Consider the following 52,713-nt stretch of genomic DNA (forward strand, 5'->3'; position numbering starts at 1 on the left):
CCAGCAAAGTAGGCAGGCTCCCTCGGTCCTCAGCTAAAAGTCCTGCAGATATTGATGGGGGAGCCTTTATCAAATTCGCAAAAATAAAGGTTGTATATTTAAACAAAAATTCTATCCCAACACTAAGTACCATAATTATTTTAATTGATATACACAAAATTCATAGGGAATAAGTGATTGTTCACGCGCACCCGCGCGCGTGTGTATATTTAGAAAAAATTAGTCTCGGTTCCTGAAAACACCGAGTTTTGTGGAAGCGCCCTAGCGCTCGGAACTAACCGCTTTGTACATCTTTGCTGATTGCGTCCAACTCAGTAAGCGCTGAGCTAGGATCTCTGCAGGAACCCAAGAGGGCTAAGACGCGGGTGTTTCTGCTGCTCGACCCACCCCGCAAGGGGCTGCAGGCAGGCAGGGGCCGGGATAGTTCGAGTCCCAAGTCTGCATTCGTTTATTGCGCGAGTCCCACACTTGTGCCATGAACTCGCGCGGGGAGAAGGAGAACGGAAGCAGGTGGGTTTTCGGTGCAAAAACAGACTGCCACACCGTGGTTCCCGCCCCAAGCCTCAGTTTCCCCGGCGGAGAGCGCTCGCCCCGCCCCCGGGGCCGCCTCGGGAGGCGGCTCGGGATGCAGGAACCGGCCCCGGGCCCGCCCTCCCCGGCTTCCGCCGCCGGGGCCAAGTGCTCCCGCCACCGGAAGCTCCGGCCGGGCCGCCGCGAGGAGGCGGCGGCAGCGAGGTGGGTGCGGCGCACCCCGCCCCCGCCTGCCCCGGGACCCCGGGGGCCCCGCTCCCCGCCGGGCTCCCCGGGCGCGGGGCTCCCCGGGCGCGAGCCTCCCCGCGCGCCTTCGGGACCTGGAGTCCGGGCTGCCGAGCCCTGCCCCGGACTCGCTGCCCGCGGCCCTCCCTGCGGGCCCGGCGGCCGCCCTGCGGTCGCTCATCCTTGAGTAGCGCGGGCCGGCTCTGCTCGCGGCGCTGCGCACGCACCTGGAGATGCGGCGCGGGGAGGCGCACGGACCGGGCTGGGGAGCTCGAACAGGCCCTCTGGCCTCGCGGAGCCAGGCGGCGGGGGCCTGGGCTCCGGTGGCGGGGTGCAGTGGGATCGCAGAGCCAGGAGTCCACCCACCCCTGGGGCAGCCCACGGGGACTCCCGGGGGGGAGTGGTCTGGTCCAAATGCGCCCCGAGAGACGAAGGGAAAGCTGGGGAGACGCGAGTGCGCGGCGCCGAGAATCCTCGGAAGAGAAAGGAGTCAAGCAGAAGTGCGAGGGTGGGGCTGGGGAGCACGGAAGGGGGGCGGGAAGCCCCAGCAAGGAAGGGAATTAGGCGCCCGGAGGCGTGGCATGGGCTGGCCACAGGGCCAGGTGGATAGAAACTGCGGCAAGCCGCGGGCCTGGGGCCGCCTCGACTGGAGTGAGGAAGCGGAGCGCCCGTGTAGACAGTGTTTTCTAAAAGTTCTGTTCAATTGAGGAGCGCGTGTAGATGCTGGAGAGGAATGGGGAATGCGTTTTCAAGCACCGCATGTGGTTAGAATGCAGGGATCCGGAGTCCCCATTCACTATCTATGAGCCCTGAGGCAAGTCACTGAACTCCTTGGAGCCTCCGTAAAATGGGGATGAAGGTGACAATACGTGCCTCCTGGGGTTCCGGTGAAGATGAGATGAGATGTGCTTGTAAAAGCGCTTAACACGGCACCTGCTACGTTTCGCATTTAATCATTAGAGCAGCGTGGGTGCATGCTGAGGCCGGTAGCAAGGAGCTGGGAGGAGTGAAGGCAGAGGGGAAAGGGGCCCAAGAACTTGGACAGAGAGATAAATCCAGGATGCCGAACCAAGGGAAGGAGGGAACAGTTGGGGATGCAGAGAAGTTGGCAGGTTTGGGGTGTATGGTTAAGTGAGTGGCTTTTGGACAGTCTTTCCATGAGGCAACCTTCAAAGTCATTTGCTGAAAGGGCCAGGCCAGGGCTGGCCCAGGTGAAGCTGGAGAACCTGATTTCCACTGTAGCAGTAGCGTAGGATGCCTTGCCCTTTTGCCAGCAACCCCTGGCAGACTCAGCATCGTTCCAGGGAAGGTGGGCAGTTGAATTTGCTAGACTCAAGAGGATAAACTCTGACCTACCTTGCCCATTTGTGAGGCTCCACTAAATTTGATGAATGTGAAAACACTATGAGCATAATTTACCATTTTAATCTTTTTTTCCTGATCTTGAGCTGGAAGGGCTGTGCCATCAATGTCAAAGCCTTCTGAGGACTTCACTTGGGCTGTGCACCATGCCGCACTTTCACCCACAATCTCATCTGATTCTTGTGACAGTCAGGTGGGGCAGGTATTAATATTATCCCCATTTTGCAGATGCAAAAACTGAGGTGCAGAGAAGTTACTGACCTTGCCCCAGGACCCAGAGCTAGGGAGTGATGGACTCAGGACCCCAACTGAGATCTGTCAGACCTCAGAGCCCATGATTTGAAACTGCTGTGTAAGTTCGCATAACCCCTAACAGCAGCCCAGCAGGACAGACAGATGCGGAGGGGTTGATTGTCTTCTCCATTTGTGCTGTGCTCAGTCATGTCCAACTCTGCGATCCCATGGACTGCAGGCCACCAGGCTCCTCTGTCCATGGGGATTCTCCCAGGCAAGAATTCTGGAGCAGGTTGCCATGCCCTCCTCCAGGGGATCCTCCCAACCCAGGGATCCAACCCAGGTTTCCCATATTGCAGGTGGATTCTTGACCGCCTGAGCCTCCAGGGAAGCCCGTCTTTTCCATTTGATAGAGAGAAAACAGAGGCTAGCAGCTTGCACCTCCGTCCTGGGCTCCACAGGCTCCAAGCTGCCTTGCTCTCGCTTCTCTGGAGCGAGAGGAGGGGCACAGAGCTTGGAGTCGCACAGGCCGGGCACTAGGCGCGCTCTGCCGCCGGGCGCTGTGTGACTCCAGACCAGGCTTCTGGATTCTCTGTGCCTCTACACGCCTGCGGAATTCCCAGCAGCTTGCTAAAGAAATAGGAAGGAAAATGTTGCCCGGGGCACAGGAGGTGTGCCAGGAGCCATGCTCCCCACACGGCTGTGGGCCTGCCTCCCGCTGGGCTGCTGAGACCAGTCTCCATGACCTTCTGTTTGTTTAGACCTTTGTTCGCCTCGGTGCCAGGAAGTGGTGGTCCCTGACCCGAGTCTGTGGCCACCTATGATTTCCTGACTGGGGCCGTGGGGGCAGGTCCCTGAGCAGTCCACGGTGTCGTCACCGTGCTGATGAAGAATGCCCCGGGCAGGGCTGGGCCATCAGGGGCCTTCCTGCTGCCCCTGGTTACCTTGGCCATGGGGTCCTGGAATCTTAGCGCCCACAGAAGGCTTGGAGACGCCCTGTTGCAATTCCTGTTTTAGTTTTTTACAGACGGGGTATCTGAGACCCACTGTGAGGAAGTGACTTTCACCTCTGGATGGGGCAGAGCTCCTACGCAGGGAACTTTCATTTTTGGACTTGCCTCCAGAACCCTGGGGATTTCCACTGGAGTGGTGATCACCCCCACCGAGAAGCCCAGACTGCTCGGAGGGCCCAGGGGACACAGTTAAGTCAGGGACTGGAGCTCTCTCTGCCCCCGTCCCTGGGGAGGAGGTGGAGGAAGCCAGTGGCAGCCTGAGGTCCCCCGACGGGAAACTCTGAACTGCCGTCCCTGAAAGTCCGAGATGCGGTTCTTCTCTCTGTCTGACTTGCTCTTCACCTCCCTCTCACTCGAAAGAATGACTGGACACTCCTGGAGCCTGCAGTCACCATCCAGGGGGTTTTTGCACCACCAAGGGTAATTCCTGTCTCTTCCCTGCTGTGACTCAGCTGTGACGTCGAACCATACAAGCCAGCCTGAAGATAAAGGCATCAGCCGCCCGAGTATCAGTGGGTGGCCCAGCAGAGTGCACTTCTCCAACACAGACTTCGAGGGGCTGGGCCTCTGCCCTGAGGAGCTTGGACCAGGCCCCGCACCCGCAGCCCGCCTGGGACCCCAGGATGGCCTCTGGCTCGGGCAGCAGCCCCCGCCCGGCCCCTGATGAGAACGAGTTCCCTTTTGGGTGCCCCCCCACCGCCTGCCAGGACCCCCCAGAGCCCAGGCCTCTCTGCTGCGCCGTCTGTCTCTCTGAGAACGCGAGGTGAGGGGTCGGAGGAAAAGGGGTGGTTGGGGAGGAGGCGGCGGGGAGGGACTCCTGATGGGAGGCGAGGACGAGAGGACCCCTGGCTCTCAAGGAGGTGGTTGCATCTCTCTGGCCTCGGCTTCCCCCCATACCGCCCTGTCTGACTTCTGGCAGAAGGAGAAGGGGCCACAGAAAGCCCTCAGCTCCCTCTGCAGAAGGCCGTCAGAGGTGGCAGAGCCTCTGAGCCCAGCTGGGCTACTCACCCACTATGTGGCCTGTGCGCGTGGCTTAACGTCCCCAACCTCAGCCCCCTTGTCAATAAAATGCCTGTAAAGTGATTTTCTACCTCCCAGGATTGTTACAAGGCCCAATCAATAACATTTCAAAAGACTCTTATAATAGGGAATTTATCTATAAACTGGGTAAATGACAAACTGCTGTACAGATGTATCTCCTTCCACATTATCACCCATCAGCTCAGACTGTTTGCTGAGAACTCTTCTAAAGGGGACAGAAGTATCTAGTAACTGCTGTATGTTCATGGATTATAGATTTACATATGTGTATATTGTCCTAGTTCAGTTGCTAAGTCGTGTCCAACTCTTTGCGACCCCATGGACTGCACCACGCCAGGCTTCCCTGTCCTTCACCATCTCCTATATATTTGGATATAAATATCTTTATATTTTATATTGTATACAAATACTGTTATATTTCCCTGGTGGCTCAAATGGTAAAGAATCTGCCTGCAGTGCAGGAGACCTGGGTTCAATCCCTGGGTCAGGAAGATCCCTTGGAGAAGGGAATGGTGACTCACTCCAATACTCTTGCCCGGAGAATCCCATGGACAGAGGAGCCTGGCGGGCTACAGTCATGGGGTTGCACAGAGTCAGATGCAATTGAGCAACGAACGCTTCTTTATATATAATGCATGCATCTGGCATATGTATAAAAATAGACATATGATATACACCATATATATTAAAATGTGTATATTATAAATAATTCAGAGAGGTGTGACATCAATATGACCATCAGTATCCCACCTTATTATGCAACTGTTATGTGCCGGACGTGTGCCAAACACTCCTCAGAAGAGCCTTGGAAAGGTGGACGCTTATCATAAGAGGACAGTGAGGCCTAATGGAGAGATGAGGTCAGTTTCCTGGCAGAGGTGTTCTCAGACTGCCATGCACCCCCAGCGTGACCTTTGCTGGGGACTTTACAGGTTAGGGAGGTGGGAAACTCCTGATGCAAACTTGAGAAGTTCCAATGCTTTGACGAAGGAGAAGGCTAAGAGAAAGAGGAGAGAGGTGGTGATACTGGCAAGGCAGACGGGGCGGGGGAGCAGGGCTTGACTGGTCTCACCATCCTGGGCTTGTCTCAGGCTTTTGCGGTGGGTCTCTTGATTTCCTTCCCTCTTCTTCCAAAACGTGGTAGGGGCGGGGAAGTGTTCCAGGTCTGCCCTGCATCGCTCTACCTCGGCCCACCCCTACGTCCTCTGAGGCCTCGTTCTCCTCCCTGTGAAATGGGCCTGACTAGGGGCACTTGCTGGGCATCAGGTCACTTTGCAAAAGCATGTAGGCCCATGTGTCATCGCCTTCAGAATCTGACACCCACTCCTGGTTAGGAATCTCAGGCTGGGCGTTCTTGGAGGCCCGTTCTTATTCTGAGAGGCTGGAGTCATCTGTAAGCACTAAAAATAAGAGACCAGAATAACGTAGAGGAACCTTCGAAGAGCTAGTACAGTACACCCACCATTCCTTAACTGCAGCCCTGGGCTCGGAGGTATGTGGAACGAAGAAGTTTTCAGATTTCTGAAAAGCCAGTCAGTACACTACTCTGGCATTCTTCCAGCAGGGACTGGGGACATAACTTATGTTCAAGCATCAAGCAGTGATATTTCTGCAAATGTAAATATTCACCCTAAGTGGGATAAGAAGGGCTTTAATAGCCTAGTCAGTTCAAATCAGGTTTGGCTGCCAGAGAAACTCACTGCAAGCTGTGGGAAAACATTGGGTGACCAGTGTTTTTGAGGTTTGGGAATGGTGGGCCTGGGATGGAGGTATATGCTCCTGGGTATCAGCTGCCGTGCTGGGCAAGGCCCAGGCCTCTGGGGCTCTGGGGGTGGAGGTTGGTGTCGTGGAGTCTTGAAGGCTTTGCTCAGGGGCATTTGTTCTCGTGTTCCCAGGAATGATGAGGATCGGATCTGTCCCAAATGCAAAGGGGATGACACCCCGTCTGAAAGTCCAGGAAGCCTTCTGTCTCAGGAGAAGGTAAGCCGGTACTGCCAGGACAGATGGTCCATGGTCTCCGCTGGCAGGCTCCTCCCTGCTTGTCCTGAGTCCAGACTGAATTCTGTCTGTTGGTGGCGAGGAGACTGATGTCCACAGTGGAGAAGCCGCTTGTCCTGCACCGCCTGGCTGACCAGTTCAGGGAGAGCGGCAGTCTGTTCGGGGACCCACACACCACGGCCTTCGGGCCCATGCCAGCCTGGCACCTGTTTGTACACAGCTCACGAGCTGAGAATGGTTTTTACACTTAAAGTGTTTTCAGAGGTCAGCAGGGGAGTGAGATTTTGTGACACGTGAAAATGGTGCGGCCTTCCAGCTTCCCGATCCCTAAATAGAGCGGGGTGGGCTCCCGGCCGCAGCTCCTTCGTGCGTGTCTTGTGTGCAGCCGCTTTGGCCCTGAGATGGCAGAGGTGAATAGCTATAACAGAGGCTTTCCAGCCCCCAGATAACCACTCTCTGGCTCTTTCTGGAAAGAGTCTGCCAGCTCAGTGCAGACAGCTCTTTCTGACCCTGTTTGCTCTCAGACAGGGCTAGGTCAGCCTCAGCTCACTTCCCCGGCTTCCCCGGCTGTGCTTCCAGGAGTAAGAGGGGCCAAAGAGACATCCTCAGGCACCGTTTTAGAACCCTGGCCCTTCTGAGCTGGAAAGACCCTTGCAGGGTCGTCTGTCCAGCCCAGAGGTGCCCACATGGCAACCACCCTGGTTCATTCCCAAACCAGTTCATGACAAAAATGGTAAAAAAAAAAAAAAGAAAGAAAGAAAGAAAGAAAAGAAAGAAAGAAAATTGCCATGACTTTTTCTTACAAAATTAAATTCTTTGCATTTGTCAAATCCCCCTTTACTCTGAGACGATGCCCTTCCTGTGCGTGTCTTTGTATAAAGGAAGTGATCGTGACAGATGATAGAATTGGGGGTAAAGCCTTTTTTGGGGTAAAATTAAAAAACAGCGATCTTTATGTTGATGTCCTAATTTAAAAAGCAAACAAAACTGGTAGTGGTCTGTGAATCCAGAGCTGTAAGAGCCCCGGCTCTAAATCTAACCGCCTCTTCTTACACGTGGGGCCCGACACCCACTGGGGATTCTCACTGCAAAGCTCCCTGGTGACCACCCGAGCTGTCCACACTGCGAGGCACCCGGCTCCATTGGACCAAAGCTCTCCCCTTGGCCAGACTGTGGCCCTGGGTGGGGGTAGGGGGGATCAGGAGCCTGGTGTCAAGGATGGCTATATATTCAGCGCACGGCTGAGATGGCTGCTGTTTGTCTCCCTGTGAAATGAAGACGCTGCCTTGGACAGGGCCTTGTCACTGCCGGCGATGTCCCATTGCCAGTCACTGGCTGGCGGGGCGCTCTCCCTCCGCTGTGGCAGGTCTCCATGCCTCCTTCCTCCTTCTCCACTCCAGCCCCCTCTCCTCCAGAGAGTTGGGAGAACGCCTGTCCCGCCAGAGCTGGTTTTGAGGGCTTTCCTCTCTTCTCTTCAGCAGCCCTGTCCCCCACAGACCCTCAAGGGAATCACAGTAAGGATCTAATGCATTTTCCCAGAACTTTCTACTCTACCACGTGGTGAGAGCTGGTAGGATTAACACCCCTGGAATAACTTCCCAAACCTCCCTCGTGGGGCATCTTTGTGCTCAGTGGGCCTCCGTGCTCCACCCTCCAAAGGGAGGGATAGGCTATCTGCTTTCTAAGGCAACTACCTGCCTGAGGCACCAGGAGGATTGTTTCTGGTTTGCTTTAGTCTTGCCTCTTAACAGAATGAATCCAGATTCATTGTATAAATCTTAGATAACATAAAGCAGAGATATTTTAATATCTCCCAATTCAGTAGTTCCAATTTTTTCATCTTTGTTAGTGTGAAATCAGATGAAAGCAGAAGGGGAGCCTGGACCTCTGGCCCTGCGGTCACCCCTCTTCTTTCTCCTGCCCCAGCCCCCAGAGACTCTGTGGATTCCTAGGGCCCTGCACGGTGCAGTTTGAAACTTGATGCCTTTGACCAAGTGGAGAGACTCTAATGATGGAATGACAGGCTCTCAGCTGACTGCAGCATGGGGGTGAGGGGGTGCACACCCCGTGGAAAGCTGGGGGGCGGCGTGAGCCAGTGGTCTGACACCTGCAGAAAGCCACAAGTGGAAAGACCAGGGACTCCGCCAGCTCCTGACCCGATGGGAACTTTGGGGGGACTTTTGACCAAAAGAAAGCAGCTGATGATACATCAACACTTTGCACACATGGTGGTTCCGAAGTCTGTGCGTCTGAGGAAACGTGGGGAGTGGAGGTGGGTGGGGTGGAGGGGCCGCCCCGGCGGCTGAGCTGAGCCCCGAGGCGCCCGCCCTTGCAGCCCTCTCCACGCCTTGCGCTCACCTGTCTGCCCTCCTCCTCTGGCTTCCTTAGGGTCACGTCCCTGGTCCCTCCAAGAAGCGCTCAGAGCCCTGCCCTGATTAGCTCATGTAAGAAGCAAACGGTAAAGGATGATGAGCCAGTTAGAGACTTGGTTCTGGCCTGGAATGACCTTCCTACAGGAGTGACAGTGAAGTCGGGACTGCCTGGCGGCTGGGAAATAGCAATCAGTCCTGCCTCCAGGAGACGCTGGGACGGGATTGTTGCTCTCGTCTCTTCCCTTTGAGGCCCCTCAAGAAGGTCAAAAGCAGGCTGGCCTCTGCTGCCAGTGGCTTACAAGAATGCCTCAAATTATTCTAGAATCTGAGAACGATTGGAGATGGAGCTGTCTAGTCCCCTTTCCGTTCTGTACTGGACTCCTGCCAGGTGGCTTGGTGTCCCTGCAGTGACGGGCAGCTCATCGCTGCACAAAAGCACCATGTCCACCGTGAGGAACTAACTGCCCTGCGTTCTCCTCTCCCTCTGTCCTGAGCTGACGTCCGGCTCCCTCAGGGCCTCAAAAGGCAGGGCAGTCAGCCTCCTGCACCCTGAGGCCATCCTGCGTCTGGGCAGGATGTCGCTCGGCCTCCGTGCTGATTCATGTCTGTTGAAATCCAGCCCCTGGAAGTGAGCCCCCTCACACTTCTGAGCTTGGCAGTTGCATCTGCGGCCTCATCTGCCCTGTGACATCCTGTGTCGTGGGCTGTGGCAATACCAGTGGGTGACACATGGAGGCTCGGGGAAGAGGCCTGCCTGCACCAGTCTTAGCGCAAAGGGAAGCTGGAGCCAGCCTCCCTCTTCCTGCCCCCGGGCCTCCTGGCACCTCTCTACTGCCTCCAGAGGGGGGATCACCCCAAGTGTTTTGTTTACACAGGTTTAAATACCCAGTCAATCTTAAGTGCTGGAATCCAGCAAGTGCTGGGAAAACAGGAATGGGCAAGACTCCTTTCAACTAGGAGAATCAGGCAGGACTTCCTGGAGGAGGTGGCAGTTGAGCCAAGCAGAGGTTGCCAGAAAGGAAACTGGCTCAGATGCAGAGGAGGGCAGGAACTGGCGGGTGGACTGGGTCCACCCTGTCCTTGTAGAGAGCCTCTCCATCAGCACTAGCTGAGACGCAAGCGGAAACACCCCACCCAGCCCCCAAAGACCTTGGCCAGCCTCTGTGCCCAGCACAGCAGTGTGGGCGGTGCCTGGCACATTGCAGGCCCTCTGTTCTGTGCGGTGGCTTCACGGAGGCTTCTCTCGTGCCCCCAGTACCCTCTTAACACCCACATTATCAGAGGCCCCCGGGTCCTCAAGTGAAGGCCCCCCGACAGCCCTCTGCTGACCCCATCACAGAGGGCCTGGGTCAGTAGGCAGCCGGGAACACCACACCCCCTCGACTTCTCGGACTTGGACAGAAGGACAAGTGTTCGCTCAGGGCTGGGATTGTGTTTTCTCTGTTTCCTCCTCAGAGGAAATTCCACCGCAAGTTTCATTTTCAGCGGTTTGCCAGCCATGAGGCCGCTCACACAGGGGCCGCTTGTGGCATAGGCTTGGCCCAGGACGGATGCCCTGTTCTTCCTCCGTGGCCCCAGCCCGCTTGCCTCTCTAGTGCCCTGGGTGCCCTGCCTTCAGATGGGCTACCCCTCTTTCCCCGGGGGAGAGGAAGGGCCCTGGACGTGGATCCTAGGCGCCTGGCCTCCACCACAGCTTTGCCCCAAACTTGCATCGTCTCCTACAAGTCAGCAGCCTTCCCTGAGCTTCAGCTTCGTCACCTCCGTGAGTGAGGCAGAACTTCAGAGCCCCGACCTCCTCCGGGTGGTCCTGGGAGACCCAGCAGGGCTGTGCCCACACGGGGGTGGACAAAGCCGCCGCCCCGGAAGGAAGGGCCCGTGCCTGCGGGACGCTGGGCCTCTCACTTGTACAAGCTCCACGCGACCCAGACTTAGCCTCTCGCCCAGGTCTCCCACGTGTGTTCAGGGGAAACCAACTCCGCCCTGCCTGCCTTGAAGGATGGCTGCAGGGATCCTATGAGGTGGCTTCAAAAATGCTTTGGTCCTCTAGAAATGCACGTGGATGTAGCGATGTTACTCGCCTCTGCCAGCCCCTGGGGAGATCCAGTGGGGAAGCGGGGTTTTACAGAATGAGTACGGGTTTGAGGCGTGAAGATTAAATAGGTGCATGTGTGTGGCGGCCGTGGAGGGGGAGGGGAGAGCTGTCCCAAGGGCAGTACTTCACCCACGGGAGTGATCGTGCTAATAGCAGGGCTGCTCCCGCTTATCGGGGCTAAACCAAGCATGTGTCAGGCCGCATGATGCTCCCCAGAGCTGTCCACGTGTTGATCCCCGGAACCTGTGAATGTGTCACCTCACGTGACCGTATTAGCCTGCTTGGGCTGCGCCACAAAGGGCCTCAGGCTGGGTGGTAGAGACCGATTTCCTCGCGGTTCCGGAGGCAAGAAGTTCAGGCAGAGTCGGTTTCTCCTGAGGCCTCTCCGCTTGGCTTGTGGGTGCCGTCTTCTCCCAGCATCCTTGCATCCTCTTCCTCTGAATGTCTGTGTCTTCGCTTCCTCTTCTTATAAGGACACCCGTCACACTGGAGCAGGGCCCATCCTAATGACCTCATTCTAACTCAATCACCTCATTAAAGACCATGTCTCCAGGAACTTCCAGGTGGTCCGGTGGTTAAGACTCCGAGTTTCCAATGCAGGGGGCACAGGTTCAATCCCTGGGTGGGGAAGATCCCCTGGAGGAGGGCATGGCAACCCACTCCAGTTTTCATGCCTGGAGCATCCTGTGGTCAGGGGTGCCTGGGGGGGCTGCAGTTCATAGGGTCACAGACAGGCACCACTGAAGTGACTCAGGACACACACACGCACAGACACTCCTCAGCCCATGACAATGGCAAAAAGGCCTTTGTACTTTGCAGACGTTACTAAGTTAAGGATCTTGTGGTGGGGAGATGACTCTGGGTTATTTGGTGAGCTCATTGTAATCACAAGGGTCCTCAAAAGAGGAAGACGAGAGGCGGAATCAGAGAGAAGCTGGAAGATGCTCTGCTGCTGCCTCTGACTCTGGAGGGAGGGACCACGAGCCAAGGAATGTAGGCAGCCTCTGGAAGCCGGAAGAGACCAGAAAACAGGTTCTCCCCTCTGGTCTCCAGAAGGGACACAGTCCTGCTAACACCTTGATGTTCAGTTCAGTTCAGTTCAGTCGCTCAGTCGTGTCCGACGCTTTTCTGATTTCCAGAACTGTAAGATAATACATGTGGGTTGTTTAAGCCATTTAAGTTTGTGGTATTTTATTATAACGGGATAGGTCACTCGTATCAGAATTTGCGTGTATTCTGGCATTTAATCCTCACCATAACTCTATGGGGTGGGGGGTTCTATTATCGTCTCCATTTTCCGGATTGGGAAACTGAGACGTGGGGGAGTTAATAAGTCCCCCAGGACCACACAGCTAAGTGTGGGAACTGAGAAATGGGCTTTGCACCCCAACGGGATGGCTCCAGAGCCAAGCCCTGTATGCACCCCAAGGAATGAGAGGCAGTGGCTGACGGTGGCACCCTGGCGGTCTGGCCGGCCCCCTGCAGCCTCTGCTCTGCCGGTGGGAGCAGCTGGCCCTGGCTCCTCCGCCGCGTGGTAACAAGGATGCCTGCTCCGCACACACAGCACCTGCTGCTCTGCCGGGGCTTTCGCTGCACAGACGCAACGCCACGAGGCTCAGCTGCCAAAGGGACCCGTGCCCCCCACCCGTGTGCGGCTCTGGAGCCCCACCGTTAGTTTCCTCCCTTGCATCTTACCTCCCTCTGCTTCTCACTTCGAGCTGCAGAGGATTCGAATCACGGGCTTGGAGGGCGTTTCACGGCCTGAGCGGTCACCCCTCATCCATCACCAGGCCCCCATCGGCCTCGGGTCCTTCACCCTCCCCGCACATTAGGAAGCTACCTGCTGGGAGAAGCTGCATTGCCGGGCAGTTTGCGAAGCCCGCCTGGTCTCCCTGCCAAGGCTGCCTCCCTCCCGGAAAACATCTGTTTTCTGCTTCTTGTTGGGAACATCCTGTACCTGAAGCCTGAGGCTTTGCTGGGCTGTGCTCTGTGTCCCAGTCCAACTGTCTCATTAAGTCCACAGCTCTCACTTTCTTACCCTTTACAGAATGACGAAGAGTGTGACTTTATATTTGCTCAGCCCAAAGACTTCTGTCCTCCCATCCAGATCTCCCCTCACCTCGCCCCATGAGGTTATTCTTAAAAACAGCAACAAAGCTCTTGGAAAGTCAATATATTATTTATGTGTAATAAAATCCACTCATTTTAAGTGCACAGATTGATGGATGCTGGTAAATGCCTGCAATCGTGTGACCTGCAGTTAAGAACGGGAATGTTTCTGCACCAGATAAAATTTTCTTGTGCCCCTGGCTAGTCAGTCTCCCCCAGCTGCAGCCCCAGGCAGCCACCGACCTACTCTCTGTTTATGGTTTGGCCTTTTCTAGAATCTCATGAGCATGAAATCCTAGGGACTTCCCTGGCGGTTCAGCGGTTCAGACTCTGCACTTCCAAAGCAGAGGGCACAGGTTTGATCCCTAGTCGGGCACCTAAGATCCCACATGCTGCATGGTGAAGCCAAAAAAAATTTTTTTAATATCAGAAGAAAAAATTAACTTGGAATAGAATTCTAGTAGGCGGGCTTTGGTGTTTGACTCTTCATTTAGCAGAGTGTTTTGAGGTCTCTCTGTTACTGCACCTGTTAGTAATTCAGTCCATCCAGTTGCTGAGTGCTGAGTGAGTGTCCTTGGGTACGAACACACCACATTTTGTTCACCCATCTACCAGCAGATGAAAACTCAGGCAGCCGCCAGTGTGGGCCTGTTATGAGTAAAGCCGCCCGAACATTTCCATAACACACGTGGAAACATGTTCAGTGTCCCTGGGGTAAATCCCTGGGAGTGGAACGTGGGGGTCACCTGCCAGCTTGGTAAGCATGGTCTGTAAGTTCCTTTATGATTTAACTTTAGGAGGTGCTGGCATAGCTTGTCCCAAAGCAGCTGCACCGTTTCGTATTCCCACTAGCAACCTCTGCAAGTGTTTTCCAGTTCCTCCACATTCTCCCCAAAGCTTGGTAGCGCCATTCTTTTTGAATTTCAGCCATTTAGTGAGCAGACAATGGCATTTTATGATCATTTGCATTTCTCTGATGACTGGTGATGATGAACCTACTTTCATGGGTTTGTCATTTATGTGTCTCCTTTTATGAAGTATCTGTTCAGTGTTTTACCCATTTTGTGTCTTATTATTGAATTGTAACGGATAAGGCAATGGCACCCCACTCCAGTGCTCTTGCCTAGCAAATCCCATGGATGGAGGAGCCTGGTGGGCTGCCGTCTATGGGGTCGCACAGAGTCAGACACGACTGAAGTGACTAAGCAGCAGTAGCAGCAAGAGTTCTTTATACATTCTGTGTTTAAGGCCTTTACAAGTGTATGTTTTGGAAAAAAATAAAAAGTCCTCCTAGTCTCTCTCGGGTTTACTTTTGGTAAGAGACAGAGATGGCATCACCAACTCAATGGACATGAGTTTGAGCAAATTCTGGGAGACAGTGAAGGACAGGGAGGCCCGGAGCACTGCAGTGCATGGGGTCAAAGAGAGACCGGCATGACTTAGCGGCTGTACGACGAGAGATACGGGCTGGGAAGAGTCCTGGAGCTGTGCAGCTTCCCAGCTGTTCCTTCTTGAGCGAATTCCTTCCCCTCTGTGAGCCTCAGTTTCTTTATCAATCAAATGGGAACAGAAAACCTACCCTGCCATCCCCAAGGGTTGTTTGGGGCCCTCAGAAGAACTATGGCCACGAAGCCCATTTTCCAAGCTCCTCAGACCTGCGCATAGGTTAACAGCATTGCTTGCTTGGGCCCCTCGGGGAGCTCCCAGACCAGTGAGGGCAACCAGAGTGAGTTGGGTGGAACCTGTCCCAGCAGGAGGGGCGGCAGTGCTTCCCAGGATCCCAGCAGGAGCTCTGTTCTCGTTTTGAAGGAGGGTCACAGAAGGGGTGAAGCTTGAAGGGTGGAAAAAAACCAGCCAGGCAGGACGAACAGTGTGTGCAAAGTTTCATGGCCCAGCCCAGCCCCTGCCTGGTGGATGTTGGTGCTTCACAGACAGCCCCAGTGCCACCGGGACCCGCGCAACATCCAGTGATGTGGTTCTTATTTCCAGGATCACCCCGAGGTGGCTGAGGCTGGAGTTGGGTGCCCCTTTGCAGGTGTTGGCTGCTCCTTCAAGGTAAGTATCTAGGTGTGAGAAAGGAGGTCTGTACGCTGCAGTCTCAGACCGCGCTCAGCCCCTTGGGTTTTCCCCCAACGTCCAGCTGCTGCTCTGGATATACCTTACGTGGTTCACATGCCACAGAATCACTAGCAAATCATCTTTGTATTCAGGGGAGTTCTTCTTAAAGTCTCACCTGAGCATTGTAGTAGCATCACAAAAATGACCCTCCCCTCCCCACTACCCCCAACCCCTGTGCCTCTCTCCATGGTCCTGAATCATCACTGTGCTCGAGGGCAGGACAGAACTGCTGCTCTGGAAGGTGGCGAGCACACGGCTCAGCATGGGCGTGTCTAATGCCAGGGCCCTTCTCCACATCCCTCTTGCTATGTACTTCCTGTTGCTGAGTGAATGGATATGACGTCCCTTGGTAACCTGTGATGGCAGGACTCTCCTTGGCTCCCTGGTGCTCCCTCCTCCTCCTCTGTTTTCACTGCTCAGCCCCACTCTCTCGGCAGGGAAGCCCACAGTTCATGGAGGAGCATGAGGTCACCTCCCAGGCCGCCCACCTGAACCTGCTGTTGGGGTTCATGAAGCAGTGGAAGGCCCAGCTGGGCTCTGGCCTGGGGTACGGGCCCATGGCCCTGGAACGGAACCTGTCAGACCTGCAGCTGCAGGGGGGCGTGGAGGCGGCCGGAGGCCTGGAGGTGGACTGTTACCGGGCCCCCTGCTCCGAGAGCCAGGATGAGCTGGCCCTGCATCACTTCATGAAGGAGAAGCTCCTGACCGAGCTGGAGGGGAAGCTGTGTGTGTTCGAGAACATTGTCGCCGTCCTCAACAAGGAGGTGGAGGCCTCCCACCTGGCCCTGGCCGCCTCCATTCACCAGAGCCAGCTGGACCGTGAACACATCCTGAGCCTGGAACAGCGGGTGAGCCTGGGAGGCAAGTTCACCTTCAAGGCAGCTCAGGGCAGCCCCACCCCACCCCTTGCCCCATCTGGTCTCCAGAGCAAATGGACCAGCCTTCCTCCTATGCCCCCTGCCTGCACAGACCAGCCATGCCCCCATCAAAAATCTCTCTCCTGTGTCCTGAGACCTTCTAGGAAGAGGACTGAGGCAGAGTGATAGTCAACCCCCCACCTGGCGCTTCCTTTCGTTTGCTTCAATTCTTCTGCAATAGACTATTCCCACCCCAAGCACCTCATTCCACTGCCTCATTCCACTTTTCATGCTTAGAAAGCTCTCCCTCATACTAAGCTAAAATTAGTCTCTCTGTCTTCGCTGCCCCTCGGGGCCCACAAAACATCTGACTTCTAGCCCCCATGGAAGTTCTTCGGAGATGAGAAGTCAGTAATAATATCCTGCCTGAGTGTTTCCTTCTTGAGACTGAACACCCCCTGTGCCTTCACACTTCACCAGAGCACGTTACTTTCTGTGTTCTGGCCCAGTCTCTCAAGAATTCCACTCTTCAGCAGGGTGGCACCACACCACCAGATAATTCACCTCTCTGACAGTTCTTGGTTGAGTCAGACTGTACCCTCCTTTGTTGCAGAGCTTATACTTCTCTTAATATGACCAGTCACAATGCTATGTTGCTTCTTATGGGACAACAATAGTACATCACCTTCTTATGTTGAGCTCGGCCTGGATTTTAGTTCCAGGCCCACCATTCACTTGCTATGTAGATCTGAGCAAGTCACGGGACTGTGACTTTTTCATCTGTAAATTAGGGATTTGGTTTTCTTTAAGGATGCTCACTTCCATTGCTGGCTTCCCTACCTGAGTATCCCTGAGAATAAATTTGTATTTTTTTCAAATGTCAATGGAGGAACCTACTAGAAGAGCCAGACGCTGGCTTTGAGTGACAGAGTAAAGGCTTTAGTTATGCGACGCTTGCCCTAGTTGGAAGGTGGTGCCTGCCTGCTCCCCCCCAGGGCAGTGGCCGCGTCTTCAGCTCCTTCACAAGTTCTGTGGCTCAACTCTCGCGTGCCCGGCAACATGCAGGTCATCTGGCGTCCCCTCAGTCCTGTCCAGCTCCTTGGAGCCCCATGGACTGTGGCCCGCCAGGCACCTCTGTCCTTGGAATTCTCCGGACAAGAATGCTGGAGTAGGTTGCCACTCCCTTCTCCAGGGGACCTTCCCAACCCAAGGGCCAAACCTGCGTCTCCTGTGCTGTAGGCACATGGCCACAGGTAAAGTGAGCATGGCCCCAGCCCTGACAGGGGAGACCATCCATCCTGTAGGAGAAGCAGAAAAGTATATCTCAGACGCTTGTCAGAACAGAGAAGAAAGAGGGAAGCCAGCTGAACTAGGGCAGTGGTCGAAGACTTTCCAGAGGAAGGGCTATGTAAGCCGGGTTCCTGACGGATGAATAGGAGTTGGCCAGTGGAGAAGGGAGGGAGAGGAATTCCAGGCAGGAGGGCCAGCATATGCAGAGAGGTGCCTGCGGCTGAGGGAGGCGAGGTCAGGAAGGCCATTTGGGGAACAGCTGTATCTATCTATACATCCCGCCATCCCTACCTCACCCTCAGTCTGGGTTTTGGTGCCTCTGGCTAAATGGGCTTCCCCGCCCCAGGTGCTGGAGTTGCAGCAGACCCTGGCCCAGAAGGACCAGGCCTTGGGCAAGCTGGAGCAGAGCCTGCACCTCATGGAGGAGGCCTCCTACGATGGCACCTTCCTGTGGAAGATCACCAACGTTACCCGGCGGTGCCATGAGTCAGCCTGCGGCAGGACTGTCAGCCTCTTCTCCCCAGGTAACTCCTCCTGGGATGGCAAGCAGGGGGCTGGGGGTACAGGCACCTGCAGGGGAGGCGTTCCCCACGGGGCCCAGGAGACAAGCAGGGGGTGGGGGGTGGTCCACTCTGACAACCGTGCTGCGTACAGTTAGGTCTGAGGCCGTTCAGATGCCCGGCCCTGCCAGGCCCGTGGAGGTGGTAGGCTCCTCCCCACCCCACCATGTGGAGCAGGGGCTGTTGGCACTAGGCTGGCCTTCTGCCTCCCTGAACATCAGTTACATTCTGCAACTAGGAATAAGTCATCTCAGTCGTTTGTGTGGACGCTGGTTTTGAAAGAGAGTGCGCTGTGAACCTGAGTCTGTGCAGACTCAAGGGAAGTGGAGGATGGCTTTCACAGGTGCCCCAGCCCTCTGAGACCCAGTGATCTGAAATCAGACAAGGGGAGATCTAGGTAAAACCACAGGCCTCTGTGTGCAATTGTGGGGAGCATGTGAGTGAGTGTTGTGTAAATCAGGGCAGTTCTTACTCACTTCTGGGATCCCGCGCCTGGCCCAATATCTTGTGTAAAGTAGGCAGTTACTCGGCCGACGTTTCTCTTCCTTGGCTGAGACCTGCTTATGTGACGCTGTGCCTGTCTGTGCTCAGACCTTGTGCTTTCCCCCTTGCCTCCCTGTGTGTGTCTAAGGAAGACGGGTGGGTTGTTAAGGAGGATTTCTGCTGAAGGCAGTTTTAACCCCCACTCAAGTCTGCTCCAGCCTCATGCCTTTCCTGTGTGTCAGCTCCTCTGACTCACCCAAGGCCAACAGTGGGAGGATTAAGAGGGGGCATGGGAGTCTGCCCCATCCCACAGGGCAGGTGGGCCCCCAAGCCAGGCACCTTGCCTCAGGAACCGGGGTAGCTCCTTCGTGGGGTGGCCTTGCCCTCTACACGCAAGCTTTTTGTCCTGGCTGCTTTCCAAAGAGGGAAAAAGCAAGCAGTGTCTCTGGCTTCCGTTCTACCAAAGCAGAGGGCAGAGATGAGTCAGACCGTCAGCCTGTCCCCGCTCCACGCCTTCCTGCCCTGCACGAGCTGTCCCCACTCTGCCCCTCCCAGATGGGCCCTCATGGGGACAGCCGCTGGAACCCACACCCAGATGGCTCCTTCAGCTGCCCAGGGCGAGAGCCCACAGGCCCTGTACCTAATCACCAGGGGGTGATTCATCCCAGGGGCCTGTGCCAAGGGTGGCCGGCAGATTGTGAGCCTCCCCACTCCCTCCCAGCCGCCAGGAGACCCCAGCCACTTAGTCTGGGGCCGCAGAAAGAGCTGCATGTTGGGACGTAGGAGGCTGGGCCCCTCACTCTGGCCCTGACCCCAGCTCGCTGTGACTTTGAGGGCCGGCCACTTCCCCTTGCTGGGCTCCGGCTCCTGACGTCAGTTAAATCGGGAGTGTGGTGGGGCCAGCAGCGCCTCTGTCCCCTGGCAGAAACGTAAATTCTCAGTCCTGCCCTGCACTGCTGAGTCAGAAGCTCCAGGCCTGGGGCCTGGCAGTCTGCGATTCTGGTGGCCCTTGACCTCCAGCAGTTCAGGTGGTCTCCAAGATTTAAGGCTCTGTGTTTTCGTTTATTGTTGAGTCGCTAAGTCACGTTCAGCTCTTTTGCGACCCCATGGACTGGTAGCCCGCTAGGCTCCTCGGTCTGTGGGATTTCCCAGGCAAGAATGCTGGAGAGGGTTGCCATTTCCTTCTCCAGGGGATCTTCCTGACCCAGGGTTTGAAGCCACGTCTCCGGCCTTGCAGGCAGATTCTTTACCGCCGAGCCACCGGGGAAGCCCCCTGATGCCCTATGGTGGAGAAGCAGCTCCAATCCCAGATGTCACAGTCTGGGGCCACGACCTGGGCCTGCCTAACTGGCAGCCCCAGTTTCCTCATCTGCAAAGCCTAGCACTTGATGGCTGCCCTGGCTATGACTCTGGCTTCCGCATTTCAGCTTTCTACACCGCCAAGTATGGATACAAGCTGTGCCTGCGGCTCTACCTGAATGGGGATGGGACAGGGAAGAGGACCCACCTGTCCCTCTTCATCGTGATCATGAGAGGGGAGTACGACGCCCTCCTGCCGTGGCCTTTCAGGAACAAGGTACGGGCCTGGGAAATGAGGGGCTTCCTTGGGTGGGGGAGACCTGGGGCCTGCTCCTGGTTTAGCCATGAGCTTGCCTGTATGACCTCAGAGAGCCCTTCACCCTCTGTGTTATCAGTTTCCCCGCTTATGAAACAAGAGCCTGACTTCCCCTCTAGTAGCCAAGGCTTGCATGAGTCCAGGAGCTGAAATGCCTGGACCAGCCACCCTGGAAGACATGTAGGGATGGAGTTCACACAGCGGGGTGAATAAAGAAAACTTTCTATAGGAGGTACTATAGGTCTAGCCTGCAGCAGCACTCTCAGAAAAAGGGAGAGAGGCAGATGCCACCATATACCTTTAAGAATGGCCCAAATCCGCAACGCTGACAGCACCAAGTGCTGGCAAGGATGGGGAGCAGCAGGGACCCTCATGCATTGCTGGCGGGAATATGAAATGGGACGGCCACTTTGGATGACGGTTTGGCAGTTTCTTGCAAAACTGAACATACTCTTCCCATGCGACCCAGAGATCACACTCCTTGGGATTTACTCAAATGAGTTGAAAACTTAAGTCTACCCCAAACCCTGCACACAGATATTGACAGCACCTTTATTCATAATTCCCAAAACTCGGGTGCAGCCAAGATGTCCTTCAGTAGCTGAATGCATGGATAAACTGTGGTCCATGTAGACAATAGAGTATTATTCAGCACTCCAGTGAAATAAGCTAGGGAGCCTAAGACACAGAGGGGGGACCTTAAGTGCATGTTAACTGAGTGCAAGAAGTCAGTCTGGAGAAGCTGCACACTGTGGGATTCCAATTATGTGATATTCTGGAAGCTGCAAACTGTGAGGACAGGGAGAAAATCAAAGGTTGCCAGGGTTTCATGGAAGACAGGAGGGATGAGTAGGTGGGACGCAGAGGATTTAGGGCAGTGTAAACACTCTGAGGGACTTCCCTAGAGCTCAGATGGTCAAGAGCCCGCCTGCAATGCAGGAGACCCGGGTTCAGTCCCTGGGTTGGGAAGATCCCCTGCAGAAGGGCATGGCAACCCACTCCAGTCTTCTTGCCTGGAGACTCCCATGGACAGAGGAGCCTGGGGGGCTACAGTCCATGAGATTGCAAAGAGCTGGACACGACTGCGCGACTAACACTACCCTACTAGATACTCTGATATGACAATGATAGGTTCCCGTGCTTACACACCTCTCCAGACCTATAGAATGTACAAAGCCAGGCGCAAACCTTGAAGTGAACCAGCGACTTCGGGTGAACATGATGTCTCAGCATAGGTTCATCAGTTGCAGCCCCCATCTCAGGTGGGGGATGTTGACAGTGTAGGAGGCAGTGTGGTGATAGTTGAAATCTCTGTATTTTCCATTCAGTTTTGCCATGGACCTAAAACTGCTCTAAAAAATAAAGGTTGTTAAAAATGTTTCAAAGGGCAGCCGGAGGTGGAGGTGGGGCAGGCATTGCCCCGCAGGTGAGCAGCAGCAGCAAGAGGGTAGGGCAGAGGGTGGGCTCCAGACCTCAGCTGGGGTGAAGGGGGATGAGAGAGAGAGCAAACGGGTGGGGGCGGGGTGCCACGGGGTCTGGGTATGAGTCAGTAGGTTGAAACCGGTTCCCCGTACGTTCTGGGGGAGTTTTAAAAATGCTAATGACTGGGCCTCACTACCGTGAATGGTGAGCCCTGGGCACTGGGAATTTTCAGACCTTCCCAGGGAATTCTAAAGTGCAGCCGAGTTTGAGAACCATTGTGGCGGAGGTGACGGGGATTTCAGGGGTGTGGGCCGGAGGGGAGAATATATATCACTTCGAGATCACTGGCTTCCTGGGGACACACAGGGCCCCTGTGCAGAGCAGAAGCTGGGTTTGTGTTTCAGGATGTGATTGACATCTGCTCAGCGGAAGGCCTGGCTGCTCTTACCCCTCTGCCTTGTCCCAGAGGATCCAGCTGCGGCTGAAGGGTCAACCTCTCTGGGCAGAAAGAGGCATCTTGGCTTAAGGGGTCCAGCTTCTTGTCAGGACTCAGTCTCGCCTTTAGCCCCTACCAGCCAACCACAGTTGACAGTGGCATCTGAGTTGCCCCCTCCTGTCAGATAGAATGTCTCAGTCCTAATCATAGAACTCCCCTGGAGCCTGCTCACAGTACCTGGTGTTTCTGCTTTCCAGCTCTCACCATGTGCCACGTGTGGCTCTTATTTCTTTCTTTAGCTTCTGCTCAGTGTGAGCTCAGGCTTTCCCGGTGGCACGGTGGTAAAGAACCCACCTTCAGTGCAGGAGGTATGGGTTCGATTCCTGGGTGGGGAAGATGCCCTGGAGAAGGGAATGGCTACCCACTCCAGTATTCTGGCCCAGAAAATCCCGTGGACAGAGGAGCCTGGCTGGCCACCATCCACGGGGTTGCAAGAGTCCGGAGGAACTAAACAAAAGCAACAGCAGCGTGAGCTCAGCATCAGAGGGACGGCATGGGTCAGACCCGGGCCTGACCTCCTAGCACACTGCCCAGCAGGTCACCTTCATGCTGCTGGACCAGAACAACCGTGAACACGCCATCGACGCCTTCCGGCCCGACCTGAACTCCGCTTCCTTCCAGCGGCCCCAGAGCGAGACCAACGTGGCCAGCGGCTGCCCGCTCTTCTTCCCCCTCAACAAGCTGCAGTCGCCCAAGCACGCCTACGTGAAGGACGACACCATGTTCCTCAAGTGCGTCGTGGAGACAAACACTTAGGGCTGGCGGGCCGAGCCATCCGCGCCCGAGGCCTCGGGGAGACCAGCTCAGAAGAGGGTTCAACACGAAGCCCGAGGTCCCGGCCCCCTGTGCCCAGGACCCCAGGGCACGATGATGGGCCGGGGCTGGCATCACCTGAGCCCGGCTGACAAATTGGCCAGGACGTGCCGTCAACTTAGCGGCGGGACCTTGGGGCCGACCCATGAAGGCGGAAGGTCCAGAGGGAGGTGGTGCAGGACTGATCCCTCAGCACTCACCACGCAGAACTGGAGGCCAGAGGGCCACCCCAGCCCTGAGCGTGGGGATGCACTCTGGGCCAGAGCAGGAGGGTATGGGGACCAGGCTGGGGCATGGATGCTCAGCCAAGGGCTCCAGGGATGGGGAGGCCTCTGCAGGTCACCGCGGAGACCGTGCTCGCTCTCTTCCTGCTCGGGGGTCAGAACTGGAACCAGGGATGGAAGGGATGGAGCCCAGTGTAATTCAGTCTGTCCCAGGCTGGACTGAGTTCCCCGGCCCTGGAGGTGAACAAGCAACCACAGAGGGCTACACTTTGGGGAGGGTATCAAACAAGGGGTGGAGTTAAAGACCTTTGAGGTTCCTTCCAAGCCCAGAAAGTCTCTACCTCTCAGCCCCCTGGGCCAGCTGAGGCCACGGGCTGCAGCGTTCAGGAGCCCCGTGCCCTCCAGTGGCCTGATTCACCTTCAGCACCTCGAGATAGGCAAGCTACCTGCATTGCACAGCCCCCACTGGGCCTGGCAGTCGGCTTCCCCTCTATGCAGAGCCACGTGCAGGCCCTGTGTCCTGCGCCTCCCCCAGCCACGGGCCCCTCCGCCTCCTCCAGGTGAAACTGGGGCTCTGAGCTCCCAGGAGCAGCCGGTAGGAGTGTGGAGAAGGAGAGGAACCCACACTTGCTGGGCTGCCTGCCTGGGGGCCCCACCCTCGGCCACGTCCAGAAGCCCATGTCACCTGCTGAACCCAGGTAACCACATCTCTAGTTGATGGGTCAGGACCTCTGAGCCACCTGCAGACGCTGTCCTTTTGTGTGTATAAAACCAAAGAAAGAACTGTTCTTTAATCTCTTTTGCAGTTTTCATGAAGGGTTGTGGGAGTTGGCGGTAACTTTTGAGCTCTGGGTGGACCGGCTAGTTTTGCAGGCGGCACCCAAGCTGCTTCTCCTTGGTCCTCTGTCTGTAACGGGGGAACTGCCCTGCCTGCCTCACTCACCAAGTTCGCTGACCTCAGAGGAGATGCTACACAGGAGAGGCTGGCAAGAAGCGGGGGCACCGCTGCCTGCCTGGCCAGGCTGAGGCTCACTTGTCTTCTCACCTTGGAGGTCACTATGCAACCTGCTGCAGGACCCTGGCCTGCTGGAAGCCAGCGTGAGGAATCCCACCCATGGCAAAGCTCATGAGGAAGGAAGCCCGACAAAACGCAAAGGCATGATCTGGCTTCAGGGGTTCCCCCTGAGTTTTCCTGAACATCTACCCCCCAAAAACCAGAGTCTGCCTGCTTTATTACTGTGCTTTTCACTCTTCTGACATTCTCTGGAAAAAAGTTAATTCAGGGCTTCAGTCTCCTGCATCAGCTGAAACCCCTTTGATGGCTCTCTAACTTGCCTGACAGGTTCCCCCAGACTTTTTACAATTTGTGAATTGTTTCCAGCCCCCCAACCACAAGAGGCACAAAGCTTAAAGCATCTTAAAGATACAGAGCCTTTTCTAAAGAGCTAAAAATCATATTGGTGATGGGTTTTCACTGTTGAGTCAATGACTGCTGCCAGGCCTCCATATTCTTTATCTTTTAACACCTGAAGGATATTAATCAAGGTAATTGGGATATAGAAAAAGGAATATAGTTTTGATGTTAGCAACACTAGACTTTTGAGTTAATTACTTTTCTTTTGTTATAAATCACTGTACTCCTTTCACTTGTTGTAAATTGCTGTACCTTTGCTGTGTAAGAATGTAACTTTATTTAGTGCTTTCTGAGAGTGGCACCAGACTTTGGGAAGAACAACATTTTCAACACAAATATGTCTTCTGGTTGACAAACCCTTATCAGAAAAGGGCCGTAAAATGTTAATTGGCCCTCTGGCCAGAAGATGACATAAATCACCTAAGACTTGTGTATACAACTAGGTATGCAGAAAGAAAGCCTGGTTTTGATAAGTCAGGGCTGCTGATGCTGCATGATTTTATATTATCCATTGATGTCTATGTACAAAAAGAGGTATAAAAGGCCTTTACAACAATAGAGGCTGGGCCAGTTGCTGGACTGGTTCCCCCGTGTCTCCTCTTTGCTCTGTTTTCTGGCTGAATTCCCATCAGGGGCGTGGAGGCTCGCCATGTCTACTTACTTGCCCCGGCTTTTAGGTTCCACGTGAGAGGGAGTCCAAGGCGGGGCACTCTCCGATATTCAAACAGGCGCCAGTGGCCTAACGTAGATGGTGCAAACTTCTTGTCCTGAAGTTTTATTAGTTCTTCACATAAACCAAGTTATTCAGCCTCTTTTCTCCACTAAATTTTCCTACTACACTATTTCTTCCTAACCTAATCTTATATTTCTAAATAAATAAGCTTTCCTCGCCTACGCCGTTCACCCTTCGAATTTCCCTGGATCCACCGGGGCTGGACCCCGGCAAGTGGCGCCTGGAACAGGCTATTCGAAGGTAGGTCTCCCCCAGTGTGCAGTTTTCGGGACGGCTAGGACCCCACTCAGGGTGTCGCGGACCCCCCTGCATAAGACAGGTAGGGAAAGAAGGGTGGGAAGTTTTGGGTTGAAAGAAACCGACGGGTTGAAAGAAACCCCCCTTGGCTAAGGTAAAACCTTGACAAGGCAGACTTTTCTATAAATCTTAATTTTCTGACACGGGTAACAATGAGTCAAAAGAACAACAACTCTTTATAGAAGTAATTTTGCAACTGTTAAACAAAAGAGAAATTAAAGTTAAAAAGGCTACTGTTCAATTTCTTTTAAAATTGGTATAAGCAATGTCCTTGGTTTCCAGAAAAGGACACTGTTAATTTGGATACTTGGGTGAAGGTATGAAAACAGCTAAAAACTTATTATACTTTACATGAGCCAGAAAAAGTTCCTGTAGATGCTTTTGCTCTGTGGAATATGATTAGAAAGGTTCTGGACCCCCGTCATGAGGCTGTTAGATAGACTATGGGAGAGGCTATAGCGGTGGATGGTAGTGGGTCTCCACCTTCTACGCAGATCATATTTTTCTGCCATTGGCTAACAAAAAGAGGGAGACTATGTTCTATCTCCCGAGGAAAGAGAGAGCTTACAGGATGCTGCGGCCGGGTGCCCTGTCAAGCCCCCTCCCCCTCTACACAAACCTTTAAAAATCTAAAACCTTTAAAAATTTATCAGATTTAAGGCGACCACCGCAATCTCTGCTTGCGCCTCCCCGGGGCTTAAGAACTCTCCACTTTACATCCAAAGCCTCCCAGAACATTGCCTAAGGTTGAAAAAGATAGGCAGAATTTTAAAAAACAAAGGAGCTTTTAAAACAGAGCTTGCTCCTTGCAGAAAATCCCTTCAGGAGGGCCTCACCCAAGCAAAAAAAAAAAAAAAGAGAGAAAGAAATACAAAAAAGAGAAAAAGAAAGAAAAATAATCGTAATAAAAAGGATTTTACAAATACAAAATGTTTCTCTTGTGGCCAAATGGAACGTTTTTGCTGGCAATGTCCTGCTAAACAGAGATGAAAAGCCGCGCCAATTAACCCCAGGTAGAAGGCAATGGCACTCCACTCCAGTACTCTTGCCTGGAAAATCCCATGGATAGAGGAGCCTGGTAGGCTGCAGTCCATGGGGTCGCTAGGAGTCGGACACAACTGAGCGACTTCACTTTTAATTTTCACTTTAATGGATTGGAGAAGAAAATGGCAACCCACTCTAGTGTTCTTGCCTGGAGAATCCCAGGGACGGCGGAGCCTGGTGGGCTTCCGTCTATGGGGTCGCACAGAGTCGGACACGACTGAAGCGACTTAGCAGCAGCAGCAGAAGCTTAGGACTAGACCTCAGCTCCACCAGGGCAACAATATTAACCCCTGATGTGCCGGTTACTCCGATTCCAATGGGAGTGGCTGGCCCCTTGCCTGAGGACATTGTAAGACTTGTGCTGGGGTGTAGCTCGCTTTCTTTTCAAGGAATTTCGGTGATGTCTGGTGTAGTAGATTCTGATTATGCTAAGGAAATTAAAGTTTTGATCTCGCCACCTACTAAAACTGTGCAAATTAATAAAGGTTAAGGAATAACACAGCTTTTGCTCTCACCTTATTATCAGACAGGAAAAGCCTTGACTTCTCAAGCTAGGGGCCCCAGAGGATTTAGATCTAGTGATCTAGCTTTTGGGTGCAAAAAATTACAGCTTCTAGGCCTTTAAAAGATTTTTAATTCAAAGAAATAAAATGTCAGGGCTGTTAGACAAGAGGCAGGACGTTTCTTGCATTGCTGGGAAAGATTGGCCCAGCTCCTGGCCAACACACACTACTGAAAAATGAGTTGGTGGGATTAGAGAAAGTGGTATGAGGATGGGAATGCTGTAGAGGACGAGGTGAGAGAGAGTTTACCTTGGCAAGTAGTGAGTTCCCCGTTGCTGGAGGTATTCAAACAAAGATTAGATGGTTACTGGTCACCTGAGGAGCTATAGACCAGATTTAGGCTACAAAAGGATCATTGGAAAAGCTTATAAAGATGTTGTGTAACAGCTCTTTACTTGCTTCTCATATTTAGGTCTGCCAAAAGTTTTGAAAACTGATAATGTCCCTTTAAAGCTGCAGAGAGATTGTTTACTCACTTTAAATGATTTCCAGAAATTATTAGGGGATATTAATTGGATATGCCCACATTTAAAACTGACTACTGCAGATTTAAGGCCTTTTGTTTGATGGCTTAAAAAACAATCCTAATCCCAGTTTTAGGAAAAAGTTGCCTAGTGAAACAGAGTTGGCTTTTGTTAAAGTGGACGAGGCTTTAATGATCAGTTAATTAGGATTAATATTGCCAAAAGAGGAGATTAAATTATTCGCCACAAATCAGGATGCTTGTGACAAGAAGGCCCATTGGTTCCAATTGCCAGTGACCCCAAGAAAAATAGTTTTATCTTATCCCAGCTTGGTGGCACAATAAATTTTAAAAGGAAGAGAAAGAAGTGTGGAACTGTCTGGAAAAGAAGTAACAAATGTAGTAATTCCATTCAATGAGGATCAACTGCAAGTCTTTCACAAAGTAGTAATAATTGGCAAGTTGTCCTGATAGATTTCAGGGGTCAAATTTTGTTTCATTTGCCCTCAAGCCCCTGCAGTAGTTAAAAGTTCAAAAATGTTAGCGTGGCAGTTTGAGGACACCTGTGAAACTTTCCTAACTCTGTGTAGTTCCTTTGGTCCCCTTTACCCTATTGGGGAGGGATGTGCTGTTTCAAATAGGAGTTGCTTGGAAAAGGGATTTGTCAATTTCTTAGTTCTCAATAGGTGGTACAATTAACAATACTTCATATATTGATATAAATACATAATATAAATATATTTGCCTAATTACAGTTTGCCTGAGTGGGTATAAATAAAATATAATAAAGGTATACCTACTAGTGTCTTAAAGGGTCACATATAAGGTACATAAACATGGGTTATACAAATGCCAATGTTACAGTAACGTCCGGAAGCGACAAGCACAAAGGTATAAGTGTCTAAACTGGAAGGAACCTGAAACCCTCACGTTAATTCTTAAATGTAGTATTTCTGACTTGTGACAAGACAGATTGGTAGGCAGCCATTTTCGTGTCTTAAAATAACGGGGGGCATAGTTAAAATTTTATACATCAAATGATTACTAAGGAATGTTGCAGGTGAGATGTGGTTATTTTTAGTTTATTTGAAATGTCTTAAGGTGAGGGGAGGAGGCAGAGCAAATATTTAAAATTCGGAAAACCCTAAACCTTTTGATAAGAAATTGTAATTTTCACTTATGTTATCTTTAAGGAAAGGTGGAAAAATTGGTGTAGTTAAATTGAGCCATAACCACTGGTGATCATGGGGACTGGTAATTAAGCCTGCAGAAAAAAAAATTACAATCTAAGAATTAAAAAAAAAAAAAGATCCTGAAGATTTTGTTTAATTGCATCAATTTCTGTATTATATATGCATTTAAAAACTGCAATAAGTTGAATGGGTTAATCTTGTCTAATATAAGTAAATGAGTCTGTAGACTGTGATCTCCCCAGACTAAAAAGTACAGTACTTGGAATTCTGCTCTTTATGGTTGTAGTGTTGGTAAAGCACTAATATGCAGAAATGTGAAGGGATTACACAGTGCAAAAAAAAAGGGGGTATACCTAATTCCATTCATAGAACTATACTTGATTAATTCGTATACAAATTAATATGTATACTATATATATACATATTGAATATATACTGTATAATTATATATACATAATGTATATATTGCAGTAATATAGTATGTATGTGGCTGATATTAATTGGTGTAGATTGGCATGCTGTGATAACGTGTTATATATACTGTATAATTATATTGTGTGTGTGTGACATACGTTATTACAGTGCATTGGTTTGTGTTGGTTGGTATTAGTTGTGTGCATGTTGTATTGCTGCAATATATATTAATTAATATGTTAATTATAAAGATTAATTCAAGAATATTGATTTATTAAATTGTTTGGTAAGAACCATCAAAAATTGTAATTCCATATAACAGAGAACAACTTGATGCTTTTCAAATGTTTGATGATGATTGGCAGATTGCTATAGGAAATTATTGTGGTCGAATCTTGCATCATTTACCCTTACATGCTTTGTTAATTCAAAAATTAAAAAAGGAGAATTTAAGTATAGTTTTCCCCCATCAGATTTTACAACATGCTCTCTTTGTAATACATTAAATGCTGATTCGTCTGGAACAATAAAATGTAAAGCCGTTGGTAGAGTGGAAAGACCTCCTCTCCAGACAATAAAAAGGTCCCAACCTAATATTAACTGGTGGTCGAGGAGGTGTTTACATTTTTTCCACAGGACACAGATTCGCCAAATTGGATCCCGGACAGGCTGATTCATCATGTCACAGTCCCCCAGACACCTGATTCACCACAAAAGGAAAAGGGAACTCCTCTGCCGCCACCTAAGACTTGTGTATACAACTAGGCATGCAGAGAGAAAGCTCGGTTTTAATAAGAGTCAGGGCTGCTGATGCTGCATAATTTTATATTATCCATTGATGTCTATGTACAAAAAAAGGTATAAAAAGCCTTTGCAACAATAGAGGCTGGGCCAGTCGCTGGACTGGTTTCCCCCGTGTCTCCTCTTTGCTCTGTTTTCTGGCTGATTCCCATCAGGGGCGTGGAGGCTCGCTATGTCTACTTACTTGCCCCGGCTTTTAGGTTCCGTGAGGGAGAGAGCCCAAGGCAGGGCACTCTCCGATATTCAAACGGGCGCCCGTGGCCTAACGTAGACGGTGCAAACTTCTTGTCCTGAAGCTTTATTAGTTCTCCATGTAAACCAAGTTATTCAGCCTCTTTTCTCCACTAAATTTTCCTACAACCCTGGGATTTCTTTGGAAGGAATGATGCTAAAGCTGAAACTCCAGTACTTTGGCCACCTCATGCGAAGAGTTGACTCATTGGAAAAGACCCTGATGCTGGGAGGGATTGGGGGCAGGAGGAGAAGGGGACAACTGAGGATGAGATGGCTGGATGGCATCACGGACTCGATGGATGCGAGTCTGAGTGAACTCCAGGAGTTGGTAATGGACAGGGAGGCCTGGTGTGCTGCAATTCATGGGGTCACAAAGAGTCAGACTGAGCGACTGAACTGAACTGAACACTTTCTTCCTAATCTAATCTTATATTTCTAAATAAATGAGCTTTTCTTACCTCCGCCATTCACCCTTCGAATTTCCCTGGATCCACCGGGGCTGGACCCCGGCACTGGCCCATCCTCCCAGAGCCCTGAGGTTTCATGTTGCCATGCAGAGCTCCAGAGCAGCCCCCTCATCTTTTCCCCTCCAGCCTTCTCTGCAGCTTACTCCTCCTGTACCTGCTGAGGCTGAGTCACTCCTCAGACCCTCAGTGTTCTCATCTGTGAAATGGGTTAGCAGCCCTGCCTGTCCTCTCCAGCCCGGCATTTCTGAGCTGGCCCTCCCTGGGAGGTGAGGGGGCAGCATGGCCCAATGGGCTCAGTGTATCAGAAAACCAAGAGCACAGCCCCCAGGGCAGACCTGGTATCCCATCTTGCCTCAGCCTCTTCACTTACAAATGCAGAGAAGCACCCTGCCTGGCCCTGCCCTCCCCCCCCCGCCCCCCCACAGGGCTTTCACAAGGCTGAGATACGATGCTCTAGTGCTTGAGCCTGGTGGGCTGCAGTCCATGGGGTGGCTAGGAGTCAGACACGACTGAGCGACTTCTTCCCTTTCACTTTTCACTTTCATGCATTGGAGAAGGAAATGGCAACCCGCTCCAGTGTTCTTGCCTGCAGAATCCCAGGGATGGGGGAGCCTGGTGGGCTGCCGTCTATGGGGTCGCACAGAGTCGGACACGACTGAAGCGACTGAGCAGCAGCAGTAGCAGTGCTTTGCAGGGTAGTGGCATCTCGCCAAACAAGACAGGCTACCAACACGTCAGGACTTCTTTTTCCCATCCCCACTGCTGACAACCTGTCATGAGGCTGACTTGCTTCCTTGATGTGTGTGGAAACCAGAGATGAGTGATGGAGACATTTGTCTCAAAGCTGGTGTCCTGGCAAAGGAACAACCATCCCTACTCGCTGAGCTAATAAGGGCTTTGTGGGAGAAGCACTCCCAGAGACACTATCACTCTGTCCCTTTCACCACTTGTGTCTGATGGGAGGAGACACACTCTCTTCAAACAGTGTGAGCTGCAGCCATTCTTTCGGTCAAGCTTTTTTTTTTTAATCTTTCAAATTTATTTTTATTTATTATCTTTTTATTTTTTTACTTAACAATACTATATTGGTTTTGCCATACATTGACATGAATCCGCCACGGGTGTACATGAGTTCCCAATCCTGAACCCCCCTCCCACCACCCTCCCCATATCATCTCTCTGGGTCATCCCAGTGCACCAGACCCAAGCATCCTGTATCCTGTATCAAACCTAGACTGGTGATTTGTTTCTTACATGATAGTATACATGTTTCAGTGCCATTCTCCCAAATCATCCCACCCTCTCCCTCTCCCACAGAGTCCAAAAGTCTGTTCTATACATCTGTGTCTCTTGCTGTCTCGCATACAGGGTCATTATTGCCATCTTTCTAAATTCCATATATATGTGTTAGTATACTGTATTGGTGTTTTTCTTTCTGGCTTACTTTTCACTCTGTATAATCGTCGGCCAAGCTTTATTGAGACCTACTGTGCTGGACCCTAGGGGGTGGGGAAAGATAAGCAATGCTCTCTATCTTCACGGAACTCTTAGCTCAGTGGGCAAAACAGGTCCATAAGTAGATCATTGAAAGTGATACATAAGAGAAGCTCAGAGAAAGTGTGGGAAGTCCAGACCCATTGGTTGAAGCAGGGAGGGCTTCCTGGAAGAGGTGGCATATAAACTCAGCCTTTACATATCTGGAGATGCAGAGGATAGGGCTGTGGGGAAGAGCAAACGCCCAGAGATGGGATGCTGTCTTGCCTTCAGGTAACGTGTGGAAGGCAGAACCACGGAGGAAAAGGCAAGAAGGTGGGATGGGCTGGAGTGCAGAAGGCACCCAAGGCGGCCCCAGCTGCCTGACATTGTCAGCGCTGGGTGGGAGGGCCTCGAATCACCTGTGTGTGACCCTCAGGCTGTCCACAGCAGGGTGAGATGATGATTTTAAACCTTGATTTATCTTCCACCAAAGCCCTATGTTAAGTGCGCCGTACACCTGAGGTCCTACCATTTACGGGTAGTTCGGGGGGAGGGGAGGCAAGACTCAAGCAAAACCACTGTTTCATTGGCCCTTCACACACCCTGTGAGGCAGGCAGAGCTGAGCGTCCATTTAGAAACTGGGAAACTGAGGCCGGGGAGACCAGGTGCCCTCCCCAAGGTCAGGTGGGAGCGAGGGAGGCGTGGAGTTAGGAGCCGGGCCTTTGGCTTCTAATTGCTCTCCTTCTTCTAGACTGACGAGGAATTTCCGTTCCTTCTGTGTCTTCAGCCAAGATGAGGTCACATCTTCACGGGGGGCCTTGGGAGGAGATGGGTCCCTCTGCTCCCAGCCTGAGGGCCAGCCTGTGGGAACCACCCTGTCACCCCCACGGTGCCCGTGAGGAGGGGCCCGTGAGCACAACCGTGGGGACTCCACTCTCAGTGGGCACTCACAGGCCAGCTCAGTGGTGTCTGCAGGGCATCCCGGACCACCCTGAGCCATAGGGGCAGCTGTTATGTCTGCCTTTAATTGTCCATTTCTAATGGGAAGAGACATGCCCTCTGGTAGAAACACTGGATAGCTACAAAAGTGATGTACAAAAGGAAGTAAAAAAAAAAAAAAAACCAGTCATGAGCCCCGTGTCCTGAGAGAGCTACTGGGAACACTTTAGTAAATATTCTTTGTCGTTTTGAAACAGTACGTACACAGACACACACACACACAGACTTAAAAAAAAATGTGTTTGGGGGTTCATGTTTGGGAACGCATGTAAGAATTAAAGATTTTAAAATTTAAAAATAAAAACTAAAAAAAAAGAATTAAAAAAAAAGAAACAATTTTGAAAACTGAATATTTCTCCAATAAATTTTAAAAAAATAAAAAATAAATAAAAATAAAAATAAATCATACTCATTACAGCTTTACTCTCGTTTTTTCACTTAACACCCCCTATCACACCCATCCGTTGCCTCCTGTTTGTAGGCAGAGACCCGGAAGCTAAGAAGAGGGAAGTGATATGTTCAAGCCCCATCCGGGTCAGTGGTGGGGTCAGGATTCACTCTTCCGGTGTGAGTCACACTCAGATGGAGAAACCAAGGCCCCAAGAAGAGGAGGTCACGCAAGGCCACGTGACTGTGGGGCTCCTGGACCCTTCTCTGCCTGCCTGGGAAGTCTCAGGAGAGGATCTGCCCTCTGGGTCTGGAGGAGATGGTGTGTGCAGGAGCCAGAGGGTGGGATGCTGGGCCCGCCCGGGCAGCGGGAGAGAGAGACGTCCTCTGCCTTCCCGAAGCTGTACCCCAGGAGAGCAGACAGGCCCCGCACCACCCCTCACAGGCCCCTGCTCCCTACTGACCTCCAGACCAGAGGCCTGCTGAGCCTCAGTTTCCTCTTCTGCGTGGAGGTGAAACTCCGCAGGGCTGCTCTGAGGGTGCCAGCGTCTGGGAAACCACTCACTTTGTATCCTGTGGGGTCCCAGTCTAGTAATAACAGGAACAAGAATCCCAGACAGTGACGGAGTGCCTGGCTGACTGACTGAGCCCTCACAGGCGTGAAACTTGCGTAGAAAACCCCACGAGGAGGTGGGATTAGGATCATCCCTCTTTTACAGAGGAAACCCAGGCTCTGAGGGGTAAAAACCACTCACCCAAGGCCACGCGAGGGCCGGAAGCCAGGACTTGGACCGAAATGCCAGATTCAGACCCGTGTACCCTGGTGTCAGCAGCGTGACATTGTGGCAACGGTACAGGAGGATGAGATGGCTCTCGATTCTGCACAGACTGCGGGTCCATTTTTAAGCAACCGTGAAAGGATGAGAACTCCCGTTTACTGAGCGCCCACCACACTTGCTTCGCTTGTGAGCAGCACCCTTATGTTGGTGACGGACCTGGGAGCCAGGCATGTTTTCCCCACTTTATAGATGAAGATACAAGCTGAGAGAGGTCAGGCCACTTCCCCAAGGTCACACAGCTCACAGGCAGACCTCTGTTTTATCCACGACAGTCAGAGGTTTTACCCGTGGCGGGGTCCTCTCCAGTACCTTGGGAGCAGGAGGTCAAATGAATGTGATGTCCCTTCTGGACCGACTGTCAGCCCTTCTCCTCCGGGGGAGATGCCCCTGCCTGGAGCGCTCAGCCTGGCGGGACCCCTTCAGGTGGGATTGACCCCAGCCACGGGGATGAAGGACGAAGCTGGGGGCGCCACTGCTGGGCCAGTGAACCTTTGCCAGTAGCTGGATCTCCTTTGCTGCCTCGGCATCTGGGACCTGAGTGTTCATTGTAACCAAGGCACATTTAGGTGGCACAGAGTTAGGGGACCATGCCAGAGGGGCCGGGGAGTTACAGTCACCTGGGGTGATGACAGCTCTCCCTTTCCTGGTCCTTTCCTCAAGCCCTACCCACTTCAAGACATTTTCCTCCTTAGAAAACCTCGGATGTCAGGTGCTAAAGGCATCATCGCCGCCCCAGCTGATCTTGGTAAGGCCGGGAGGAAGGTTACCCAGTGGGTCAGGGGCTCAGCTGCGGTGGCCTGCGATTCCTCTCTGGTGGGAGGAGGTCAGCTGAGCCATCATCCCTCCCCATCCATTGCTCTCTCCTTCCTGCCAACTTCTGGGCAGCCGGATCCATTCTTTTGGCAGTAGGGCCCCAGCTACCTTTGTGCAGATGAAAAGAAGGCGCTCAGAAAAGAGAGACTCCCTTGGGGCAGCAGGCGCCTAGAGGCAGAGCCGCCCAGCCCCGGCGTCTTCTGCCACACACACCTCGGCTGCACCCGCTAACATGGTGGTATCGAGGCTGCAGAGTCTCTTTATGGGGACGGCTTGTTGTGTCCCTCACAAGCACAGCCCCATCGGGGCGGGAAGCCCGGGACCAGCATTGGAGGGGAATCCACGGGATTTGGGCACGGGTGTCTGGGACTGGGCCGGGTGAGAAGAGCTCTTCTCTGCTGCTGCTGTGCCCCCTGGAGGGTTGCCTGCCCCGTGGCCATCTCCGGGGGCCTGGGTGGGGGTCTGAGGATACTCCCAACCCCATAGACCATCGAGTGCCCAGTGTCCCGCCTGCCGGGGACTCCAGACTCTGGCGGTGGGACCTTGGGCCAGTCACTTGCCGTCTCTGAGCTCACGTTCCCATCCGCACAGTGCGTGGGTGGTTGGGGAAAGATACAAGGCTGACCATGTGGGATTCTGGGATAGAGACCAATGGAGGTCCTCTTCCCCCGGCACAGGAGAAGCGTGCCCATGCACTGGTCAGGCCGTGCAGGGCGCTTCAGACCGCATCCCCCAGCCTCACACCTGTGTGCGCTCGGGCGGGAGCAGATGCTGGAGCCCAGCAGTGAGTTCGAGTCCTGGCTCTGTCAGTCAGTAGCTGCGTGTCCTTGGGCAAGGCATTCAGCTTCTCTGTGCCCCCATTCCCCCAAGGGTGAAGAGGAGATGCGAAATTCCTACCTATGGGGGCGTGGTGGGGATGAAGCAAACCAACACACAGTAGGAACTTGGACCGAGCCCCGAGGGCGAGGAGTACCTAGCGTGCGTGCTACAGCCATCGTCAGGGTCCTGACCCGCGGGCCCCAGGAGTCAAGGCCGTGTAGCTCTCCTCCCACCAGCCCTGGCTGTCTCGGATCACTGACGGACCTGGGGCCAGCCCCTTCCCCTCGTGGGGCCTGGGTGACCCCGCCTAGAAAATGATGCTCGGACTGTAAGAGGGCGGGAACCACAGTGTCTTCACTCTGGGTCCCAAGACGCAGAGCCGAGCTGGCACTGAGATGGCAGTGGACAGACCCGCCGGCCAGGCGCCCCTGCCCCTCGGGCGCTGTGTCTGCAAAGTCCCAGGTCTCCAGCGCCCCAGAGGTGCGGGGAATGTCCACCCGCTACTCCCTCCAGCGTGGAACTTCGCTGAACAGCGAAATGGGCTGTTGGGACCCAGAGAGGCCCGGTCTCGGCTGCAGTCAGGTGTTCTCTTTTCTTTATTTCTAAATGAAACAAAGATGAATATTCTTAATGACAGAAGGTACAATTCACAAAGAAGATAGACATCATAAACCATTAGACACCAAACAACAAAGAAACAAAGATACATAAAGCAAAAATCAGAAGAAATATAAGGGAAAAGAAAAAATATATAGTCATAGTGAGACATATTAACATTTCTCTGATAATTTAAATATAATATTTATAATTATAGTAATTTATATTAATCTTATATTCGACACAAATATATTAAAAATTTTGTAGCTCATGTTGTTTTTAGATTTCCATAGGACAGTTAGGAAAACTGGCAAAAAGATAAACGTTACTAAATTTCAAAAAGCAGAACTCTCATTTTGTGTGATTCAGATGTGCGTATACACGTATATTATTTTTGAAATTATTTCCCATTATAGGTCATTACAAGATGGTGACTGTAGTTCCCTGTGCTGCGCAGTAAACCTTTGTTGCTTGGTGCAAATCTATTTTCGTAGAATAGCAATCTAGCACTCTATTCATTAGTCAGGCTTTTTCAGACCTCCCCACTGATGCCGCTGCCCCCTGGCCCTGGTTCAGGCTGGAGCCGGAAGGATGGTGGGAGGAGAGAGCCTGACGCAGATGGAGGCCCCCCTGCATTCCTGCTTCACCCTGCCTCTCCCCGGGGCCCCTGCCATCCCGCCAGCCCTGCCCACCTGTGCAGCTGCGAGTTGGAATCAGGAATAGATTGTCTTTTGGCTCCTGTGAAGACAGTGACGGGAGCTCCAGAATCCTAAGCTCAGGGGACTATGGGCATCTCTGCCCCCTCCCATCCTCTGTGCAAAGGACACAGGGAGGCCAGGAATGTGCAAAGGCTGCTCAGCCAGCAGGGGAGAGGAGCTCCTCCATCCAGGCCTGGGAGAGTGCTCACCTGGTCCCCTGCCCCAACCAGAGCACAGCGCCACCACTGCCCCTCCCAGAGGAGCAGAGCTTAGGGAGGGCCATGCCCGCAGGCGGGCACTTTTCAGGAGAGGGCTGTGGGCCCTAGTCAGCCAGTGGAAAGCCTGCCTCCTCCCTCTCTGAGGCTGGCTTCTAGAAGTGGGAACCAGGATGGATAAACAGGACTGACACCCTCCGAGGTGCCCAAAGCCTTGCAGGCCGGGTAGGTAGAGGGAGCAGCCAGCCGCCCCAGAGGGAGACCATAATCACCTGTTCTCAGGTGTCATCGTGACCTTCCTTTACACAACCCTCTAGCTGCTCCTCAAGCATATTCACACCTGAGAGTTCTTTTCATCTCCACAAAGCCTGAAAACATGTCATTATTATTTGCATTTTATAGCTGAGGAAACTCAGATGGGGGTGGGCAGTCCCCAGGTAGGGGTGTCCCACTGGATCCCCTCCCTGGCTCAGCTGCCAACTCATGGGGTGCTCTGGCAAGCCTCCTCTCCACTCTGGGCCTCAGTTTTCCCATCTGCAAAATGAGACAGCTGAACCCAATGGCCTCTGAGGACCCTTCTAGTATTCAGTTCTCCCACCACAGGGCAACAACCCTCAACAACCTGTCGATTGAACTGCCCCCCACACCTTTTACAGTTTAATAAGCACCTATGTCCCTCCCAGCTTGTTGCATTTTCCCAAGCATAGGTAATTATCAACCCCATTTCACAAACAAGGAAAGTACAGGCAATCAGGGACGGGAGGAGATGTGCCTGAGATCCCACCAGGAGTTGGTGGTTAAAATGGAGTGTGAAGCTAAGCGATCTAACTAGATTTCCCCCCAACTTCCCTAGAACAGTGCTGTCCAGTCCGGCAGCCTCCGACACACGTGGCTGTAGAGTGTGTGTGCCTGGCTGAATAACGCCCTCCCAAGGTGCTCACATCCCATCCTCGGATCTGTGAGTATACCACTTTACATGGCAAAAGGGACTTTGCAGGTGTGATTAAGGATCTTGAGATAGGGGAGGTCATCCTGGACTTTTGAGTGGACTCAATATCATCCCAAAAGTCCTCATAAGAGAGAGTTGAGAGGTTTAGAGTCGGAGAAGGCAAAGAGGCCACTGAAGCAAAGAGAAAGAAGACGTGACGACAGATCCAGAGTTCGGATCATGCACTTTGAGGATGGAGGAAGGGAGAGATGGCTGGGAGGGTGGATGGATGGAAGTAAGGAAGAATGGGTGGGTGGGTGGATGGGTGGGTGGATGGGTGGGTGGCTGGGTGGGTGGGTGGGAGGGTGGGTGGGTGGGTGGGAGGGTGGATGGATGGATGGGTGGGTGGGTGGAAGGATGGGTGGGTGGATGGATGGGTGGGTGGGTGAATGAGTGGATGGATGGATGAAAGGCAGTCTGGAGAAAACAAGGAACCAATTCTCCCCTGGAGTCTCAGGAAGAAATACAGCCCTCAATGACATCTTAACTTTAGTCCCATGAGACTTATTTCCAAACTTTTCTAACCTCCTAAACTGTAAGATAATGACTTGGTGCTGTTTCAAAATATTAAGTGTCAATGTGTTACAACAGCAGTTGAAAGCTAATATGGCACTTGACAAATGACAATCCCACATTGAGACGAGCCATGAGTCTCAAATACACACCATATTTCGAAGACTTGGTACGATGAAGAGGGTTTCATTGATCTCCTTAATATTTTTTACGTTGATGACAGAAACAATCAACATTTCATTAGATTAAATAAAGTTTATTAAAATTAATTTATCCTGTTCTTTGTTTAGTGTGGATATTAAGAAATTATACGTGCAGCTCACATGATACATCTATTGAACATCCCTAGAAGACTCTTCTCATTGCCCTGGTGAAGAAGCAGGCGCTGCCCCACTGTAGCAGCTGGGGATGGGGCCTTACGCTGGGTAAGGAAATCAAGGCGCGCGCGCGTGTGCGCGCGCACACACACACACACACACTGCAGACTGGGGACCTTGGTGGTGGGCGAGAGTCCTGGCTCCCCCTCCCTACTCCATTGCCTGGGCTGAGCCTTGCCTCTGAGCCAGCCCATGTCCCTGCTGGACGTGACTTCTGTTTTTAGCAGCTGGACTCACTGCCTCTGCACAGCTGGCTCCAAGGCTTGCTGGGTGGGGGCCAGCCCCAGGCCTGCCCTCTCCCCGCCAACGGGGGTCTCAGGAGAAACTAACTCCCTGGCACGGGGGCCTCTCAGAGCGCAGAAGCTGGCCTTGCAGCATCTCTGGCAAGTGAAGACTGTCTTATGAGGCCAGGCTCAGAGGCTCTCCAGGCTGGGAGTGGGCAGGGCAATTCTGAGTGTTCCTCTCCAAGGCCAGACCTGCCCAGGGAGGCGGGCAGTCACCAGCTCTCAGGGAGCCTTTCTCTGGAGCATTTTCTACCTTGGAAAGTATTTTAAGCCAACGAAAAGGAGAGGGAGGGAAGATGGGAAGAAGGCGGATAAAGCTTAGCTCCAGGGTGTGCAACTGACCTCTCCTGACGCAGCCGGTCCTGAGCGTGAAAGGACCAGCCTGCCGGGAAAGACAGTGCCACTGGAGACCCAGGGCTGCCTTGTGTTTAGAACTCAGGCCCGCCCCCGGGACAGCTGGGCTCCCCTGCTGCCAGTCTGTTGGGCCCTCCTCCCCACCTCCACTACATCATCGGCAACAGGGGGAGTTAGAGGGCACGGTGAGGTCCTGGGCGCAAGTGCCCAGCCCTGGGTCAGGCACCTGGGAGGCCTCCTCAGTAAACACTTGCTATTGTTAGTATTTCCCGAGGGCTCACTGTCCTCTTATCAAAACATCCCTCAACTCGTGAGGTCACTGCGCTCATCATCACCGTCCAACAGCGGAAGAGACCGAGGCTGAGGGAGGTGAGGTCAGTCTTCAGAGTCACTGCTAGTGAGGGGTAGAACTAGGAAGTTCTGGGTAACAGTCTTAGGAAGGTATAATTAAGATATAACTCACATAGCATACAGGTCACCCATTTAAATGTGCAACGCAATGGCATTTATAGATATTTTTTCTCTTCTTTGGTGGAACCCTAACTGATACAGTTACAGTCTAGAAGACGTGTTTTTAGTTTTAAATAACATTCTATTCTCTAAACATAAATTTGTTTTTAAATGGACAAAATACATGATCATTTAAAATAATACAAAGGCAGGGTGCATTTTATGAGAAGTAAGTCATACTTCAATAAAGCTATTTAAAATAATAATACAAAAGTGATAGCTGCTCATTATTTTTATTCTTTTCTTTTTCACTCACTATTTTTAAATGGGAGAGAGAAATAGAGAAAAGTGTCTCACTACTGAGAGATAAATACTATTAGTGGTACATTCCTTGCCAGATACAGATAGATAGATACATAACAAATACACACACACACACGCACACAATCTTCAAATTGGTATTATATGTGTATACCAATCTTGATCTTTCATTTTCCATTTCATATTATTATTATTATTAACATTTTTCCATACCATTAAAGATCTATGAAAAATTATTATCATGACAGTGTTGTATTCCATTATACGGAGGGGACAGGAGAAATTTAGCCATCCCCTACCTGCCTTTTGAAAAACCTATATGCAGGTCAGGAAGCAACAGTTAGAACTGGACATGGAACAATCGACTGGTTCCAAATAGGAAAAGGAGTACATCAAGGCTGTATATTGTCACCCTGCTTATTTAACTTCTATGCAGAGTACATCATGAGAAACGCTGGGCCTGATGAAGCACAAGCTGAAATCAAGATTGCCGGGAGAAATATCAATAACCTCAGATATGCAGATGACACCACCCTTATGGCAGAAAGTGAAGAGGAACTAAAAGAGCCTTTTGATGAAAGTGAGAGGACAGTGAGAAAGTTGGCTTAAAGCTCAACATTCAGAAAACTAAGATCATGGCATCTGGTCCCATCGGTTCAGTTCAGTGCAGTTTAATTGCTCTGGCTCTGCAACCCCATGAATTGCAGCACGCCAGGCCTCCCTGTCCATCACCAACTCCCGGAGTTCACTCAAACTCATGTCCATCGAGTTGGTGATGCCATCCAGCCATCTCATCCTCTGTCGTCCCCTTCTCCTCCTGCCCCTAATCCCTCCCAGCATCAGAGTCTTTTCCAATGAGTCAACTCTTCACATGAGGTGGCCAAAGTACTGGAGTTTCATCTTTAGCATCATTCCTTCCAAAGAAATCCCAGGGTTGATCTCCTTCAGAATGGACTGGTTGGATCTCCTTGCAGTCCAAGGGACTCTCGAGTCTTCTCCAACACCACAGTTCAAAAGTATCAATTCTTTGGCGCTCAGCCTTCTTCACAGTCCAACTCTCACATCCATACATGACCACAGGAAAAACCATAGCCTTGACTAGACGGACCTTAGTCGGCAAAGTAATGGCTCTGCTTTTGAATATACTATCTAGGTTGGTCATAACTTTTCTTGCAAGGAGTAAGCGTCTTTGAATTTCATGGCTGCAATCACCATCTGCAGTGATTTTGGAGCCCCCAAAAATAAAGTCTGACACTGTTTCCACTGTTTCCCCATCTATTTCCCGTGAAGTAATGGGACCAGATGCCATGATCTTTGTTTTCCGAATGTTGAGCTTTAAGCCAACTTTTTCGCTCTCCACTTTCACTTTTATCATGAGACTTATTAGTTCCTCTTCACTTTCTGCCCTAAGGGTGGTGTCATCTGCATATCTGAGGTGATTGATATTTCTCCCGGCAATCTTGATTCCAGCTTGTGTTTCTTCCAGTCCAGCGTTTCTCATGATGTACTCTGCATAGAAGTTAAATAAGCAGGGTGACAATATACAGCCTTGATGTACTCCTTTTCCTATTTGAAACCAGTCTGTTGTTCCATGTCCACTTCTAATTGTTGCTTCCTGACTTGCATACAGATTTCTCAAGGGGCAGGTCAGATGGTCTGGTATTCCCATCTCTTTCAGAATTTTCCACAGTTTATTGTGATCCACACAGTCAAAGGCTTTGGCATAGTCAATAAAGCAGAAATAGATGTTTTTCTGGAACTCTCTTGCTTTTTCCATGATCCAGCAGATTTTGGCAATTTGATCTCTGGTTCCTCTGCCTTTTCTAAAACTGGCTTGAACATCAGGAAGTTCATGGTTCACGTATTGCAGAAGCCTGGCTTGGAGAATCTTGAGCATTACTTTACTAGCATGTGAGATGAGTACAATTGTGCAGTAGTTTGAGCATTCTTTGGCATTGCCTTTCTTTGGAACTGGAATGAAAACTGACCTTTTCCAGTCCTGTGGCCACTGCTGAGTTTTCCAAATTTGCTGGCATATTGAGTGCAGCACTTTCACAGCATCATCCTTCAGGATTTGAAATAGCTCAACTGGAATTCCAACACCTCCACTAGCTTTGTTCATAGTGATGCTTTCTAAGGCCCACTTGACTTCACATTCCAGGATGTCTGGCTCTAGATGAGTGATCACACCATTGTGGTTATCTGGGTCGTGAAGATCTTTTTGTACAGTTCTTCTGTGTATTAGTTCCTCACTTCATGGCAAATAGATGGAGAAATAGTGGCAGACTTTATTTTGGGGGGCTCTTTTTACACACTGAAAATTGTTTTCCAGAAATGATATACTAATTTAAATTTCCCCAAGTAGCATATTGTATTGAGGGATATATATCTCATCCAAGTGTTGCTGTGTGCATTAATGTACTAGATGCAAACTGGCATTTTCAATTGCCTTTGTATCTGGGGAGGATAAACCTGTTTCATATGGTCAGTAACTATCTATATTTCATGTGAATTGTCTACACGTGCCCTGTTTCCAAATTTCTATACACATGTTAGTATTTTTTCTTATTATCCCAAACATGGTAATTACTGTCATACTTATTGTATTTTTCTCACTTTGCTATTTGCTTTTCTGATTTCTTTCATGATTTCTCATACACGGAAGACTTTAATTTTTAAAATAGATTTGTATTTCTTCTTGTCTAAAATGATCCCATCCAAATAAGGTATGTGGTTGGTTAGCAGGGTCACACTGCCTTCGGTCCCTTTGTTGTGAGCGTGCGCTACGGTTATGTCAGAGGCTATGATTAGGAGAAACCATGTAATGACGTGCATAGGAATTCTGTACTGTTTTCCCAACATTATGTGAGGCTTAATTTTTTTTTTTTTTTTCGGCCACACCATGCAGCATATGGGATCTTAGTTCCCAGACCAGAAACAGAACCTTCACTTCTTGCCTTGGGAGTGCAGAGTCTTAACCACTGAGTCATCAGGAAAGTCCCTATGTGAGTCTTAAATTATTTCCAAACACAAGGTTAAAAATACTTGAGTTGAAAAATGTTCATTTAGATTTTTGTTTAAGGTTTATGGACTCATAGTTTTACTCTTTCCTCCATCAGTAATTTATTTGATATTAAGTGAGAGGTGAGACTCTGACTTAATTCTTTTCCAGATGGCTGGCCAACTGTCTTAGCCTTCATGTCGAATCATTCCTCCTTTTCCTGGTGATTTGGGCACCAGCTTTATGAAACACTGAAGCCTATAAATGACGAGGACTGTCTCTGGGCCATTTTTGTTCTGATCCGTTACCAGATACACTGATAATGGATTCTGATGCATTGTCCATTCCTTCCTTATGCCCTTGCCCTGCTGTTTTGATTATTACAGCTTCAGAGTGTATTTTAGGTATAGTTTCCTTCACACATCAAAGTAACCCTTTTTTATTACTCGTATTTTTCAACATTTTAAAATTCTTATTCTTCCAGTTGGAACAAACACAATAAAAAATATTTCAGAGATTTTTTATGGGAGTCTCATGAAACTTGCAAATTACCCTGAGAAAAGTTGGCATCTTCACAACATCCAGTTTTCCCGTCCAAGACCACAGGTTAGGAATGGAGCTCCATTTATTTTTTTATTTATTTTGTTTCTCAGAGAAGATTTGCCATTGTCTTCTTATCAGCTTTTCACATTTCTTGTTAAGGTTAGTTATTGGTGTGTTATGACTGACATTTTTTTTAAGTTATGTTTTCCAATTGGTAATGATGGTATGTAGATGGTATAGATATATAGGACAGTGGCAGTCTTTTATATCCAATCATCTTGCTGAATTCTCTTATTTATTCTAGTACCTTTTTTGGTGAATTCTCTTGGTTTTCAAGATGGACAAAGACCCTCTTTATATCAGCATAATTTGTCTCCTTTACAGTGGCAGAAACACTCAATAGCCACAAGGATCATTTGGTGGATAAATATAAGAAAGTTTCTGATTATCTTACTTCAGTTCCTTCATAAGGAAAAAATGGAAATAATGCTAATATATAAAATAACTATCTTGTTAAGGTGCTATGAGTTTTCGGTAAAATAAGATATTTACTCCAATTTCAGAGTCCTTAAGAAGTGGTAATCTTTTTGCTAAGTCCTTGCTTCACATCTTACTGCAGTGGCTAAAACTTTCAGATCAATGTTGGATAATGGTATTGGGTTTCATTCACTATCAAGTTCCTAATTTTGACTGGAGAGCTTCCAGGGTTTTACCCAAAGAGCCTATTAATCAAGCAATCAGGCCTCTAAAGCTGTTACATAAATGCAACATGAAAACCACAGACTCCTCTTTAAGGCAACCTTAAATCTGAACGCTCCAAACCTCTAACAAGTCTGTTATTTATACATAAATAAAGTTGAAACAAAAATTTTTTAAGGTTGCTGGAGGTTTCTGGGCCTTGTTTTCTTAAGGCGTTAGTCCCTTCCTGCAGGGATCTTGGGACCTGAGTGAGGAGGAAGCCCAGGAGATCAGAGTACCTTAAACCTTCAGAGGAGTTTAGTTCCCTGTGGAGCTTGGACAGAAAGGGCCCTGGACCTGTAATTCTTTCACTGGCTTGCAGATCCTGATCAGCTGCTTGCTGGCTGAGACCTCGGGCAAGTCCCATTGCCAGCTCTGAGCTCCACCATCCTCATGGGCAAAGCTGGGTGGCACAGCCCCCACCAGGGGGATTATGAGGGGCAGCTAGGATGAAGTCCAGGCACACAGAAGAGTCCCCAGAATGTTAGCTGAAGCTGAGTGTGCTGAGGGATGGTGTGCTGGGTTTACTTAAGGGGAAGAATCCCTCAAGCCTTCTACCACGAAGCTGTTTATTAGGTGTTCACTCATCAAATCCTCCCAGCATCTATGTTTCTGGCACTGGGCGCAGGGCGGAGGGGAGACAGACAGTAAATGAGCACAAATAAACGTGCCTTCCCGCAGGGCGGGGCTGGCAAGGGCCTAATGCGGGAGCTGCTGATTGCCAAGGTCCGGCCCCGCCCGCGGTCCCCTGGGCGGGCCAGGCCGTCCGCACCCGCACCCATATGGAATGCATTGAGCGGCTGGCGCATTCCAAACGCGCGGTTCGGCTCTCCCAGGCGCCTTTTCCTGGACCTCACCAGGCCTTCTGCAGGCAGCCAGGGCCTCTGCGCCTGATAAGAGGGCCTCCCGCTGCTGCCTTCCACAAGAGCGAGGCCAAGGCCAGCGGGGGAGGTGGGAGGGGTGTCCTTGATGCTCCGTCTCCTCTCCACAGCCCCACCAGGGACCTGGGGATGGCTGGAGAGAAGGGGCCAGTGGCCCCAGGGGCCGCTGGAACCACAAGCGCTGGGTTGCTTTGTTGTAGGAAAGTAATGTTGAATAACTGAGTCGACCCCATGAACTGTAGCCTGCCAGGCTCCTTGGTCCATGGGAGTCCCAAGAATACTGGAGTGGGTTGCCATTTCCTTCTCTAGGGGATCTTCCCGCCCCAGGGATCAAACCTGAGTCTCCGGCATTCTCAGGTAGATTCTTTACCGACAAGGAAGCCCAGAAAATTACTAGAAACATTTCAAATAAAAGTTCCACGGTAGAGCGCAGGGAACTCTATTCAATATCCTGTGATAAACCCTAATAGAAAAGAATATCCAGATTTTTCTTTCATCTTATTTTTCATATTTCATATGTATACATATATATGAGTCACTTTTTATGTATATAAGTGAGTCACTCTGCAGACGTATAGCTGAGTTACTTTGCTGCACAGCAGCAATTAACACAACGTTTTAAATCAACTATACTTCAATTTTTAGAAAGGAAATAAAAATCGTAAAGTGGGCATGTAGGGTGCCCCCAAACTTTCTATCCTTGATAGAGTCAGGACTCTAGGGGTCCGGCATTGATTCCGGGCCTGTCACAGAACAATGTCAGCTCATCCTTGACCCTCAGGGCTTGGTTTAATGAATGACTGGGTGAGGGCCGGCTGAGCACCAGCTTTGTGTGGCTATGAGTCCCAGGCCAACCTCTCTTCCCTGACAGATGGCCCCTGCTTTAAGCATGGTCCCTATTTACAGAGGGGACAACGGGGGCTCAGAACTGGAACCCAGGCTCCACCCTTCCCTCCACCCCAGAGGTCAGCAAGCTGCCGTGCTTCCGGACCAGGTTGAGGGCTTTTGCTGAAACAGAGCGCTAGGGGACCTCCCTGGCAGTCCAGAGGTTAGGACTCCAGGCTCCCACTACCGGAGCTGAAGTGCGATGCCTGGCTGGGGAACTGAGATCCCACAAGCCATTTAGCTGGGCCAAAAAAGGGGAAAGCAGTGCTGGTCCACCCAGATTTTTTTTCTTTTTTTCAGCTCAGTATTTCTGGAGCAGGGCCAGAGAATTCATATTTGTCACATGTTCCCGGTTAATGCCAATGCCCTTGGTCCAGGACGCACCTTGGGAACCCCGCCTACACTGTGGCACCCCCTCTGGATAAACTTTTAGTGATTAGGGAGACCTGACATTCACCACTGGAATGCGAGACGGGCTGCCATCCCTATAGATAATATTATATAATATATAACATTAGAGAGTTCTGTTCTGTCCCGCCCTCAGGGGAGCGGCCCCTGCAGCGCACAGTGCCACAAGCTGTCCTCTAAGAGCTCCTCCTGGGCACCAGCGGACACACTTTCTCAAGGTGGGGTGCTCCCATCAAGCAATGAGAACAAGTGATTGTCGATGATGAATTTTCTTCTGTAAGTGACCCCTGGGAGAGGGGCTACTCAGAGCCAAACAAGAGCTGGAAGGCTTGGAAAAAACCGCCCAAGGCTTTCAAGAAAAGGATGTGCAGGAGTAGGGCTGGGGAGTTGAGTGATGGGGAAGGCAGGCCAGGGTCCGTGCATCCTAGGAAGAGGTGATGGGGCAGCTGCTGACCCAGACAGGAAGCTAGTGCGTCACCGCTGAAACCAGGGGTACCCTGGTCAGCAGAGAGCTGGGACAGGAAATAGAGGCTGGAGGAAATAGAGGGTTTCTTGGAAACCGTTTTATTTCCCCAGTGGATACTTGTGGCTTCTTTTTCAGAGTCTAGCCAACTTGAGCAGGGCGAGAGTACCCCCACCCATGCTGCACACCTTTGTAATTAGGCTGTTAAATAAAGACACAGATACATGAGGGGGTTTATAATTAATCATCACGACTGCCATTTAGCGTGTCTATTATGTACCAGGCACTTTGTATATAAAACCTCAATCAGTCCTCCTAAGGACTCCCAGAACGTGGGTGCTGAGATTATCCCCTTTGTTCAGACAAGGAAACTGAGGCTGAGAGAGCTTAAAGAACGGAGCCGAGGCCCCAGCCGCTAGTCTCACCACCTCTAAACGGTTGCTCTCCTCTCCACTGTCCTGCCCCGCCTTTCCTGAACACCTGCTCCGAGCCGGGCCCTGGGTGGGACTGCAGATGAATCATTCGAGTAGTTATCAATTCAACAAGCTCTTTTTCTTTTTTTTTCTCATTGAGCCCCTACTCTTCTGAAAGGGCTTCTTTACTTATAGCATGCCTTATTCCAGAAAGCACTTAATATGACTTCTTGATATAAGGGGATAAAATTTTAGAGGGATGGTCATGTGACAAGGAACAAATGGGAACAGAAGCTGGGAAGGTCAGAGGAATCCAGGAGAGAGACAGGCGGATAAAAGGGGGCACACAGGGTCCTCTGCGTGACGAGGGACAGACCCCAAATTGTCCTGAGCTTTCCAGCGGCCAAAACCGAATCCACGAGGTTCAGTGTTTGTGAGATACCCATGACTCAGGGGCTACCGCGATGGAAGACCTTCCTGGGGCCCTGAGACCAGAGATGCCTTCTCCTGGGGGGCTGATATGCGAAGCGCACCATGGACCCTCAGGAGTGACGCCCCCAGACGGCGTCCCTGCTGCCCCTACAGCGCAGGCCCCGGGCGCTGTTTCCTCTGCCCCACTCCGTGCTGGCCCAGGTCCCAGAGCTGCTCAGAGCAGAGATCACAGCCCAGGGCGAGGCGGCCCCTCTCCACCCTCCGGTTTAATCCCCCTGCGGGCTTTGTAGGAAACATTTAGAACAAACTGGCATGCCACTAGCTGCCCGCAGTCCTCAGGTAAGCTCTAGTTTGGCCTGAGAAGTATACTTAAATGATTTGGATTCGTTGTCAACTTTAAACGGTTAGGAAATTTCAACTAAAAAGCCAGATTGGAAAAAAAATAAAAAGGGGGCATTTGACTACCCAGGGCCCACATTCCCTAAGGATAAGAACTGGCTCAAGCTGAGTAGTTTTCCAATGAGCCCTCCACAGTTCCCTGAAGGCCCTTTTGTTTGCAGCGTCCCTGCCTGGCTTACAAGTCTTCAGGAGCTTGCAGCCTAGGTTTGGGGTGTTTTGAGTTGTGTCCCTGCAGTGTGTGTTGGAAGCAGTCAGTAACCGGTTTACAGTGGGGGTTCCCAGGCCAGGCTTCTGGGATCTGAGTACATGAGGGGGGCAGGCTCAGACAGTCTGACAAGTGTCGAGGTATAGGGGTCTCTCCTGGGAAGCTGGAAGCTTGGTTGGCACCTGAGGGTGGTTGTACAGCTGTTCAGCACCACGAGTCCAGATAAAAGGGTGAGTAGTGTTCTTTCCAACACAACTTTTGGCAAGTGCAGTGGGGCGGCGAGTTCAAGATCATGAACTTGGCAGATGCTCTTCTGAGTCGCTGGGGTTAGTCCTGAGTCAGGGGCTATCGGTCACAGTGGTGCTCGCCAGGTGTGAGGGGCCTGGCTTAAAGAGAAGCACTTCCCCAGGCCAGCTCTGATGCTGGCTGGAGAGACACTGAGGAGGAAGACGCCGGGGACAGAGGAGAGGGCGGAGGCAAGTCGGTGGATCATGCAGGTTAGTGCGGCATGTTCTCTGGCATCCCCCAGAGACCCACTAAGTCAGGCTGGGGAACTCAAACCCTCGACCACCCCATCCTCTGGAGGAGAAGCCTGGGCTGAGTTTGGGGAATAAATACCATCCAGCCACATAAAGAAGAAGAAGGAACATCCCAGCCAAAGTGAGGGTACAATCCAAGGCTCTGAGAGGCCCGAAGGGAGGCTGGGAGGAGACAGAGGGGAAGGCCGTCTGGCGCAGCCCAGACAAGGGTAGGAAGGATGTGAGACAAGACCACAGCGGTGGGAAGAGGCCAAATCACAAAAGGCCTTGCACGCCAGGCTAAGGAGAGGGAACTTGGCCCTGAGGCTCAGGGGAACTTCTGCAGGGTTTTAAGTCCAGGCGACGTACGGATGAACGAATCCATAATAGGCTGGGGTTATCAAGGAGGGCTTCCTGGAGGAGGTCAGATTTGAACTGAAGGAGGGGGAGGGTTTGGAAAGCTGGCAGGGAAGGAGAGATGTGCGTATTCTGAACAACTTGTTACAGTTAAAGCTCTTCAAAACCCTCCCTCCCCCATGGCCTTTGAAACCGTTTGAATCTCAAACTGCCTGTTAAAGATGTGTTTGTCGGTTATTTGAAAGCTGTGGTTTCTCTTTAGCTGATTCTGGGCCCCATCCTTTGAGTAGGAACCAGAAAGGGATGAAGAACGCATCCTGTTGCCCAGAGAGCTAATTATTGAAATACTGTGGGCCTCACCAGGGTTTATGGCGTCACTGAGCTCTATCATCCGACAGCTCCTAATTTCTAACTGGTCAAAGTTTTCAGTACATTTTTATGGGCCATCCCAAAGCCAGCTGGAAGCTTTTTTTCCATAAACTCTCCCTGAGACAAGTAGCCAGGTTTCGCATATTAAAATGAAAACGTCAAAAGGTTGTTAAAAAAAAAATAAAATGCAGCTCAGCTCACACAACCCACATTAGAGTCCAACAGCATTTGCCTGGTTTTTTTCTGCAAAGCTGAGACTCAGGTCAGAAGATGATGTTAATCCCTCGATCACTTTATCCATTCACTTAACAAGCACTGGGGGGTATTTATTGGGTATCCAGGATTGAGCAGGGCCCCAAGATCAGAAGGTGCCTCAGGCACAATTACTCCACCCCCGGGGCCCTCTGGAGCTCAAAACACTCAGTTGTTTACAAAGTGTTTTCACGTGTAATTTTGTGAGCTGTCACTACTGTTATTATTCCCATTTTTTTTCAGAGGAGGGCACTGAGGCTTGTAGAGGTTAGGTAACCTTCCCAGAGTCACAGTAATAGTAAGCAGTAGAACTTGACCTTGGGTCACACACATTCAGGCTTCCTTGGAAGCTCAGATGCTGGGTTCGATCCCTGGGATGGGAAGATCCCCTGGAGGAGGGCATGGCAACTCACTCCAGTACTCTGGCCTGGAGAATCCCCATGGACAGAGGAGTCACTAAGCACAGCCCAGCCACATTCAGAACCTACATTCTGTCCACTTCTGCCTGCCCTTTTCCAGCAACACCATCCAACAGTTATAGGCTTAGGTTGAACGACAGCTCTAAGAGGTTTAGCTGCCACTTATAATCTGTCCAATATCTGCCCTTGTTTTCAAACCTGATTTCTCCTCTGAGGGATTCCCGGATTGTGAGGCCAGAAGAAAACTAGCATCCAGCTCCCACTGCACCATCGCCATAGACGCCTACTGAAGCCCGGTGCCTCCTCAGCACCTCCCGCCTGGACCATGGGCATGAAAGGCACAGCCACCACCAACCAGACATTCACTCCTGGGACTGACCCTTGAGTGAGTGGAAAGATGACCCGTGGAGGTCAAAATCACCCTCAGTAGGGACCCCAGATCAGACTGTGTGCAGTATTCCCTTGGCTGACTTCCTGTGGCTCTCAGACCTCTCAGCCCTTCAAGCTGACACCAAGCTTGCTTTTCCATGGGATTCCATTCCCATCTGGGTCCTTCTAGCCTGTTAAGGGTCAAGAGTGTAAAGAAAGAGGCTAAGGGGAAACCCATGGGTATGAAATGCTGAAGGAGCAATGGGCTGGAATACACAGAAGGGCAGGAGAGAGAGGAATAAGGGGACCTGAGTATGTGCCAGGAGACGCTCAGGAGATGGGCCGGGAAGGGCCTGATCTCTGTTCTCAAGGCTCTGAAAGAGGGTTCATCAGTTAGGATTCTCCAGAAAAACAGAACTGATGGGGATAAATAGATATTGATGCACAGATGCATATATATAGATAGATACGTGCTGTTCTGTGCTTAGTCACTCAGTCGTATCTGACTCTTTGTGACCTCATGGACTGCAGCCCACCAGGCTTCTCTGTCCATGGGGATTGTCCAGGCAAGAATACTGGAGTGGGTTGCCATGCCCTCCTCCAGGGGATCTTCCCAACCCGGGGATTGAACCCAAGTCTCCTGCATTGCAAGCAGATTTTCTTACTGTCTGAGCCACGAAGGAAGCTCAAGAATGCTGGAGTGGGTAACCTATTCCCTCTCCAGCAGATCTTCCTGACCAAGGAATCAAACTGGGGTCTCCTGCATTGCAGGTGGATTCTTTACCAGCTGAGCTGCCAGGGAAGCCCACATAGATACATACACATATAGACACAAAGATAGATTCATAGACGGATGATTGAGAGATACATCTTGTTGCTGTTTAGTCACTAAGTCATGTCCAACTCTTACGCGACCCCATGGACCTGCCAGGCTCCTCTGTCCATGGGATTTTCCAGGCAAGAATACTGGAGTGGGTTGCCATTTCTTCCTCCAGGGGAATCTTCCCGACTCAGGGATCAAACCCGCACCTCCTGCAGTGGCAGGAGGGTTATTTGCCCCTGAGCCGCGGGGGAGCTCAGGTAGATACGATGGTAGATGTACAATGAATATGTCTATACAATTTTAAAAAGAAAGACCTTAATTTTCATAAACTGGCTCATGGGATAGTGGGACTGGCAAGTCCAGAATCCTTAAGTCAGGCAGATAGACTCAAACGCAGACAAGAGGGGATGCTGTGGTCTTGACACAGCATTTCTGCTGCGGGAAACCTCAGTGTTTGCTCTTCAGACCTCCAAACGATTCAAGGAGGCCCCCTACACATTGTTAGGGTCATCTTCACTGACTATTTTTCATATATGCTGCTGCTGCTGCTGCTAAGTCGCGTCAGTGGTGTCAGACTCTGTGCAACCCCATGGACTGTAGCCCACCAGGCTTCCCCGACCATGGGATTT

At 51.3% G+C, this 52,713-nt stretch overlaps 1 protein-coding gene across 9 annotated transcripts; it reads left to right on the forward strand.

Moving 5' to 3' along the window:
• The first annotated feature begins 692 nt into the window (after positions 1–692).
• On the forward strand, positions 693–29,570 carry TRAF1 (TNF receptor associated factor 1). 9 transcript variants are annotated; one of them, XM_060408837.1, is made up of 8 exons: positions 693–2,470; positions 3,370–4,128; positions 6,302–6,386; positions 14,967–15,032; positions 15,533–15,943; positions 17,589–17,766; positions 19,476–19,861; positions 22,353–29,570. In XM_060408837.1, the coding sequence occupies exons 2-8, from the start codon at positions 3,989–3,991 to the stop codon at positions 22,572–22,574; spliced, it is 1,488 nt and encodes a 495-aa protein (XP_060264820.1). In that variant the 5' UTR covers positions 693–2,470; positions 3,370–3,988; the 3' UTR covers positions 22,575–29,570. The 9 variants fall into 9 exon arrangements, with proteins under 9 accessions (XP_060264820.1, XP_060264823.1, XP_060264819.1 ...); XM_060408840.1 differs by having other exon boundaries at positions 3,726–4,128; XM_060408836.1 differs by having other exon boundaries at positions 693–735; positions 2,347–4,128.
• The last annotated feature ends 23,143 nt before the right edge of the window (positions 29,571–52,713 follow it).

Source organism: Ovis aries, chromosome 2 (genome assembly GCF_016772045.2).
Source record: "Ovis aries strain OAR_USU_Benz2616 breed Rambouillet chromosome 2, ARS-UI_Ramb_v3.0, whole genome shotgun sequence".
NCBI classification, from domain to species: domain Eukaryota; kingdom Metazoa; phylum Chordata; class Mammalia; order Artiodactyla; family Bovidae; genus Ovis; species Ovis aries.

Coding starts and splice junctions, on each gene's coding strand:
- TRAF1 (XM_060408837.1), top strand. CDS start 3,989: ATGGCCTCTGGCTCGGGCAGCAGCCCCCGCCCGGCCCCTGATGAGAAC. Junction 15,944..17,588: donor TCCTGAGCCTGGAACAGCGG/GTGAGCCTGGGA, acceptor TCCCCGCCCCAG/GTGCTGGAGTTGCAGCAGAC. Junction 17,767..19,475: donor TGTCAGCCTCTTCTCCCCAG/GTAACTCCTCCT, acceptor TTCCTTCTCCAG/GGGATCTTCCTGACCCAGGG.